Source organism: Scardinius erythrophthalmus (genome assembly GCF_964197995.2).
Source record: "Scardinius erythrophthalmus genome assembly, chromosome: 6".
Classification (NCBI taxonomy): Eukaryota; Metazoa; Chordata; class Actinopteri; order Cypriniformes; family Leuciscidae; genus Scardinius; species Scardinius erythrophthalmus.
In genome coordinates, this window is record NC_138226.1 from 42,659,985 (window position 1) to 42,731,527 (window position 71,543).

General features: G+C 40.4%; 6 protein-coding genes across 8 annotated transcripts in view; 3 read left to right on the forward strand and 3 right to left on the reverse strand.

Moving 5' to 3' along the window:
- sctr (secretin receptor) overlaps window positions 1–8,412 on the forward strand; it is a 23,163-nt gene extending 14,751 nt beyond the window's left edge. The window contains exons 8-13 of the mRNA XM_081368151.1: window positions 4,622–4,682; window positions 5,320–5,395; window positions 6,024–6,115; window positions 6,361–6,499; window positions 7,073–7,114; window positions 7,315–8,412. Of these exons, the coding sequence (XP_081224277.1) occupies window positions 4,622–4,682; window positions 5,320–5,395; window positions 6,024–6,115; window positions 6,361–6,499; window positions 7,073–7,114; window positions 7,315–7,467 (563 nt within the window). The 3' untranslated portion in view covers window positions 7,468–8,412. The remainder of the gene's footprint in view (window positions 1–4,621; window positions 4,683–5,319; window positions 5,396–6,023; window positions 6,116–6,360; window positions 6,500–7,072; window positions 7,115–7,314) is intronic.
- Window positions 8,413–13,236: 4,824 nt separating this feature from the next.
- tmem37 (transmembrane protein 37) lies at window positions 13,237–17,280 on the reverse strand. Its single transcript, XM_081367696.1, has 2 exons — window positions 17,159–17,280; window positions 13,237–14,787 (listed from the first exon to the last, which is right to left on the reverse strand). The coding sequence occupies exons 1-2, from the start codon at window positions 17,255–17,257 to the stop codon at window positions 14,185–14,187; spliced, it is 702 nt and encodes a 233-aa protein (XP_081223822.1). The 5' UTR covers window positions 17,258–17,280; the 3' UTR covers window positions 13,237–14,184.
- Window positions 17,281–18,466: 1,186 nt separating this feature from the next.
- Window positions 18,467–24,432, reverse strand: dbi (diazepam binding inhibitor (GABA receptor modulator, acyl-CoA binding protein)). Its single transcript, XM_081369601.1, has 4 exons — window positions 22,743–24,432; window positions 20,292–20,409; window positions 20,136–20,198; window positions 18,467–18,987 (listed from the first exon to the last, which is right to left on the reverse strand). Exons 1-4 carry the CDS (start codon window positions 22,749–22,751, stop codon window positions 18,914–18,916), a joined length of 264 nt encoding a protein of 87 aa, XP_081225727.1. The 5' UTR covers window positions 22,752–24,432; the 3' UTR covers window positions 18,467–18,913.
- A 298-nt stretch (window positions 24,433–24,730) lies between these two features.
- Window positions 24,731–32,627, forward strand: cUnh2orf76 (chromosome Un C2orf76 homolog). Its single transcript, XM_081369606.1, has 5 exons — window positions 24,731–25,123; window positions 25,248–25,298; window positions 25,382–25,419; window positions 25,807–25,888; window positions 32,126–32,627. Exons 1-5 carry the CDS (start codon window positions 24,991–24,993, stop codon window positions 32,200–32,202), a joined length of 381 nt encoding a protein of 126 aa, XP_081225732.1. The 5' UTR covers window positions 24,731–24,990; the 3' UTR covers window positions 32,203–32,627.
- Window positions 32,493–49,423, reverse strand: steap3 (STEAP family member 3, metalloreductase). Of its 3 annotated transcripts, none has more exons than XM_081369602.1 (5): window positions 48,834–49,423; window positions 47,307–47,799; window positions 36,422–36,949; window positions 35,413–35,577; window positions 32,493–33,493 (listed from the first exon to the last, which is right to left on the reverse strand). In XM_081369602.1, exons 2-5 carry the CDS (start codon window positions 47,790–47,792, stop codon window positions 33,221–33,223), a joined length of 1,452 nt encoding a protein of 483 aa, XP_081225728.1. In that variant the 5' UTR covers window positions 47,793–47,799; window positions 48,834–49,423; the 3' UTR covers window positions 32,493–33,220. The 3 variants fall into 3 exon arrangements, with proteins under 3 accessions (XP_081225728.1, XP_081225729.1, XP_081225730.1); XM_081369603.1 differs by having other exon boundaries at window positions 47,454–47,799; window positions 48,834–49,243; XM_081369604.1 differs by having other exon boundaries at window positions 32,708–33,489; window positions 48,834–49,390.
- Window positions 48,909–57,820, forward strand: LOC308692957 (uncharacterized protein). The gene is made up of 5 exons (XM_081369605.1): window positions 48,909–49,436; window positions 49,700–49,805; window positions 50,659–50,775; window positions 50,900–50,978; window positions 55,872–57,820. Exons 1-5 carry the CDS (start codon window positions 49,279–49,281, stop codon window positions 55,964–55,966), a joined length of 555 nt encoding a protein of 184 aa, XP_081225731.1. The 5' UTR covers window positions 48,909–49,278; the 3' UTR covers window positions 55,967–57,820.
- Window positions 57,821–71,543: the final 13,723 nt, after the last annotated feature.

The window sequence follows — 71,543 nt, forward strand, 5'->3', positions numbered from 1 at the left end:
ACGCAGGAGACTTAGAGCTGGATGGGACCAGCAGAGACGCAGGAGTCTTAGAGCTATGCAGGGCCAGCAGAGACGCAGGAGACTTAGAGCTGGGCGGGACCAGCAGAGACGCAGGAGACTTAGAGTTGGATGGGACCAGCAGAGACGCAGGAGTCTTAGAGCCATGCAGGACCAGCAGAGATGCAGGAGATTTAGAGCTGGACAGGACCAGCAGAGACGCAGGAGACTTAGAGCTGGACAGGACCAGCAGAGATGCAGGAGACTTAGAGCTGGGCAGGACCAGCAGAGATGCAGGAGACTTAGAGCTGGACAGGACCAGCAGAGACGCAGGAGACTTAGAGCTGGGCAGGACCAGCAGAGACGCAGGAGACTGAGAGCTGGGCAGGACCAGCAGAGACGCAGGAGACGTAGAGCTAGGCAGGACCAGCAGAGATGCAGGAGACGTAGAGCTGGATGGGACCAGTAGAGATGCAGGAGACTTAGAGCTGGGCAGGACCAGCAGAGATGCAGGAGACTTAGAGCTGGACAGGACCAGCAGAGATGCAGGAGACTTAGAGCTAGGCAGGACCAGCAGAGACGCAGGAGACTGAGAGCTGGGCAGAACCAGCAGAGATGCAGGAGACGTAGAGCTGGATGGGACCAGTAGAGATGCAGGAGACTTAGAGCTGGGCAGGACCAGCAGAGACGCAGGAGACTTAGAGCTGGGCAGGACCAGCAGAGATGCAGGAGACTTACAGCTGGGCAGGACCAGCAGAGACGCAGGAGACTTAGAGCTGGACAGGACCAGCAGAGATGCAGGAGACTTAGAGCTGGGCAGGACCAGCAGAGATGCAGGAGACTTAGAGCTGGGCAGGACCAGCAGAGACGCAGGAGACAGAGAGCTGGGCAGGACCAGCAGAGATGCAGGAGACGTAGAGCTGGGCAGGACCAGCAGAGATGCAGGAGACGTAGAGCTGGGCAGGACCAGCAGAGATGCAGGAGACTTAGAGCTGGGCAGGACCAGCTGAGACGCAGGAGACTTTGAGCTGGGCAGGACCAGCAGAGACGCAGGAGACTGAGAGCTGGGCAGGACCAGCAGAGATGCAGGAGACTGAGAGCTGGGCAGGACCAGCAGAGACGCAGGAGACGTAGAGCTGGGCAGGACCAGCAGAGATGCAGGAGATGTAGAGCTGGATGGGACCAGTAGAGATGCAGGAGACTTAGATGCAGGAGACTTAGAGCTGGGCAGGACCAGCAGAGATGCAGGAGACTTAGAGCTGGGCAGGACCAGCAGAGATGCAGGAGACTTAGAGCTGGACAGGACCAGCAGAGATGCAGGAGACTTAGAGCTGGGCAGGACCAGCAGAGATGCAGGAGACTTAGAGCTGGACAGGACCAGCAGAGACGCAGGAGACTGAGAGCTGGGCAGGACAGAGATGCAGGAGACGTAGAGCTGGATGGAACCAGTAGAGATGCAGGAGACTTAGAGCTGGGCAGGACCAGCAGAGATGCAGGAGACTTAGAGCTGGGCAGGACCAGCAGAGATGCAGGAGACTTAGAGCTGGACAGGACCGGCAGAGATGCAGGAGACTTAGAGCTGGGCAGGACCAGCAGAGACGCAGGAGACGTAAAGCTGGGCAGGACCAGCAGAGATGCAGGAGACTTAGAGCTGGGCAGGACCAGCAGAGACGCAGGAGACTTAGAGCTGGGCAGGACCAGCAGAGATGCAGGAGACGTAGAGCTGGGCAGGACCAGCAGAGATGCAGGAGACGTAGAGCTGGATGGGACCAGTAGAGATGTAGGAGACTTAGAGATGTAGGATGCAGGAGACTTAGAGCTGGGCAGGACCAGCAGAGACGCAGGAGACTTAGAGCTGGGCAGGACCAGCAGAGACACAGGAGACTGAGAGCTGTATGGGACCAGCAGAGACACAGGAGACTTAGAGCTGGGCGGGACCAGCAGAGACGCAGGAGACTTAGAGCTGTATGGGACCAGCAGAGACGCAGGAGTCTTAGAGCTATGCAGGACCAGCAGAGATACAGGAGATTTAGAGTTGGACAGGACCAGCAGAGACGCAGGAGACTTAGAGCTGGACAGGACCAGCAGAGATGCAGGAGACTTAGAGCTGGGCAGGACCAGCAGAGATGCAGGAGACTTAGAGCTGGACAGGACCAGCAGAGATGCAGGAGACTTAGAGCTGGGCGGGACCAGCAGAGACGCAGGAGACTGAGAGCTGGACAGGACCAGCAGGAGACTGAGAGCTGTATGGGACCAGCAGAGACACAGGAGACTTAGAGCTGGGCGGGACCAGCAGAGACGCAGGAGACTTAGAGCTGTATGGGACCAGCAGAGACGCAGGAGTCTTAGAGCTATGCAGGACCAGCAGAGATGCAGGAGATTTAGAGTTGGACAGGACCAGCAGAGACGCAGGAGACTTAGAGCTGGACAGGACCAGCAGAGATGCAGGAGACTTAGAGCTGGGCAGGACCAGCAGAGATGCAGGAGACTTAGAGCTGGACAGGACCAGCAGAGACGCAGGAGACTGAGAGCTGGGCAGGACCAGCAGAGATGCAGGAGACGTAGAGCTGGATGGGACCAGTAGAGATGCAGGAGACTTAGAGCTGGAAAGGACCAGCAGAGATGCAGGAGACTTAGAGCTGGGCAGGACCAGCAGAGACGCAGGAGACTTAGAGCTGGACAGGACCAGCAGAGATGCAGGAGACTTAGAGCTGGGCAGGACCAGCAGAGATAAAGGAGACTTAGAGCTGGACAGGACCAGCAGAGATGCAGGAGACTTAGAGCTGGGCAGGACCAGCAGAGACGCAGGAGACTGAGAGCTGGGCAGGACCAGCAGAGATGCAGGAGACGTAGAGCTGGGCAGGACCAGCAGAGATGCAGGAGACGTAGAGCTGGGCAGGACCAGCAGAGATGCAGGAGACTTAGAGCTGGGCAGGACCAGCAGAGACGCAGGAGACTTATAGCTGGGCAGGACCAGCAGAGATGCAGAAGACGTAGAGCTGGGCGGGACCAGCAGAGATGCAGGAGACGTAGAGCTGGATGGGACCAGTAGAGATGCAGGAGACTTAGAGCTGGGCAGGACCAGCAGAGACGCAGGAGACTTAGAGCTGGGTGGGACCAGCAGAGACGCAGGAGACTGAGAGCTGGACAGGACCATCAGAGACACAGGAGACTTAGAGCTGGGCGGGACCAGCAGAGATGCAGGAGACTTAGAGCTAGATGGGACCAGCAGAGACGCAGGAGTCTTAGAGCTATGCAGGACCAGCAGAGATGCAGGAGATGTAGAGCTGGACAGCACCGGCAGAGACGCAGGAGACTTAGAGCTGGGCAGGACCAGCAGAGATGCAGGAGACTTAGAGCTGGACAGGACCAGCAGAGACGCAGGAGACTGAGAGCTGGGCGGGACTAGCAGAGACACAGGAGACTGAGAGCTGGGTGGGACCACTAGACTAAGGGGAATATCCTGTTCCAATTCCTCATAATGTTTCCCGAGGTCATATGGAGCTCACCCTCAGTGGCGGGAGTATGTGCGGGGCGAGCATACCCGAGCATACCCACTGAGTGATTGGCTCAGGTATTCTCTCTGGTACTGGCATCACAGCAGGTTTGGGCTCCATGTCTGCGGTGGATCCTGGTGTTTCGTTCGTGAAGGGCGTGGGAGGCGGCTGGCTGGGCTCTGGTTCCGGAGTGGTGCTGGTGATGTCCTCCTCACCAGGGAAGATGGTGAATGGAGATCCGTCGTTCACCAGCACCCACTTACAAAACACAGCAAAATCCATGTTCTAAATATTTCGTTGAGTGTCCTCAAGTGTTTGTTCTTCCTTCTCTACGCAGAGCATTCGGACTGCTGGCAAGTCCATTATTTAAATCCTTTTGTGGTTTGGTCTTCTGTAACAGTTTGTGTGGTTGCAATGAAGCATATGACGATGGGGAATACAATCACACAGTCTTTAATCACAAATCTAACACGTAAGAGAAACAAAACACAACCACGTCCCACATAAGCGTGACTGGACAAATAACCTAGGGAACTAAGGGCATAAATACACAGAGTAAAGCTAATTAACTGGAACAGAAACAGGTGCATAACTAATCAGAATCAATGGAAACAAGCAAAGAGAAAACAAACAGGAACAGATCAGACTTTACCAGAACACAATGAAACTAAACAGACATAACCCTGACAATTATGACAGGATTTTTATTTTTGGGTGAACTATCCCTTTAAGCAGGCATATTTATTTAATTCAAGGCATGAATGTGAGCAACAGCATATGATGTCATAGACCAGGGCATCTGTTTTTAATCATTAAAAATAAATAAATTATAAACAATACATAATAATCTATACAAAAATGGCATATCCTTCTAAACTTCTTGTCACCTACCAACATTTCTGCTGTTTGATTTTCAGCTGAGTTGTCAATATACAATTTCACAGGTCATGCAATCTCTTGCAAACTTGAACTGCAAAAGATGAATGTAGTGAATGATCGGCACATGTGTCTTCTGTATTTGCATATGCATGAATGGAAGTCAATGGAATGCAATGTCTAGTACGATTGCCCTGTTTTAGGTCTCATCCTGGCAATATTAGATGTACAGTTAAATTTTGTTCCCACAGGGATACCAATGCTCATTATTATCAGCTGGAGTTTGGCCAAATACCTGCACCAGGATGAAGGGTACGTGTTCACTTTACACAAGTTCTGAAATTTTCAGATTTTTTTTCATTTCAGAATTATACTCTTTTAAACTCAGTCTGATCTCTCAAGGGACTTTCTTTATTTATACCAACCTCCTCTGGACAATGACAAAATGTAATTTATTACCGTATATTTGTATTATATAAGAGTGGTTATTTTAAACCAGCATGGTTGTGCATGAGAACACACAGTGTGTGTGTGTGTGTGTGTGTGTGTGTGTGTGTGTGTGTGTGTGTGTGTGTGTGCCTGGTAAACCCTAAGTTATGGGGACAAGTTGCACCTACAAACATGGCAATATCCAAAATCCTTGTCCTTGTGGGGACTTTTTTTGGTCCACATTAGGAAAACAGCATATATATATATATATCATACAAAGTGATGTTTTTTTGAATATGAAAGAAAAAAAAGCATAAAGTTGTGTGTGATGGGTAGGTTTAGGGGTCGGATTAGTGTAAGGGGAGAGAAATATACAGTTTGTACAGTATAAAAATCATTATGTCAATAGAAAGTCCCCATAAAACATGAAAACACAACGTGTGTGTGTGTGTGTGTGTGTGTGTGTGTGTGTGTGTGTGTGTGTGTGTGTGTGTGTGTGTGTTTGTGTGTGTGTTGTCAGATGCTGGGAGACGAGAGATCAAGATCATGGCTGGATATGGTGGATATTGCGAGTACCAGTCATTATTTTCATCACAGTAAGCAAACATTCCAGTTAAAGTTTCTGGCCTATTCTCTCAGATTTAAACAATGTTTTAACTTTAAATATCTCTGTTTACAATATGTGACCCTGGACCACAAAACCAGACTTATACATCACAAAAAAGCTGAATAAATATTCTTTCCATTGATGTATGGTTTGTTAGGAAAGGACAATATTTGGCCGAGATACAACTATTTGAATATCTGGAATCTGAGGGAGCAAAAAAATCGAAATATTGAGAAAATCTCCTTTAAATTTGTCCATTTATGTTCACGATTGTGCTGCATTCACTCACAAAAATAAATGTTTTATATATTTACGGTAGACAATTTACCAAATATCTTCATGGAACATGACCTTTACTTAATATCCTAATGATTTTTGGCATAAAAGAAAAATCGATAATTTTGACCGATACAATGTATTGTTGGCTATTGCCACAAATATACCCGTGCGACTTGTGACTGGTGACGTGATCCAGGGTCACACCTCTGCATGATTTTTTTAAGAATTAGTCATAATACTGTCCTGCCATGTTTTTAATATTTTTTAAATATAATATCCAACACTTTATGCAGCAATGAATAGTCATTGTAATTATCTCAAGGGAAATTGTTTTTCAGGTAAACATGCTGTTTTTTCTGAGTATTATCCGGACGTTAGTGGCAAAAATGAAAGCTCCTGACATGCATGGAAATGAAATTAATCATCACAGGTGAGAGAAAAAAGCACGTTGAGCATTTAACTGTGCGTCACTAGTGGCACCAAACAGAACGGCAATAATAATGACTGTGATTACTGTGACAGGCAAGTAATATGCACAGTTTTATTTGGTACAGCTAGGGTCACAGAAATTACACACTCCAGTTTTAAAAACAGCTTTATATGATTGAAATATAAATGAGTGCATGAACAAGAATAACTTTTAATCATCATCATTATCCTTTTTTAATGGTGTAGGAAACTGGCGAAATCGACATTTCTCCTAGTGTCCCTGTTTGGGCTGCAGTATGTGCTCTTTGCCTTTTTCCCGAATCGAGTGAGCGTGCTAACCTTCAAAATCAAGAATTTCATTGAGCTAGCATTAGCATCCACACAGGTGATGATATACAGTTCAACCTCTCTCTTTTCTTCTCATACATAGGAAAAGTCAAGTCCTATGTATTTATATAACGCTTTTCATAAAACACACAGTTTCAAAGCAGAAAATCTGTTTTGAAATATCTTCATGCCTTAAATTCGCATATAGAGTTGGGAGATAATATAGTTTAAATTTTGCTACGATACATGCAATCGAGCAGTTGAGATTTGCTTTAGCCTATATATATATATATATATATATATATATATATATATATATATCATTTTATAACTTTACATATAAAGCTGTGAGATAAAAACTTTTACATTTTTGTGACAATCTAAAATAATTACGCAGCCGAGAGTTTTTCTGTGTAGTTTATATTTTTACATGAGTATAGCCGACTTTATGTACACAGGTAAAGTAAGTTATAGCCGACTACATATGCAACTTTTAATATGCTTCAGGAACAGGAAAGTAATGAATCCCATTTTTTGGCAGTTGTTGTCATTTATCTTCACTCTCTCTGGCTTTATGAAATTATCCACCGTTGTCTTTTGGTTCTGCTTCATGTTGTGTTTGCTATTACAGGGCTTTATTGTGGCACTGCTGTACTGCTTTTTAAATGGAGAGGTGAGTGAATTAAAAAAGATTGAAATTTGAATCAAATTATCTGAGCTTATGCTTTCCAGGGATGGACTGAGTTTAATTCATCACACATTTTAGACACATTAGTCATTATCAGATCCTGCTCTAGGCATGGGAAGCAAGACGGTTCTGTTTTATGTTTCACTGGTAAGCCTTAACAACTATCGACCTTTAACTTTTGGCAGGTACAATATGAAGTCCACAGGCGGTGGAGACGGTGGCGCCTGAAGCAGCGTTTCCACGGTGATCCCAGGGTGCATCACGGATCCCTGAGTAACAGTGGCCTGCCTCTGACACAGGTCTCGCTGCTGACACGCCCCAGCACACTGATCACCTGACCATCTGATCACCTGACCACGAACATCTGATCACCTGACCATCTGATCACCTGACCATCTGATCACCTGACCACGACCATCTGATCACCTGACCATCTGATCACCTGACCACGACCATCTGATCACCTTACCACAACCACCTGATCACCTGACCACAACCATCTGATCACCTGACCACAACCACCTGAAACTTACACACAAGGGTTAAAATTAAAGATAAATTTAAATTAAATTAGTGAATTAAAACTACATCCATGAAATGATCCCATGATGGGAACCCATATATCTAGCGTCTATATATGAAGCGCCTGACGGAACCTTTAAGTTCCATATAGAACCTCTTCTTCTGAGAGTGGCAACAGGTGAACCAATCAGAAATGCACAGTCCATTCAAACCTGAATAAAAGCTTTCAGTTGACTGACACTCACTGAGAGAAAAGCTTCATGGCCATTAACTGTCTGACAGTTTAGGGAAATTATTAGGGCCCAAGCCCTGAAAGGGCGAAGGCCCTATTGTTTCCGTAAGGATTATTTTTTTTTTCTTCATTATTTTTTTTTTTGCCTTTTTGACACTTTTGGGGCCCTTAACATGCTCAAAAACTCTTGAAATTTTGCACACACGTCAGAACCCGCGGCCATCAGGGCCGGGCTGAAGCTGGTACCGGTGCGTGGCAGGGGGGCTCGACGGCGCCCCCTGGAATGGGGTCCGAAAACTTGGTCCATAAATCAAACACGCTTGCATGTAATAATATGAAACTCAGTACACATATAGAGCTCATCGGGCCGAACAACTTTCGTGCTCTAAGTTTTACAAAAGCCCAACAGGAAGTCGGTTATTATACGTTGTTTGGAAAACGCATACAATGGAATGTGAAATACTCCTCCTAGGGATTTCATCCGATCGCCACCAAACTCGGTGAGAATAAAGTCAAGACATTGAGGATGAATTCTTGCGAACAGATTTTTGATATCTCGAACGGTTTGGCCGTGGCGAGGAAACTAATTTATGGCGAATAATGGGACACAGGAAGTGTGTTATAACTTCTGCATACATTGACAGATCTTGATGAAACTTCAGCAGTGTATTCGTTGTAAGAGGCCGATCACATGGATGTGACTATTGTGAGTCAAAGTTATAGCGCCACCAACTGGCAGCAGGAAGTGTGTCACTTTCAAAATGCTTTGAAGTCACCCTCTTACTTTTACCCGATTTGCTTCAAACTTTATGTGTATAATGTAAACACACGGCAGATGTAGACCTGTGAAAGGATTATTGATATCTTAGATACTGTTGCCGTGGCAACGCATCAAATTTTAATATTCTTTTCGGATGCGTTTGAAACTCTTAGCATGCTTGAAATTGGATGAAACTCGACAGACACATAACACTTATTAGCCAGTAGACATGTGAAAAGTTTCAGAAACGGGCGTGGCAGGGGGGCTCAACAGCGCCCTCTTGAACAGGGTCTGAAAACTTGGTTCATATATCAAACACGCTTGCATGAATTAATATGAAACTCGGTACACATATAGATTTCATCGGGCTGAACAACTTTCCCTCTGACAAGTTTCACGCCAGCCCAACAGGAAGTCGGCTATTATGGGTTGTTTGGAAAACGCTTGCTGTGGAATGTGATGTACTCCTCCTAGAGAATTCATTCAATCACCTCCAAACTCAGTCAGCATGAAGTCAAGACATTGAGAATGCTAAATTGCGGACGGATTTTTGATATCTCGAACGGTTTGGCCGTGGCGAGGAAACAAATTTATGGCGAGAAAAGAGAGGAGACGAAGTGTTATAACTTCTGCATACATTAACTGATCTTGATGAAACTTTAGCAGTGTGTTCGTGGTAAGAGGCAGATCAGATGGATGTAACTATCGTGAGTCAAAGTTATAGCGCCACCAACTGGCAGCAGGAAGTGTGTCACTTTCAACATGCGTTTGACAAAAGTGGGTGGGTTAGTTTTACCAACAGTTACAAAAATCAGTATATATATTGGTCTCACCGAGCCGGACAACTTTCTAATTTACAGTTATTAGCTCAGAGCAAAAGGAAGTCAGATATTTTGGTTTGAATGTGGATTTTTTGGATATTTCAGACTCTGAGTTTTTAGCTACTCTTCCTAACTGGTTTATTTTATTCACACCAAACTTTTTCAAAATGATAAAGATACATTAAAGATGCTAAATTGTGAACGGATATTAAACATCTCAAACGGTTTTGCTATAGTGAGGGGCTAAAGTAAAGTAACACTTAAAGCCTCATCTTCTAAAAATGTAATTAAACACCATTTATTTCTATATAAAAGTATAAAAATATCACAACTAAACCCATTTTATTCTTTTTTTTTCAATTTAATAAATATTTATAAGTTTAAAAATAGTAATTGTACTATTTAGTCCCATAAAAGTCAAGTCATACATAGGGCTATACTGCCCTCTTGTGTTCAAAATCAGGTAGGCCTATTGTATCTACTTAAAAATATACTAGGTATGTGACGGTGAGAATATTTTACCACCGGTTAATCGACATGTGACACCGCTGGGGGCTTTTGAATCGCCAACTTAAAAACGAAAGTAAAACATGTTCGTCCACACTGACATTGATAGTGGTTGAGCGAGCGTTTCAAATTAATTCCTATGGAAGTAGGAATTAACTGAAAAACGTTCACTCTGTTCTGCTCGTTCCTCGCCGTGGATGTGCACCGTTATGAATGCCCGTGCAGCCATGAGCATTTTAGTTTAATTTTAAAATTAGCGCCTTTCGGGGGTTGATTGCTTGAAATTATTTTACAAAAGCACAATGTTGTGTTTTATTGCGACTGTAGACAAATATAAGTTAACACTTTGCAGTTTGAATGTCGTCCTGTATAATGACGGAGTATGTTTTTATGTGTCCACTGTTCAAACGCGCCCACGCCACACACACACACCCACCCACACACACACGGTTTACTATCTTTGTGGGGACTCTCCATAGATTTAATGATTTTTATACTGTACAAACTGTATATTTTATCTCCTTACACTAACCCTACCCCTAAACCTACCCATCACTGAAAACTTTCTGCATTTTTACATTTCCAAAAAAACTCATTCTGTATGAAGCTTGTTTACCCATGGGGACCTCTATTTAGGTCCCCACTGTGATACGAGTCCCCATGAGTCTGTGTGCATTCAGGTTAAAGTCCCCACCGGGACAGAAAAACATGAACACACACACACACACACACACACACACACACACACACACACACACACACACACACACACACACGCACACACACACTAGCATTGCAATCTTGACATTGCAGCCTGTTCATTATAGACTTAATAAAATATAATAATAAAATGGTCAACCTAACATATAAAGATTACACTGCTCTAAATAGTCAGTAGTACAATTCGTACAATCACAGTAAGCACCGCTCCACTGTGAATTTTCCAAGGACATTTTTGCGCATGTGAAGAGGATCATTTTTCCCTTCGATATTGGAACGTAAATGAAGTACAAAGCATATAATAAACAATAGTTTTGCATCCAAAAAAAGGTAATTATATATATATATATATATATATATATATATTTTTTTTTTAAGTGACAAGACAAAGAATATTACTTGTCTGATATATATATATATATATATATATATATATATATATATATATATATATATATATATAAATATAGCTGCGAGCAGCGATGGAGGGCCCAAGCCGGTGACACCGCCACCCCGGTGCCTTTTGAAATACTCCTCCTAGGGATTTCATCCGATCGCCACCAAACTCGGTGAGAATAAAGTCAAGACATTGAGGATGAATTCTTGCGAACAGATTTTTGATATCTCGAACGGTTTGGCCGTGGCGAGGAAACTAATTTATGGCGAATAATGGGACACAGGAAGTGTGTTATAACTTCTGCATACATTGACAGATCTTGATGAAACTTCAGCAGTGTATTCGTTGTAAGAGGCCGATCACATGGATGTGACTATTGTGAGTCAAAGTTATAGCGCCACCAACTGGCAGCAGGAAGTGTGTCACTTTCAAAATGCTTTGAAGTCACCCTCTTACTTTTACCCGATTTGCTTCAAACTTTATGTGTATAATGTAAACACACGGCAGATGTAGACCTGTGAAAGGATTATTGATATCTTAGATACTGTTGCCGTGGCAACGCATCAAATTTTAATATTCTTTTCGGATGCGTTTGAAACTCTTAGCATGCTTGAAATTGGATGAAACTCGACAGACACATAACACTTATTAGCCAGTAGACATGTGAAAAGTTTCAGAAACGGGCGTGGCAGGGGGGCTCAACAGCGCCCTCTTGAACAGGGTCTGAAAACTTGGTTCATATATCAAACACGCTTGCATGAATTAATATGAAACTCGGTACACATATAGATTTCATCGGGCTGAACAACTTTCCCTCTGACAAGTTTCACGCCAGCCCAACAGGAAGTCGGCTATTATGGGTTGTTTGGAAAACGCTTGCTGTGGAATGTGATGTACTCCTCCTAGAGAATTCATTCAATCACCTCCAAACTCAGTCAGCATGAAGTCAAGACATTGAGAATGCTAAATTGCGGACGGATTTTTGATATCTCGAACGGTTTGGCCGTGGCGAGGAAACAAATTTATGGCGAGAAAAGAGAGGAGACGAAGTGTTATAACTTCTGCATACATTAACTGAATACAAAGCATATAATAAACAATAGTTTTGCATCCAAAAAAAGGTAATTATATATATATATATATATATATATTTTTTTTTTTTTAAGTGACAAGACAAAGAATATTACTTGTCTGATATATATATATATATATATATATATATATATATATATATATATATATATATATATATATATATATATAAATATAGCTGCGAGCAGCGATGGAGGGCCCAAGCCGGTGACACCGCCACCCCGGTGCCTTTAGTGTAACTAAAGGCACCAGGTTGGCGGTGCCACCGGCTTGGGCCCGCAATCGCTGCTCGCAGCTATATTTGTATTTGTATTGTATATGCTTGTTCATTGTGGTGTTGTAGTTATTAGAAAACAGATGCCTATGTGCAATAAAAAAAATGTATGTATATATATATATATATATATATATATATATATATATATATATATAATGTCAGTAATAAGTAAAGACAGCACAATAATTATTTATTATTATATAATTATTATTATTATGATATATTATTTAAAAGTCAGAACTTTTGACATATAAGAGCTTTCATGAGTGTAAATATTCATCCTTAATACAAAATAGTGACTCTTTCCACATCATGATGTCACTTTAATCTGACTGGCTGCACAACAACACATCAACATCCATTTAACTTTTCGACTCATTTCACATTTCCTAGTTTGTGTTTCCTCATTTCCTCACAGTTTAAGAAATGAGAAGCACCCAGGGAACATGCGACGATGTTAGCCAATCAGAGACCGTTTACTGAAGTCTTAAAGGAGACAGCGCACCACAACTAAGTGTTTCTGAAATGAGGCTGCATTGGAAAATCATGTTTCGCAAATATATGACTATTTTGTGTGCAAATAAAACTGTAAATAAAATAACTGCAAATAAAAGTGAACCTCAAGAAACATTAAACTAGTAAAAAGGCATATATTTACCCCTTTAATGTTTTTTTTTCCCATCCCACTCTTTGGCTGTGTAAATATTGAGATGATGCCTTGAACACCTAATATCCATGTGTTGTCCTGTGAAACAAAGTTGTGAAATACACAAAAATGTAAAGACAAAAACAGTATTTTTATTAAATGCACTGTGTAGAGATCTCCTCATAAAATGAGATGTATAGAAAGAAGAATTAAAAATACTGTAAAAAAGGATATAATGTAAAAGAGAGAACATTTCATTAAATATACTACAAAGACTAACTGTAAAGAGTCATTTATTCACAGATGAAAACTGCCAGCTATCAAGTGCTGATCATCATTAATTATATCATTAAATTAAATGGAAATGAGAATGAATGACAAAAAAATATATAAATGATAGACTGAAACGATCTGCTGTGAAAGAAATATTTATGATGAAAATAAATAAACACAATCAAACAGAGACTAGTAAAAACGTTCAGGTTTGTGGAAAATTAAAGTTATTATCTTTCATTTTCTTTCATATGAGACTAAAGCAAGTCTCATTTGTAAGTCGCTTTGGATAAAAGCGTCTGCTAAATGAATAAATGTAAATTATCTACACAGTTAAAAAAAAATAAAAAAAATCGGAGAAAAATGGAAAACCTTTCGTCCAGGACATTTTCCTTTAACTTTCCCTTCAACCATAAAACACAACACAATGCAACGTGTCATTAACAATACATGGACAACACCTGCACTTTTAAAAATAAAGGTTCATTATTGCCATTAACATCCATGGAACCTTTTCATTCCACTAAAGGTTCTTTATAGTGGAAAACGGTTCTTTGGATTATTAAAATGTTCCTCACAACAAGAAAAAACATGGTTCTTTCAAGAACGTTTCACTGAATGTTTCTTTGAGGAACCAAAAATGAATCTTCTATGACATCACTTTTGGAACCCCCTTTTGGAACCTTTATTTTTAAGAGTGTAAGAGTGTTCCAAATATCTATAATGGAACACTGGGCCCTATTTTAAAGAGTGTACCTGATTATTAACAAACCATCAGAATCACTGCAGATTCAGAGCAGATCTCCTGTCAGACGTCTGATTTCTGCAGTTTGTCTGGATGTCCACTAAAGGGCAGCAGAGGTTGGATTTGCTGGATGTGCCGCGCTGCCAGTCCGTTGAGGCAGAACAGGACAGTGGCGGTGAACTGGCACCAGAAGGTGAGCGTGAACCCTAGGAGTGTTGCAAATGTCCCTAACAGGAGCACAAACACGGCGACCCCTCCGGCGGCCATGACCCCCGCCAGCAGCACCAGCCGTGTCCCGAGAGTCCAGCGCCGACTCGAGTCCCTCCCTTCGCTCGCCTGCGACATCACGAGCAGCTCCAGTCCGAATACAGCACTGACCACAGCCAGCGTGATGACCGAGCGGCAGGCCGGCAAGCCCACGCCGAGACCCTCCACCCCCGCCTCCTCCAGATGTGTGGTGCAGTTCTGGGACGCTTTAAGGCTCTGCTGATCCACCGAGCAGAAATACCACAGACCGAACATGTGTCCGCCGGCCAGCAGCCAGTGACCGTCACACACCGCGACAGACGAGAGGACGACGGACAGAGACGTGCACAGGATGATAAGACTGCGGCACAATACGTCTAGAAAAAGAGGAACGGGTTTCCCATGTGGAATAGCCGCGACCTAGAGAGAAACAGAAGAAGTCTGATCCACATCTGTGTCAACATGAGATCCTGCTCTTGTGTTTCTCACTTCAGTCTCAGAAAAGAAAACACGTGCACAGATAGACCTGCACCTGACCTTTGGCCTCTGAGTAGATAAGTGCCCTTTTTGCAACAATTTTTTGTTTGTTTGTTTAAATTTGGCCCGTGGCATCAATTCTCAATTAAGCGACAACTTATCTTTACAGTCCCCTGTAGTCAATCATTTTATCCCTTAAAAATCATCTTTGATCACCAAAATGATAAAAAAAATCTTCATGCTTTAAAATATCTTGAATGTAACTCTACACCCTTGCCTTGTTTAGTATACGTGGTTCTATGAATATGCAAATGAGCCCCGCCTCCACTCACTCACTCAGCTCAGAGATCCACTGGTTGACGATCACACGTTGATCTGATTGGGTACAAGGTATTTTGTGACGTCAGAAACACCAGCGATTTCAAAGCGTGTTTTTGAGACTGTCTTTGGTTCACTGCAGTTTTAAGGAGGAAATACTCAGCAATGCTGTCGACTTATGAATTTACACATGGTTTGTCTTAAAGCATATTAAAAACACCACATAGACACATAAACATCATTAAAAACTTGATTTTCACCACAGGGGGACATTAAAAGGTGTAATTGCAAAAATAATACTTATGGTCCTGCAGCCCTTCTGTCATTATCCAGACAACAGGTTATGATTTTCTCACTGGTTATTAAATATAGTAGTTATATAACCTGTTATTCTCAAAGTGAAAACATTACTGCTGGACCAACACCATATTTAATATGAAGTTGCTGATTAATTTTTCTACTGAGCTACACAGTCCTGGAACTGACAGTGACAGATGCAAGCATGAAGATATTAATGTGTTAATTAAATATTTAAATGCGTCATAAATCATTCTAAAATGATGATTTGCTGCTCAAGAAACATTTCTGATTATTATCAGTGTTGAAAACAGTCGTGCTGCTTCATATTTTCAATATTACAAAGTTCAAAAGAATAGCATTTATTAGAAACATTATAAATGTCACTTTAGATCAAGTTAATGTCTTGCTTTATAAATGTATTTCTTTCTTTTAAAGAAATCATACTTCTCCCAACAAAACAACATTAAAAGCTGGATTTTTACCACTTTTATAATCCTCCTACTTTCCGTCACAGCCACCTGCCCTCATTGGTGACAGCGAGGTAACGATGGGGTTTGCCCTAAAACTGGCACTGTCTGTCACCGCTGTGAAACTGAACCACTATTTAAACTCTCAATACAGCCATCCTAACTTAGGCAATAGAAAACCAAATAAAGTTTTTTGAGGAAAACATTCCAGGATTTTTCTCCATAGTGGACTTCAGTGGGGTCCAACGATTTGAAGGTCCAAATTGCGGTTTCAGTGCAGCTCTACACGATCCCAGCCGAGGAATAAGAGTCTTATCTAGCCAAACCATCGCTCATTTTCTGATTTAAATGTCAATTAACATTTAATTAATAAGTGCACTCAAGTAGTGCGCTCCAGACAAAATTTCCAGACAAAATTCGCATTTAGAAGACCAAACCCAACATTGAAAATGAAAATGAAAATCAGATGTCAGAATCCAACGTCAGATTGACGTTAATCTCCAACGTTGGACAGATGTTGTATTGTGGTGACATCGTTGATGTCATCAGTCGAGTTCTGACGTCAACCTGACTTTAATTTCAAACCAAAATCCGACGTCGGGTTCTGACGTCAACCTGACTTTCATTTCTAAACAAAATGCAACCCCTGCAACCAAAATCATCCCCTGACTGCATTACTACTTTCCTTGACAGAAATATGGTGGAGTAAAAAGTAGGCTACGATATTTGTCTTTCAAATCTAGTGAAGTTATAAGTTTCCAGAAAAAATAATACTCAAATAAAGTACAAATCTACTCAAAAAGTGTAGGCTACTTAAGTACAGTACTCAAGTAAATGTACTTTGTTACTGTCCACCTCTGCATTTAGGTATTACGCACCCTTTATGGGTAAATATGGTACAAAGATATAAGGCTACTGCAGTGACAGCTTTAGTACTGTTTTTGTCTGAGTTTCTGACTGAAAGCTGCCAGACTGCGGTTCTGTTTAAATCTGTTTACCTCCTAAATATAGTTTAGTATTTAAAAAAAAATAATAGTAGGCCAATTTTTTGTGCATATAATAATAATGTTTTCCCCGCTCACTATAACACTTCATTTTGTTATTCCTTCTTGTAAAAGTCGATTGCGCTAAATATTAGGAAGCATATTATTGCCCTTTAATCCAAAGCAAATGTAAAATGTCATCCCAAACGTAAAATAAACACTTAAAATACATTTAAAAGGCATTACCCTGATTTTTATTGCCGTCATATTGATTTCAACAGCCAACAGACCAGGAGAAGCGAGACGAAGAAGCCAAGTCAACTCCAGTCGAAAGTACAGTATCATTTCAGTGTAAGATTAACTGAAGTAGTTGAGTGTTTAAACCCGCCCGTCTCGCCTTGACACGCAGATCACGGGCGCGCGCGTTAGTTCTCCGGTCACGGAGGAGGTATTCGCTAACTAAATCAGACATTAGCCTATTATGCGAGAGGCAGCATATGCATGAGGAAGTTTCTCCAACTTTTTTTTTTTTTTAGAAAACTAATAGATTATGTTTTCTTTATTTTAGCTATATGAAGGCAACAAAACTTGGAAACGTTACGCATTCATATTTCCCCCCAGATTTAAACTATAAAAAGCCTGAATGTAGGCCTATTATTAATTACTATTACTAATCTAATGGAGTATAAAATAGACATCAACAATTCCTATATGTTTGTGTGTGTGTGTGTTTTACACAAATTTTAGAGTGTGGAAAATGTTTTGAGTTTATTTTCATTGGTCCACAGTTGAAGGAACAAGGACCCACATATGGTAAAATGTTTCAACATTTATTCCAAAAAACCATATATGGTAACTAGCAGTTATATTTTTAATAGTGACAGTAGTACTTTTCCCATTCTCGCATTTTTAGTTCTGTTCAGATTATAGCCTACTTTCCCCCCCAGTATTAGGTTGCAAGAACAAATAACTAATCATTAATATCTTTTTTTTTCTCTAGACACTATAGTAAAATGGCTACTAATAAAACATAATAGTCACTAATAATACTAGGCCTAAATAGCCTGCATAGGTGTTAAACTTATATTGCTAACAGTGTTTCTCTTCACAGATTAAACTGCTGATTATCATTATTGACCAGCCAAAGTCCTTTTTGAGGTGACCCAAAACATAAATGCAATTTACACTCTCTAGCAAAAAGACTTTGATCCCTTACCAGACTGAGGTGAAGAAATGCTGAAAGGGACACATCACTCAGTTTAGTAACATCATCCAACACATGATCCCAGTGGATAGAAATAAACATTTGAATGCTTTCATGTGTTAAGTGAATGTCTGGTCATGATGTGACCCTTGACTAGCTGATAAGCTCTCAAACGACTGATAGGATCAAGTACAGATATTCAACACTAGTTGCAGTCAGGCGCATTATCAAGTCTGTCTCAGGAAAACAACTCAAGTGTAGTCAATAAAATGTAACTTTTTTTTACATTAATGCACTATAACATCTTGAAACAAGTAAATGCACACACAGTCACACAGTAGGCATTTGAATATTTGATCAGGTCATTCTTTAATCACAAAATCTTCCACAGGGGTCTCACTTTAAAAAAAAGAAATCAATCACATGATAGTTTTTAAGGGAAATCCAACATGTTTATCTTCATCAGTGTTTGTAAGAAAACACAAATTGAACACGGGGGTTTTGAAAAAGTGATTTTATGGCATTGCATTCATTAGGGCTTTTCACTACATGGTCGATTTGTTGCTTTTCACTACATGGTTGCTGGTGGTCGATTTGTTGCTTTTCACTACTTGGTTGCTGGTGGTCGATTTCTCTTGGCCTGCGGGGAATGTGCCTATTCTCTCACACAGAACAGAGTCTGCGTGCTACAGCGCAACCGTAACACCCTCATGAGGGACACACTGGAGGCCTTAAGGCGCTTTATATGAGGAGAACAGTACAGGTAAAGGCAGGCTGGCTGTGATGGGGTCCGGCTGTTAGATCCCGTATTTCCCTTTCAGCTCCTCTACCTTAGCGATGTAGGCTTTCACAGCATCATCCTTACTCATTCCTGAAATATGCAAGCGAAGAAAAACAGATGTAAAGGGAGACACACACACACAGAGTGAGCTGCTTTTAGAGATTATTTATTCTATTTATTAAGACTGAGAAAACACAAACTAATAAAATATTTATATGCGTGAAAAGATATTAAGTTTTATTTAGCAAGCATGTAACCAAATAGATCATAGATGGAAAAGACCATTTACAGCCAATACAGGAAATATATGTTTTAAAGCTTTTTAAGTTACCGAGGTAGAGCCAAAAACCTAGGACTAGTTTGCGAAAGTAGATTTTTTTATATTTACGAACGTTTTGATTGACAAAGTTGCTGGTTGTCAATATCTTTTGAATTCCTAGTGTATTTCATTCCGATTGGCCTTTGTTAACCTTGTCTGAAACCAGCTCGAACTCCACTGGCCAATGGCGGCCGTGTTTTTGAGATACTCGAATGTCCTCGTAAACAACTGCGGCACTTTGGACAAAGACACCGCATCCCAGTTTTCAAGTCAATCGGACTGACTGTTGCATAGCTATAGCCGTTTTCGTGTTTTTTTCATGTTATAGCGCCACCAAGTGGCCAGTCACCATGTCCTTTTTCACGTGACCACATAACAAGCCCCAACATAGATAGGTGTACCAAGTTTGGAGAAATTATCTCATTCTGTTAGGGATAGCCGTTTTAGTAGAAGTGTCCACGCCCACATCGACCGTTTTCGACTTTTTGATAATTCTTGACAATCAGAGTCCAGAGAATCTTTCTGCACTGGTCTGGTTCCGATTGGGCGAAAAACCTAGGACTAGTTCGCAAAAGTAGGGTTTTCGAAAAATCCAAAGTACCCGAACATTTCGCCAGTGTGATGATTGAATCAGAGACATGCATTTTGTTTGTTTTGAGCCAAGGATTCCCACGATATAAGACACTTGAGCCTGAGACAATCGGTTTAGGAGTTATGAGCCATTTTATAATTTTGACCACTGTAGCGCCACCATCAGGCCGATCGGAGTGAGCTTTGGTGACGTTGTAGAGGGTGTGAGTACTACCATCCCTCAAAGTTTCAAGTCTCTACGACTTACGGTTTGGTCTGCCCGATGCCTTTTTCTAACGACTCCTAATGATATCTCGCTGCCCTCTGGTGGCAGGGAGGAGAAACTGACCTTTCTTTGCCTCCCAGGCGTCCCATTTGGCCTTGCCAGTGAAGTCTAACATGCCTGGTCGAGCTGGAAAGAAACACACACACACACCTTTTAAAGAGCTGCAATCTAGTTTTAGACTTAAGCCACGTGTATGGGTTAGTTAGAGGAAAAGCTGACCTGTGTTGACATCTCCTACGGTGGCCTGTTTGTACAGACTGTAGATTTCCAGCATCTCAGCATCCGCTGGTTTCGCTTTCAGCTGTTTGACCTCCTCTGCTGCTTTCTGAAACTCAGCCTGTGAAACACCAACAGCATGACCAGACAGAACACTTCATGTGGACAATCAGTCAGCAACACTGATTTAAGGTTTCTTTAAGACTTTTGAGATCACTGAAAGTTAGGATAACTTTCTAAGGACTGGCCTATTAGCTGTTTCCACGCAAAGTTGCAAATTTCACTTGTGTGCAAAATTGGAATATTGCGATGCATAGGCCTAAAACATTTGCGAATAAAACACAGTTTCCATCACGTGTGTTCAATAGAACAAAATCATCACTTCATGGGAAACTGGTGCAAAATATCTGTAATAAAACTGCAAGTTGCTGAAATCGGGCTCGAGTTGGGTCTCAGAGCGTCAGACGAAACGCAATAAACGCTGTCACGTCCTCGGACGCTGGTGTTTGGGAACGCAATCGTGTGAGACTCTTTTGAAGGGAATTAAACCAAAGACATGGACTCAGGCGTTTCATAACAACCAAGCCAACATTTGAGATGCATTGGTCCGCTAGTTAGTCCAGTTATCCAATCACAGCCTCTTCTGAGGGAAAATCAAATGAGTTTTTTGTTGCACATCAAGGGATTTATATGCGTTTCCATCGTAGTTTATGCAAGTCTTCTCATCGGATTGAAAAAATTATCTGCCTTAATTGAGCGATAAGTTTTGTGTGCCCATCTTGGCGTTTCCATCCAGTGATATTCCAAGTGGATAGAACCATAGCAAGTGATGAGTCTTTCATCACATTTCACAACTCTGGTATAACATGACTTATTTTGCTGTGTTGCAACAGAATCTACAGCAGCGGTGCAGATTTGTTTGTGATATTTATGTAACTGCAAGACTAAAGCACGACAGAATATCAGTTACTTTCAGTGAAATTTCCCCTAAGCCCTAATCATTTTAGACTCTGCTCTAAATAACCCTCTACATCCATATGCATTCAATTCTTATTTCTTAATAATGGACTGAAAAGATTTTGGTCATGGCTATTTTACATTAATAGTCTTGCTTCACAGTGCTGGTGGGAGACATGGCGTGATTACATAACCACAGCGCAACAGCAAGCGCACAATAATGAAGGCTTTCAGCAGATCTCTAATCAGGGCAAACTCCGTTCCCCTTACACACACTTTACTATGCCAGTGATTCTTTGCCCTGATTACGTGACATGCACACCAAGGCACACCATCATCAACCAACTTCTGTTGGTCCATCTTCCTGTTACAGTAAACCAGTCAACCTCAGTCATAACATGTTATTAGATTTCAGTGTGTAGTAGGACTAACTACTAACTACTCACACCTTTAACTGACAAGTATTTTTGGAAAAGAACCGTTTGTGTATTTTATGCGGTACTTTTAATGGGTAACGGCAAAAAAAAACCACATGCTCTAATACTAAAATTACTCAGCTTCCAACGAACTGCAAGTCAGAATTGTGAGATGTAAACTCACATTTGCGAGAAAAAAATCAAGTAAGAATTAGAATAACTCACAATTACGTTTTTTTTTCTTGCAATTGCACATTTATATCTCACAATTCTTTGTGTTGTACTTTGAGTGAGGTAGGCTATTTTATACCTCTCTCCCAATTCTGGGGTGGAAATTTTTTTTTCTGATAATTTAGAGTTTTTATCTCACAATTTATGACTTTATAACTCTACTTATGACTTTATCAACTTTACTCGCAATTGCAAGATTTTTTTTTAAATTAAAAAAAAAAAAATTATGTGAGATAAAAAGTAGCAATTAACTTTATTTATTTTTTATTCTGGGGTGGAAACAAGCTTCCATAAATAATGTCACCTTCCACTTTTTATTGCATAATTGTTCCATGTAATGAAAATGAATGGTGACTGAGGCTATCAACATCTCTCTAACATCTCCCTTTATGAAAGTCATTCGAGTCATAGGCTACTACAGGATTTTGGGGTTAACCATCTCTATAGGGTGTAGTAAACGCGATGTAGCGGTCCAAAAAGCGTCCGTCACGCGCGTAAAAAACATCGATTAAAAAACAGCGGAACAGACGCGCGCTCGCTCTATATTCTAGCGTACGGTCACGCGCCACACCCACATAGACATGGCGCTCTCTCCACACATGCAGTATTATATGCCCTCCAGTCTCATTTCCTACATCTATTGTACTCTATTGTATTGTGTTACCGGTATTTTATACCTCTCTCGATCGAGATAAACCAATAATCACTAATGAAATGCAAACTAATTCACGTGGGCCTTTTCAAAAGGCACCATGTCGTTTTCATTACCAGCAAAAGTCATAAATACATCACATTGCACGGCTCAAACACCCTCGTATCAAACAAAAGCGTCGAGTTTGTTCATACTGACCTCAGACATGGTTGCAGATGCTTCAGTCTGTTGTTAAAATGATGCGCTTTAACCCCGCTGTGAGTGAATGGCAGCAACACACTCTCCGAGGACTGCCGTACTGTACGCACGTGGCCACGCCCCCTTCACTCCATTGGCTGCTGGAGCATGTACCGAGCCACCTGTCCAATCAGATCCACGAAATTGTAGGTTCTTGTAACTGGGCCACAGGGTCACTCCAGGGATGCCAGATTGAGAGTACTGTGCGAATATAGAAATGGCCTTTATTCAAACCGACATTTACACATTGCAACAGAGGCTCCTATTTACACTGACGTGTCTTCTGATTTTTATCAGTGGTTTTGCATTTGGGGGTTTGGATAAACGACTGATCCTTGGCTTGCATCCAGACATGATCTATATGGCTATATTTATAAATCTATAATTTATAAAAAGGTTTGTGGTACCTGCTGTTTAAAATAAATAAATACATTTGGAGTGCAAATACTCATGAAGCTTTTTTGGTAATTAACAGTACACCGATCAACATATGCAAATTACTTTCCACACGTGTGTCCCTGTGCATGCTGGCCCTGGCCCATATAGTGCACCTGATGTAGGCTTATAATTATGTTTACACACGAAGTTCTAGTCCTTTTGCATTGTCGCAAACAGACTCAACTACATACTAACAGCATTATAGATAGGGCTGAGGGGACACTGCATACAAAAATGACAAGTGCTGTTTGAAATAGATCCAGTCTGATTTGCTTGCTACTTTTTGTCAATTGGCAATTTAAAAAAATTTATTCTAATTCTGGAATCGAATACTTATAGGTCAGGAATCAGATTTCTTTTTATGGATTTATTTGGTAATGACTTTAAAACACTCAAGCGAAGTCTAACGCATTGTTTTCTGTGCTGCACACACACATCCGAAGCGTGCGCACAGAAAGCCGCCTCTCATACTGAATAGTGCGCAACACTGAACTGAGCTCTCTTCTGCGTCTTTTTGCACTTGAATGGACAAATACACAAAAAAATATGTCAAAATATTCCCATAAACACAGTTGGTTATTTCTTTAGTGAATGTAAACAGTTGAAAAAAAGAAAACGCATGTGTAACAGTATATTGGATCCGTGCAGCTCTTAAAGTGACAGCAGCCTAATATATCTGCTGCCATCTCTAGAATAAAGTTAATCAAACAAAAGAAAATTCACTCGCTGTTCTTGACTGAATAACTTCTGTAACTATATTTGTAATGTATATTTATTTATGTATATTTATAAAGTGCAGTGTTATTTTACATTTGAATACTGTTTCTCTACCTGAAAATCTTTATTTCAATCGTATCTTTGTTCAGTTGTTTTTATTTGTGTGATTGCTAATTTGTTTATTTGTCCTTTTTAATTACTGAGTTTGCACTTGTCTTTAATAATGCTTGAAATTTTAATTTAGTGAGGTTAGTTATTTTTGCTATGGTATTTTTAATCACAGGCAAAAGTTCCTTGTGTAAATGTAGCCTGATGATGGTATTCAGCTGCAATTAAATGTTTTGCAAGAAGACTTAGAAAAAATGTGAATGATATCTTTTTTTTTTTTTTTTTTTTACTTATTGGAATCGAAATCCCGGAATCGATAAGAATCCGAACTGTCAAAATTCAAATGAATCCCTCCAAGGGAAAGTCATATTTATAAGCTACCACGCAGATCTTGTGCAAAAACGTTTGGAGCTACAGTAAGCCATATTCTGTCATGTTCCACAAGATCATGAAAAAAAAAAATTGATTCCTGAAGATTTTTTATTTATCTATCCCATTTGGAAAGTGTTCAAATTATAATTTTTGCATTCCATTTCTGACAAGTATGAATATAATTATAAATGCATATATAAGTGCTTATAAAATAACTCATAAAACAAGCCATAGAATTTTTAAAAAATGTAACGGACTGTTATTTTGTGGAGACATTTATTTTTCTTAACCACTGGTTCCACAGTGAGAGAGTCACATGCTGCAGTTCTATTGCTCTTGCCTGATACTGCTGTTGCCTACGATCGATGCATCATGAGACAGGCAGCGGCTAGTTTGGTCTAGACTTTCACTTCTCAGAACATGCTGGAAATAAACGTTGAGAAATTGTTATTATAAAAAATAGAAGTACGCTAAACAGCGAAGTGCTCCTTGTTCCTATGGTCATTTACATGTGTGTATCTGCACGCTCTAACCCTCTGTGGACTCCGTGTAGTCTGGAGTGATTCTGCCCGAGATGATGTGTGATCGTGCGGTTCTGACGCTTCGTCTGGTTCGGTCCTTTGAGCATCGCAACTTTAAACCGCTGGTTTTCAAAGACGTTCATTTAGACCAGACGGTGGAGGAGTTTATTACATTTGTTAAGCAAGGTAGACACGATGACAACGGGTTGACATAATTCCTATGACTCGTGTTTATGAGTAAAAAGTAAATCAGCTATGCTTATTAAAAACATCGACAGATAATTAATAACTAGCACTTCTCTCTTTGAAGAAGTTTCAGCCAGAGCTGGATTGCCTCCACCCTTTAAGCAGTTTGACTATGGTAAGTCTACATTTGCTTGTTAATTTTCCCCAAAAATAAAAGAAGCAGTTATGCTTTAACATCCTTTTGTTGTGTTGTTGCAGATACGATGAAAATCATACACCAAGCACACGGAGCAAAGGTAACTTTTAAATATGATTAGCAATTTGTGGCATACATTATAATATTGATATGATTATTGCATTTTGGGAAAAGTACTTGAACAAGTTCTTCTGTCCTGAAGTAGAGAAGATTAAAAGATGGCGATCTCGATTCAAACACGATCTCATTCCTAAATATTCACCGGTTTTTTTTAACAACGGGTTAAATATGATAGTTTTTTTTCTTCTAAAATATGATGGCTTCAATTTACTAATTTCATGTTCTATTCCCTATTTATATCACAAAAATGTGGAAGTCTACCTGATTGATTAGAAACAATTTAATGGTGATGATGAATAGCTTATAAACAAAATGAGTAAATATTAACAATGATAAATATTAATAATATATTTTTTGATTATTTCAGACGAATGAGCTTGTAATGAGTTTGGAGGATGATGAAAAGCTGATTCTGCGTGATGGCTGCAGCTTACGAGCGTGTGGTGTTGGTATGTAAAAGTAATATTAGGGCTTGTTTTGGTGATGGGAGAGAAACTAAATTGGCGTTGGCGATGGACATTAATATATGAAGGCCATAAAGATATATGTTGAAGCTGCAGTCTGTAACTTTTTGGGGTTCAAAATGATCCAAAATAAATGTTTGAGCAAGTACATAACCAGCCAGTATTCAACACTCTCTGCTTGCCGTAGCTCGATTCAACACGGTAAGCTTGTGATAATGTTTTTAATTCCAGTGGAACTGGTGGATTTCCACGGGAAATAGAGCATGTCTTTGCGTCATTACTTCACATCTGTAGGAGTCTCGGCTAGTAGGCTATGAGTGTGAGGATGTTGGAGGTGGAGATTTATAGCCTTTTCTCACAGCACTTGATATTATTAAACTTATCAATTTGATGGCGGATCCAGAAAGGTTCAAACGACAATCACCAGTGACAACTGGAGATTTACCCGTTGTAAAATGCGAAAGACTTCGGACTTCGGAGGGGCTACAGAAAAAAAGAGACTGCAACCGGCCCATGCGAAAACAAGGATAAATATGCATCTGATTACAGATACGTGTGTTTGTATTTCAAAGAGAACCAGTTCTAAAGAACATTAATTTGTTGGTCCGACAAGTAGACATTAGACTGCACAGAAATGGAAACTGAACTACAGCCCTAATTAGGTAGCCCTAATACACATTAAATGTAGTCACGCAATGCTGATGTTGTTAACATTAACAATTTGAGAAAAAAGTATAATTTGCACGGTTTAACGTGATATGATAAGCGATCGTTAGATTTAATCAGCGCGATTTACTGCAATGCTTTTTTCCCCTTAGTTGGTCAGAACAAAAGTGGATGTTACTTACTTGTTCAGACAACATTTTCCGGTGAAAATTCTTATGTTGGTCATTCTTTCAAAAAGTAGAATCTGTGATTGTGAATGACAGTATCCACAGCGGCGGCGACTGACAGCCGCACGTTCTCCTCAAAACACTGGGTTCATCCGCGCTGTGCCGTGCCGAGGCACAACCCACTTAAAGTTGATAATTCCACGAATTACTGCAATTGCAGATTTCGAACACAGATGGCGACAAAGAGGAAAAACTGCAGACTGCAATCCAATGTTTTGGATATAGCCTAGGCAATATAGCCTACTAGCCGAGACTCTTGTGGACACCTGCGTAAATCCACCAGTACCACAGGAATTAAAAACATTATTACAAGCTCACCGTTTTGAATCGAGCTAAGGCAAGCGTTTTTAAACCAAAAAAGTTACGGACTGCAGCTTTAATTAATGTTAATTTATTACTATAGCAGACTATGGATTTAATGCAGATGGCATTTTTAGATTGGTAAGATTTTTAATGTTTTTAAAAGAAGTCTCTTCTGCTCACCAAGGCTGCATTTATTTGATTAAAAATACAAACAAAAACAGCAATATTGTGAAATATTATTATGATGTAAAACATAGGGCTGTGTATTGGCAAGAATCTGGCGATACGATACGTATCACGATACATGGGTCACGATTCAATATATTGCAATATATTTCGATACTGTGCATAAGGCGATATATTGGAATTTTTTAAAAGTAAAATATATTAAAATATTTAAAAAAAAGAAATGATGTGCATAAAAGTCAAAGAAGTTTACTTTAGGTAAACAATTCAGTACACAGAAAATCAAACTGCCAGTTTGGGCTTGTGGTTTACAGGTTCTTAGTGAGCAAATGTTTATATGCTCAAGTAGGCCATAAAAAAAGAAAATAGGTACATAGCCCCTGTCACAATACAAAACAACAACGTGAACTGGACGAAAATGAATGAAAGTGGATGAAAGTGAACAAAATAAATGTGTCATATATTGAAATCAAGTTTTATGTGATAAAAGATTTTAAAAGAACTGGACGCGCGAATGAGGCGAACCGCGCCGCACTAAACGCCTCGTGCCGCAGGACCTCCAGACGCGCGTAAACGCGTCTTTGCATTGACTTAACATTGCAATCACTCGCGCCAGATGCTCTCTTCGCGTTTGATGTGAACGATGCACGCGATTACATTTAGAAATAGACAAGCTTTGTTTCCAAATGCACCAAGCAAAGATATCCTTTCAGTTGTATAAACTTTTATAAAACCAGCCAATATAATCACAATAAACACATCCAAAATGAAATATTTAACATATAGGCTATATAACAACTGCACAACGTCTAATTTGTAAACAAAATGATTTACGCACTAAATCCAGCATAAACTCCGGCACAATTTGCATATGTTTAAACTCTCAAGGTAGACATCACATCCCGAACCTCACAGCAATTGGCTGCCGACTGCGTTTTTCGCTTGATATTTGTATAAAGGAACTGCCCTACTTTTTGACGCTCTCGGTCGCTCTCAACGCTTTCTCCGGTCCGCTGTCAATCCTAAAATGTCCAGTGGACACGCACCGTTATAGGCGAGCCTGGCGAGGACACTAGTGGTGCGTCTCAGCATAGCTATCTATTGGTAGGGATTTAAACAACATAAACGTGAACCACTGTCTTACGGTCTTACCATGAATATTTTTGGACGTAAAAAAAAAAAAAAAAAAAAAAAAAAATCGATATTGCGTTTTTGAAAATCGATACAGTATTGCAAAATAAAATATCGCGATACTCAAGTGTATCGATTTTTTCTTACACCCCTAGTAAAACAGCTGTTTTCTATGTGAATATATAGTAAAGTGTAATTTATTCCTGCAATCAAAGCTGAATGTTCAGCATCATTACTCCAGTCTTCAGTGTCACATGATCCTTCAGAAATCATTCTAATATGATGATTTGATGCTCAAGAAACATTTATGATTATTATCAATGTTGAAAACAGTTATTTACATTTTTATTTCATGATGCTATGATGAATAGAAGGTTCAAAAGAACAGCATTTATCTGAAATCTAAAGCTTTTGTAACATTAAACACTACCGTTCAAAAGTTTGGGGTCAGTAAGAATTTTTATTTTATTTGAGTTTATTTGAGTTAAACTGATCAAAAGTTACAGTAAAGACATTTATAATGTTAGAAAATATTCTATTTTAAATAAATGCTGTTCTTTTGAACTTTCTGTTCATCAAAGAATTTTGGAAAAAAAATTGTACACAACTGTTTTCAACATTGATAATAATCATAAATGTTTCTTGAGCATCAAATCATCATATTAGAATGATTTCTGAAGGATCATGTGACACTGAAGACTGGAGTAATGATGCTGAAAATTCAGCTTTCTTCTGAGGAATAAATTACACTTTAAAATATATTAAAATAGAAAACAGTCATTTTAAATTTACATAATATTTCACAATAATACTGTTTATTTTATTTTATTGTTTTTTATCATATAAATGCAGCCTTGGTGAGCAGAAGAGACTTCTTTTAAAAACAAAAAAAATCTTACAGATCTAACACTTTTGACCAGTAGTGTGTGTGTGTGTGTGTGTGTGTGTGTGTGTGTGTGTGTGTATATATATATATATATATATATATATATATATATATATATATGCATATAACCAAGGCCGGACTTACCATTGGGCTTGACTGGGCTCAAGCCCATGGGCCCCGCCCAATAGGGGGCCCCGCCCGTTTACGTTTGATTTTTTCAATAATATGTCAGTTATTTAATTTTTCATTTAAAGTTTGTTGATTGGTCTAGCATTGTTACCTGGCCCTGCCCTGCAATGAAAAATATAATTTAGGTTTGCTGATTGCGATGGTTATTGGCAGTTACGTAGGCTAGTGCCTCGTTTACTGCCGAACCGTTGAAAAAAACCTGTCTGCATTAGACAGTAGCCGCGTTTCCATTACCCTTCAAATTGCGCAAATTGAAATTGAAATTGAAAATAAACACAATGGAAACACGTCAATTTCGCAAAAACTCCCGTTTATCTAAAAAAAAAAAAAAATGTTTACGCTCGCATGAGGTGGTTTTTCAGGCAATTCGATAAAGGAATATTTCGCAAAACTGCAATGGAAACAGTTTTTGCGCATTTACAGTCACCTGACTTAGAAGACGCAGTGTGTTCGAGGTCCATGTATAGCTACGCAAATAATAATAATTTTATATTATTTAATTATAACATTTAATAGGCTATATTTAGAAGACGCTTTTATGCAAAAAAAGAACAAAGCTGAGTGTGGAGCGCGCACTGCATGGCACGGAGGCGCGGGCACGAACACTTGCATTTTCCTATCAACAGTGGAAACAACTTAAAATACTCTTATCATTTCTGGTCATACAGAAAATAATAATACATTATTCCCAACTACTTTTATTTGTGTAAACTCACAATAACAAGAAAACGTTGTGCTTTTGTAAAATAAAAGAAAACAATCAGACGCACTTTCATGATCTCCGTAAACTGGAGCTCGAGAACTGAAACAAAATATAGCCTGTGTAGGCTAAAGCTTGAAATGTCCACTTTAAAATGAACAAATTCGAATCGAAAGCTAATACCTTCTGATTAATCTGTATGAAATGTGCATTTCTCTCTAAAAGCGCATTTGCTTAACAGCGGAGATGGAGATGTGACTTTAGCCAAAGCAATGGTTTATTAATAATATTAATGGCTCTTCTCATTCAGCACTGCGGGAAAAACATCAATTTCAGGTTCTAATTTGGCCTTTGAAACCAGTAAAATCGACATGTTTTCCATATTAATTTGTGAATATTTTAAATGTTTAATAAAGGGGCAAAAAGTCATAAACAAAAACCTGAAAATTCGTCGATATTTACTTTTTTGCGCAGCAGCTGGTGTAGCCAGTTCAAATTAAAATGTTGGTGTTCAACTTTGCGCTTTAAAAAGACAACAACCGTTCATTTTTCGTTTTTCAATTACGGGTTAAAAAAGGAAAAACGAATGGACACAAAATAGCCTACATGGATCGGTTGGACAGAATACGAGACAGAGTTCTTCATTAAATTCATAAAAGAAACAATAATTAGCCTATAGGAATACTGGATTCTAAATCTCAAAGAAATGCCACAATCAAAACACATGTTTTCCAGGTAAATAAGTGTTTTATCCTCATTCTGACCAAGACATTTGTGCATTGCAATATTACTTTGAACTTTTTTAATCATTATTTATTTATTGGAAAAAACTTTTTCAAGCTTCAATCAGTGGTCATATAAATAAATTATTACGTTTTTTAACATGTAACACTGTCTATCTATGGTACCAGTCACCTTTTGAAAGTAGTAGCTTAGCACTTCAAATAACGATTGGATCGATTATATTGTTACGCCACCAGATGGCGACAAATGACTTTTAAAAAAACATTTGTCATTGAATCGTTCATTCAGGAGATTCGTTCAAAAATGCTGATTCATCCATAGACATCATATAGGTAGACGCCCTATCGACCGCTACTGCCTATTGGCACGGACGAGCCGTGGGGCCGCCATCTTAAACCGGTCAACCGCTCCGCTCAGTGTAATCTGTTTGCCAGGTGTCAATTGCACATTTAATTAATCATATCTCACTGAATACCGAACCGATTTTCACGCGGGTTTTTTTGCTGCAAACGTCATACATGTAGCTATGATACAGGACACATTGAATATTTTATTCACAAAATACAATCAATAGTACGGTAATGTTAAATGTTAAATCTAACTTGTGAAAAGTAATCCCAGAGCGATGGTCCGCCGATTTGAGCAGGAATATGCTGCACAGTGCTCTGGCGTCTACTGCTGCTATGCAACGCAAATAGGAGTATGACCGGTTTAAGATGGCGGCCGCATTTTTTGCGCCCAGCGGCCAATAGGGCGTCTAGCTATATATGATGTCTATGGATTCATCTATGAAACAAGTGCATTTGATTGAGGAATTGAATCATTCATTCAAACCCAAGTTTTTTTTTTTTTATAATTCAGATTAATTAAACATTTTTAACAGACTTCAGCAATTAACATAAATTATGTTATTTTGTTTAGTTGTTTGTTCAGAATCGTGATCTCTATTTTTATACTCAGTTTATCCAGAATTGTGTAGCTAATACATAGCTTGTGTATGTATCATTTTGTTCTATTTAAAGTAATGTATAGAAGGTAGGGCCCGAAAGTGACTCAAGCCCAGGGGCCCCCACCACCCTAAGTCCTGCCCTGCATATAACAAATACAAAATTAAACCTGTCCACTTATGGTAATTGACTATTTGTGTACCTACTGAAATCTTGATTTCAACACCTTTCATCTCTTCACAGCCAATGAGACAGAACTTGCCTTCTTCAAAATGGCAGACTATGAACAGTTCAAGGCCAATCCACAGACAGAATGGTGATGGCCATCAGGACTCAACACCAGAGGCGCTTCTTTTCGGCTGTGACGTGGGATTGAAACATCTATTTTAATTAAATCTATAGCTTTACATTTTATATTGTAGTCTTACAATTCAAATGTTGTCAGCACAGTTTCAGATATGCAATTTTGAGTGGAAATATTTTTTTGTTTGAATATTCTTATGTAAGAATATTCTTCTTTTTTTTTCAGAGAAAAATGTGTGTGTTTACCAATTATTTAAGTTTTTTTTTTTTTTTTTTTTTTTTTTTTTTTAGTAAAAACAAATCACGTACCAGAAATCTTGTTTAATTTAAATTACACATTGGAAGTTGTTTGCTGTTTTTGTTAAATAAAGTTGAAGGTATGAATCATGCTTTCACAACACTAAAAACATTATTGATTGAAAGTTCAATTCAAAACTTGTTTCCAGTACAATATCCACAATAACTTGTTTATCAGAGTAAAATATGCAGTCCATACCATTTTGGTATTGGATTTTTGTGTGTGCGTTTATAAACAGGCATTCAATTTTTATTTTTTTTTACATTTAATTACAAACTGTAATTTCACACAGGCTTCGTTTACAACAGTTTACTTGCATTAAATGCAATGCGATTTTTGTCATTATTAGTACTCAGTATAATGTAGGCCTCCCTGTTACAGATGGAGTTTACACAGTAATTGGCCCAGAGGAAGAACAACTGAAGTATTGGGATTTGGTAATAATATAAGGCACACATTAAGTCCATTCAGGGATTTGGAAAAGTTGAGTCAGGAGTTATTTGAGGCCAGAATACCTCAGCACGTTATCACTTTCAGGCTGACTTAAACTAGTCAGAGATTTTGACAAGTCCTAAAATACTTTATAAACATTTTCCACTTTATATTCAGCCCTTAGATGTTTTAACCTGCATATTTAAACTGTTGGCCACTGCATTGCCAACTGTATATCCGTTTATCCCTTCATCCTGTAATAAAAGTCCTCCTTATATTCCTCCTAGTACTTCTTTCCAGACTTCCTATGGTATTCCATTATCCGCCTCATGGTGAGTCTGTAAGACTGGACAGTTGCGTTTGCTCTCCCATCCGCGGCGGATTAGTGCCAGTCTGGTGGAGATGCATGGGAGCAGCAGAAAGCCACGGCACACCAGAACGATGCAGGGCAGAACCACTGCTAACACGGAGCTGGGTGGCATGTAGAACGGATACGCCTCGATGTGAAAGGCAAAATCCCAGCCAAAGAAGAGCGTGTGCATGAGGGACAGAGTCAGAGCAATGTAGCCCAAACCTGACTGAAGGAAGAAGAGAGACAACACTTAGTTCAAGTTTAGTAAATGTTAAAAAGCTGTGTTTGTGCTTGTAGGTTGAATTTTCATTTGCATGCTAATCAAAGACATTGCTAAAATTATGTACATTTACATTCAACTATCAGTCAATTAATGCGCAACAAATCGTGCAGCATGTACTTTGGTAGTGTAACAACCATACTTTTGGAGTTGTGCAACTCTGCCCCTGCAGACCCAGTCCATTTCTCACTATGCATTCTTGTGCGATCTTGCGTCCTTGTGTTCTCGTTCTACGTCATCATCAACTGTGAAAGACTGATTCAAATACTCCAAAACGCAAGTACAGAGGAGGCTTCAAATTACCTAGATGTGTTCTTGATATTGAGGATGTAAAAGATAGAGATAGAGATAAGATCGTACCGTCAGAAATCCAAAAAGTTGATGTGGATTGACAACGTATGGAAGCCTTTGAGTTTTAAACATCTCTTGTTCTCAGTTAACATAAGAGATTCCCGCTGCCAGATCAGAAATGTGACGGCTTGTGGAAGTAAACGTGTAAGATTTAAAAGAATCTTAAAGTGCCCCTATTATGGATTTTTGAAGTAGTGTGTAACACATCTCTAAGTGAATGAAAACATCCTGCAAAGTTTTAAATCTGAAAGTGCACCGTATATAAAGTTATTGTCTTTCAAAAGTAAGAGTCAATGAAATTAATCGTTTAAAACGAGTCAAAAGCCGTTTCGTTGTGACGTCAAGACGAAACATTAGCATATTGCCCACCCATTTATTGCGCGTGCAGAGTCAGACACTAGGGAAAACGTGAACCTCAAACCTGCAGCTGATTCCTGTGGAGACTGGATAGCATCATGTCCAGATTAGCCTGCTCTTAGTTTTCATTGATGACTGATTATTGCTGTGTTCTGACCTGTCCTGTGTCGTCACTCGTAGGTTTCTGAAGAGCATTTTTCCCGTTTTCCCTTTCCCGTTTTAAACGTGTTTTGTGTGTTTTTCGTGGTGTTCACGCTGAAAACAAATGCTGCTGCTCAGTCTTTTTGCCACTCAGTGAGTGTAACCGCAGTCACTCCGGCTGACGGTGACGTCACGCATATCCTCTATACAGAACCTTTTACATCATGGGATCACTTTATGGATTTAGTTTAATCAATTTTAATTAATTGATAATTTTAATTAGATTTTGTCAATTAAAGTAGTCGATTGCCGAGTTCACGCGCGTGATCATAGGTAACTAAACCTATGCGCGTGAACTCGGCAATCGACTACTTTGGACTTCAACCGAAAACAGGATGTAAACACAGGTATTTGCGCTGGCTTAAATAACATCATTTTTATACATATCTTTCACATCTACTGCAGTCAGATCCACTCGTGTTCACTCTGAAGGAATCACTCACATGGCTGTGCACTTGTAATGACACATCAAGGATGTTAAGAGGCTAAAAGCAGGTTTAGTACTTGCCCCATTGAAGTCAACAGGGTGCAAATTTTAAAAATAGAATAACTCGGTGTAGGCAACACTGATTTTTGTCGTTGTTCTCTGTATTGACAGCACTCCAAATGTACAAAAAAATTAGCTCAGTGTTAAAATTGACCGGAGTTCTTCTTTAAACAGCTCAAAAACATTCTTTATCTCTAGAATTTTTTTTTAAATAATCCATTAAACATGAAAGTATTATGCAATAATTTAAGACCTTTCTCTGGCCGACGGTGATGTCATGCGCATACCCTCTATTTAATACCCTCTATAGTGTGCGCACATAAACATCGCATGCGATCTTCTCGTACAGTGTGAGTTGGTAACCTTGCTGAAATCGCACTGTGTATGCCCGCCTTGATCCCAAATGTGTCCTGTTAATGTGCCTCAGGAGCAGGGATGGGAAACACCTGTATGGTATGCATGGGCTCACCTGTACAAAGGTAAACTCTCTCCAGTTGAGGGTGTTTCCCACTGAGGGAAGGGAAGTGATGGCCAGTAAAGAGAGGACGCCCAGACCCAACACTCCACAAGAGAGGTACAGCTCAGATCGCCAAACTCCCAGCTCATCCCAGGGCTCCTCTACACCTGCTTTAACCTGATATGTCAGACAAAACATAGCATACACTATGCTTTTGGGTAACCCTTTAGAATAATGGCCCGTCATTAATAAGTAACTATGCAGGACTGATGAGTAGTTCTACATTAACACTTCAGCTACTACTATTATCTTATATAGGAACCAGGTTAACTAATCAGTAAGTAATATCAAATTTAGGAGATAGTTCCTTATTATATAATCAATAATAACTTAATGAGATTAGCCTCATTAATAACTATTAACTAACTTACAAATTATAAAGAGACGTCTGAGTGTCTGAGACGTAATCAGTCATCATTTTTAATCTGAATAAAGTCATAAAATGCATCACTAATTACTCAAGTACCTAGTCACTCACTATGCAGGAACTACTAGTGATCTGGACCATTATTTTTAAAGTAAAAAACATCTTTTTCACTTTAAAATAATGGTCCAGATCACTAGTAGTCCTTGAGTACACTTGAGTAATTAGTGATGCATTTTATGACCATGTCAAGTAAAATAAGACAATATTGCTAACATCTAGTAATTATTTATAATTTGTCATAATTACCTATTAGTTCTTAATGATGCCAATCTCATTATGTAATTATTGGTTACCTAATAAGGAATTATCTTAGTCCTAAATTCGATATTACTTACTGATTAGTTAAGCTTGTTTCTATATTAGTTAATAGTAGTAGCTGAAGTGTTAATGTAGATCTACTCATTAGTCCTGCATTACTTCCTTCATAGTTACTTATTAATGACGGACCATTATTCTAAAGTGTTATCTGCTTTTGTTAGGCATAAACTAAACATCTCAAGATCTTTACTCTCAGGCTGTTTTTTGTTTGCGCACCTGTCTGTAGGCAGTATTGACGAGCCTGTGGAGTGTAATTCTGCGCAGCGGCTGGCAAAGGCTGTAGACGCCATGCAACGCTGCACACAGAAAGCTCAGCAGGCCCAGTTGTTTCCTCCGCTGCAACCAGTTGTCCAACCATGATGGGAAACGCTGGTATTTGGTGCCCCTCCAGAGCTGCAACCAGGCTGCAAACAAGCCTGGGAAGTAAACAAGTGCCAGGGTCACCAGGGCCACTGCTGGCAGGCTCTCGTTCACCAGACCGAGGGCGAGGCGGTAGAAAGCATTGCGTCCTTGTGCAAGAAACGGCAGCAGAATTCCCCGCAGAAAGCCATAGCCATAGAAGAAGAAAAAGAGGAGGAAGGTGACAACGATCGAGCCACTCCAAGATGGGAATAGGCGCAATGCTGCTACCTCAATTTCTCGGGCAGCGGACAAGCCGCCCATATCCACCGGGTGGAAGCCCATCTTCCGGGCCAACTCCACAACTTTCCTCTTCCCCTCTGTACTGTTACTGCAGATCAGGACCTACAGCAGTGAAAGGTACAAAGAAAAAATAATATTTTTGCTGCTTGTTCAAATTGCTTAATTAAAATTATGTCATTTTCGGTCATGAATATTTTTCCGCCATTTTGAATTTTCCGAAAACCAACTTTTTTGAACTCGTCCCAGACAGTTGCTCCGATTTTCAAGAAAATTTAACCAGATCATCTTCAGACCATGCCGACAAAAAGTTATGGAATTAAAGGTGATTGGTCAAAACCATCTCTAATACGGTGCGAACGAATTTTACGTAGTGCTCGCGGAAACAGACGTAAGGCTGTATCTCCGCAACGCTTTATTGTATTCAGACCAAACTTGGTACAATATCATCACAACCATGACCTGAGGCGACGTGCTGCATTTCGGCGCAGCGCCACCTACTTGTAACCCTCCCCAACCGGGTACACTCGTATAATAATAGTAAAGGAGCCCTGGTATCCCAGTAATAGTAAAGGGTAATGTCTGGTCCTTCCCCTGAAGAATGAACAGTTAGCTACCAGTATACTACAATAATAATTTGTTCTATAGCGCGGTGCCTCCAATAAACATATATTCTCAGGGGTTTGAGAATAAAACAAACAGGTTGAGCATAAGAAAGTTATAATAAACCCTGGGGTTTATTGAATAATCCCAAAACAAAAACAAACCAACAAAGAAAAATAAAAATAAACAAAAACAAAGAAAAATAAATAAATGACAGGAATATGAAACTACTGAATAATTGCCTTACACAGTGATGGAATCGTAAAACTGGTTCAGGGAAACCAAAAATAAAGATATCACATTTATATAGTGCAACCTTTTAACTGATCCAAAATCAGTAGTACTACAGAGACTTAAAATAGTCAGACCCCCCCCAAAAAAACAGTTACCTCAAATACTCTTATTAACAACAATTAATACTTATTTGAACATATAGGACTGGTTTACATGTTTAAACCCAAAAATAACTCAAATTTCCTTCTTAATATGACTCAATTGTAATCAAATGACTCTTATATTGACTCGTTCGTAATCAAATGACTCTTATATTGACTCGTTCGTAATCAAATGACTCTTATATTGACTCGTTCGTAATCAAATGACTGTTCTATTGACTCGTTCGTAATCAAATGACTCATTTATTAACTCGTTCGTAATCAAATGACCCTTCTATTGACTCGTTCGTAATCAAATGACTCTTCTATTAACTCGATCGTAATCACATGACTCTTAAATTGATTCGTTAAACGAGTCTTTGATAATCCGTTCACTCATTTCAAACCCCTTTACATGTGTAAAAACAGATTTTAAACACTCAATACCTCAATAACAAAAAATGAGAACCCACAAACTTAGTCTCTAAACCAGTACATATACAATTTCCATGAACCGTTGGTGCACTTTTCCTTCAAAACGATGAGATTCAACAGAGCTCAGTCCAAATGTACGTTACTCACTCATCTGCATGTGCATGGACATGAAGGCTATAATGCGCGATGACGGTCCAAGGTCCCGAATATCTTCAAACCGAAAAAAAAAAATAAGAAGGTAGCAATCTCAAATCCACGATGCCCGATGAATCAGTCCTCCATTAGGCCGTGGTTGAATTTCCGCCAGGAGCTCCAACCGAGTCCTCCACTCTCCCTCGAGATTTCGGATCCAGTCTTCTCCTCACCGCTCGAAATTTCGTAACGAATCGTAAACAAACTGTTCATCAACTCAGTTCAGACAGCAGAGAAGAATTAGTCTCTCTCCAAGAGTCAGCTTGCTCAATTTTACTCCTCCAACAACAAATTATCATCCACCCTTCTCTCCTTCACCGAACTCCCCCCGCAGCACAAACTCTCATTGGTTAAGAACAGACGCATACAATTTCAACATTTTTTCAGAACTTAAAGGTACACTCTTGTTAAGAAGCTTACATTGGCAAAACCTTTAAACAAATATTATTTTTTTTTAGAAGAAAAAAAATACTAAAGAAAAAAAAATACTACAAACATAAAACTCACTATTTTGCCGGTGCTTTTATTATTTTTATTTTCATTATAGCCCTGAATTTTCAAAAAGGCTACATCCTTCCCCCACTTGAAAACAGCATGTCCCCATGCGAACCACTAAATCAGTAAACAGGAAATATTGGTTTCAACTTTACACTCTAGGGACTATACACGGCCATGCATTTATGTGTGACCAACATGACCGGCAAAGAGCTTGGGAATTACACCACCAAACATGAGAATTCTCATTGTTGTGACCTCTAAGGGGAACACGTTGTTGGCTTGAACACACCTCACACCCTTTAGAGGTAACCACCAGCTCGTGAGTAGGAACTCCCAAGTTTGGGTAAGTAAACCTTGCCGGTGGTTTCCTTTCCCTATTAGACCTCCTCAATTGCATTTCATGCACAGGGCCAGCATTTTCGTTATACCCTCTCCCACACCCAACACATTCTGGATCAGCTCTTATATGGTCCAACCCCTTCAGAAATTCTGACCTCACTATTTCCTCTTCCTGGTCAGCCGGGAAACCCCCATCTTTCTCACCCAACTCGGGTTCCACCTCACTTCTTTCAGGAACCATCTCAAGATTTTCAACCACTCTCTTTTCTTTTTCAGTTACAGCTCTCTCCCCGTAAAATAACGACGGTCCTCCATACAGAAACGGACCGTAATCATATTCGGACTCAGAGTCAGAGTCGGATTCAGACCCGACTTCCGCTGCTCCCATCTCTTGAACTCCAAGCCCATCAGAATCCTTCAATTTTCTCTTAGGAACATCACCACAAGTAGTCACCTTTCTTTCCTCCCTAACCCTCATGTGTGAGCTCACAGGAAGAATATGATCTTTATGCAAAACCTTCTTGGGTCCATCACCCTTTTCTGGAGTCAGCTGGTATACAGGCAGATTTGTCAACTGTTTATCTACCACGTAAATAACTGAACTCCAGCGATCAGCCAGCTTGTGCTTCCCCCTCAGACCTAAGTTCCTGATAAACACCCTATCACCAGGGTTAAGGACACATTCATGCACCTTCTGATCATACCTTCTCTTATTAGACAAATTCTTTCTTTCAGCAGCTTCAGCCGCCAGCTCATGAGCTGCTCTCAGGTTCCTCCTCAGATTCTGCACATACACCGATGGTGACACTGAACCGCCCCCTTTGTTTGTTCCGAAACAAATGTCCACTGGCAAGCTAGGCTCACGCCCGAACATGAGAAAATACGGGGAGTACCCCGTAGCCTCATGCTGCGTACAATTATACGCATGTACTAACTGTGGGATGTACTGACTCCACTGGGCTTTCTTTTTCGGATCCAGGGTACCCAACATATTTAGGAGCGTCCGATTAAATCTTTCCGGTTGGGGATCGCCCTGAGGATGGTAGGGAGTAGTACGGGACTTCTTAATCCCCAACACGGCAAGCATATCTTTCACCAGACGACTCTCAAAGTCGGGACCCTGATCCAAATGAATCCTGGTTGGCAGACCATAATGTACAAAGTACTTCTCACACAGGATTTTAGCCACTGTCAAGGCCTTTTGATCTCGTGCAGGAAAAGCCTGTGCATAACGAGTAAAATGGTCTGTAACAACTAACACATTACTCACATTACGGCTGTCTGCTTCAATAGTCAAGAAGTCAATGCACACAAGATCAAGAGGCCCTGAGCTCTGCATGTGCTGCATGGACGCTGTCTTACGGGGCAAAGTCTTTCTCACCACACATCGTTCACAACCCCTACAATAGTGTTTCACGGCCTCCTTCATACCAGGCCAGTAGAACCTGTCCTTTACCAAAGCATATGTTTTGTCAAACCCAAAATGGCCATTGTCATCATGAAGAGAGTTCAGTACATCACTACAAAGCACAGGTGGAAGCACTACTTGCTGCCGTCTATGCCCACCCTCAAGAGTGACCACTCTATACAGCAATCCGTTTAACACCATCAGATTTCCCCACTCCCTCTTCCAAAGATGAAATTCAGGCAAGTCACAGACCACGCTATCATAAGGTTTGTTCTGGCTGATAGCCAAGATAATCTTATTCAAACATGGGTCCTGCCCCTGAGCCTCCCTCAAATCAGCGTCTGAATTCCTCGCCAGTGTTGGGGTAAAAGACACTACATTGCCATGAGCCTTGGTAGCCTCACTCTCCCAAGAACTCTCAAAAGGGCAGCTCCCTACCCTCGCAGTCTCCCCAGATGCCGCTGCCTGGCACAAAGATCGCACCCCAGATTCTGAAATCTCCTCCCAATCTCCTCCCGCAACCTCACAAAAGTACGGGCGACGCGATAAAGAATCAGCATCCACATTTTTCCTTCCCGGTCTGTACTTAAGGCTGAAACTGTACGTAGACAACGCCGATAGCCATCGGTGTCCCGTAGCATCCAACTTGGCCGAAGTTAGGAGGTACGTGAGGGGATTGTTATCAGTCCTCACCTCAAATGTAACCCCGTACAAATATTCATGCAGCCTGTCTACCACAGCCCATTTTAGAGCTAAAAATTCTAGCTTATGAGCCGGATAATTTCTCTCAGAAGGGGACAAACTACGGCTGATGAACGCAACGGGACGCAGCCCCTCAGCATGTGGTTGATAAAGAACACCTCCCAACCCATCCAAGCTGGCGTCCACATGTAAAACATATGGCCGCTGAGGATCTGCAAATGCCAGTATTGGGGCTTGCGTTAACCTCTGTTTCAATTCCCGGAATGCACACTCACATGACTCATCCCAACGGGACACCAAAGTGTCAGCAGCTCTGCCCAGGGAATGTTTCTTCCCCGGTTCCTGTGAGACACCATCACCCAACAACTGATTCAGAGGGCGACAAAGGCTTGAATACCCCCTCACAAATCTACGGTAATACCCGCAAAACCCCAGAAATGACCTTAATTGTGTCACAGTCTGAGGCCTTGGCCAAGTAACCACCGCCTCCACTTTCGATGGGTCAGTGGAAATACCGTCTTTAGACACTACATGCCCTACATAGGTTACTGAGGTTCGACAAAATTGGCATTTGTCCACTGACAGTTTCAGACCCTCTTCACGCAGCCTATCCAGCACCTTGAGCAGCCTCATGTTATGCTCTTCTAGAGTCTGTCCGAATACTATCAGGTCATCGAGGTACACCAGCACCTCCAGGAAATTCATGTCACCCACAGTACGCTCCATGACTCGTTGGAAGGTAGCTGGTGCCCCACAAATCCCCTGAGGCATCCGTTCAAACTCATAGAATCCGAGTGGACAAATGAACGCCGTTTTCTCTTTGTCCTCAGGGCTCATCGGTATCTGATAGTAACCGCTCCTCAAATCTAGCACGGTAAACCACTGGCTGCCTGAGAGACTGTGCAATGCATCCTCAATCCGCGGTACAGTATATTGGTCGGGAATGGTTCTGCGATTCAAGGTGCGATAGTCCACACACATCCTAACACTTCCTGACTTTTTCCGCACCACCACGATGGGAGACGCGTACGGACTTCTAGACTCAGAAATTATGCCACACTTTTGCAACTCAACCAAGTGTTCCCGCACATCCTCCAAGTCTTTGGGAGCTAAACGCCGAGACCTCTCCCGGAAAGGAGTGGGATCAGTCAGCCTGATTTCATGAACCGTACTGTGAGAACAACCCACATCCCATTCATGGGAAGAAAACACGTCTCTCCTTTCTAGAAGTTTCTCGCATAGTTGGCGCCTGGCCTCCAAAGGAAGAGGAGAATCTCCAAAGTTAAAGGAGTCCATAGTCAGATCGTTTGACTCGGAAACAGCCCTCGCAGCTGTAGACTGAGACAGCACCTCTACAGGGAATACATGGGCAATAGGAGTACCCCGTGTCACAAGCAAGCTGCGGCTAGACATATTCTTGACTGTGACTGCCACTAGGCGGTTTGACATCACAGAAGCAAGCCTTAACTCTGGTCTCACCATCAGTTCTCCTAAATCAGTATTTTCAAAAGGTTGATCGATTAACACAAGCTTGTCCCCTAAGTCAGCTCTAAGTTTAGGTCTTCCCTGTATTTGACCAGTTTCCCCAGGTTTCAAAGTTACTGGCTTGTGCTGCAGGAACCAAATGGTACCATGGGGACCAGAACGGTCTCCCTGACTATCACCCTCACTAATTGTCTCATATGCAGCACGAACCACTGGATGGACAGACAGAACACTGAGAAAATCCTCTCCAGCCTCCTTTTTACAGGCTTCAAACAGCTGTCGTACTAACGTGGTATTTGTGCCCACTAAAATAGCTACTTTTTGCTCTGGCTGAGGGTCAGGACAGACTAACGCAAGGGTGTCGACCACCTGAGGTACTCCAGCAACAGCCGCAGTAAACTCCAGACGAAGGGGCAAATACCCATCGTACGGATACTTGTGCGCACTCAAACTCCAGATTTCCAAATTCTCAACAGGCTGAACAGGTAAGTGCTTCAGGTAAGTTTGATAGAAACTGCGATAGAGAATTGTCACCTGTGAACCACTGTCCAACAAGGCCTTAGTATAAACCCCTTCAATTTGTACAGGGACTTCCAAAGATGGCCCCACCAGTCCAACAGGAAGACCATGAACATCTGTACTCATTGAAGAAAAAGAATCGGAACGGGTGGTAGCCGGAGCTCTGAGCCGTTCCTTCACAGAGCTCCGTTGAAGTTTCCCGCCAACCTGCTCCGTCTAATCAGTTTCTGGTTCACTTTACGCAGATCCTCTACCCCTTGACACTCCCTTCGAGTGTGGCCATCTTCTCCACACTTATAACAGAAAATCCCTGCCCTGGAAATGACGTCTGAGCCTTTACTTGCAGCTGCAGTGGAAAACCCAGACGCCTTAGCAGGTCCCACACAAGGGATCTGGGTAGTGACATCGCCTACAGGTAGAGACGTGACATTTTTCAACAGCTTGCCTACCTGAGTGGTCAATTCCTTTACCTCTCTTTTCAAAACCTCTACATCATCCAAAGCAGACCCCATTTGCATAGCCACAGCAGGTTTAGAATTTACAACAGGCTTAGCACTAGCCCGTGTGCTTATCCAATTTTCCTCCTCTCTGACCTCACGCAGCAGCTGAGAAAACCCAGGTGGATCACGCAAACGGTACATCATTCTAAGCCTCAACGCTACTGTATCCGATGTAAGGGCACCTTTAGCAACCTGTTCCATACGTTTCCGATTCAGGTCTTCCACTTTGATACCCCCTTTTAAGAAGAGACGATGGAGAATCTTGTCCAGCCGATACAAGTAGCTTGAGAGCTTTTCACCAGGCTCTTGGTAAGTACAGCTGAACTTCACAGTAAGATCTGTCTCACTTTCCGTACTCCCATAAGCGGTATCTAAGGCCATTAGATAGTCTGTGGCCGTGGCCTCTGAACTACCCATTTTAACAAAACGGACTATGTCAGCTGCAGGCCCCCTCAAACTTTCCACAATTCTTTGCTTTTTGGTGGACTCAGCACACTGCCATTCGCTAACCATCTGTGTGGCCTGTTCCATCCAAGAGTCATAATCATCCTCTCCTGAGGGAACAGGTTGTAGGCCAGAAAACACCCGTAGTTTGCGATAGCTCAAAGACTCAACAGGCGCCTGAGTACACTTTTCCACCAGCCGATCGAGGGCGTGTACTAAATTTGCACTTACATTAGCAGGTTGGTCAGAACTAATCAGAGGCCTCACATCATCTAAGGACCTACCCTCCTGATTCAGCCAACTCATTAATTTCTCCTGAAAATCACTGCCCTTTTCCGTCAGCTCAGGGGCCACCTCACATGCAGGGACATGTACCCCCCATGGCCCCACAACTCCAGAAATGCCTACTTCTGGTGGAACAGTGTTAACGTCGATCTCCAGGCTAGTTTCCACCAACAAGAACATCTGCAAACCAGTGGTGTCCCCACGACGCCCCCGTACTTTAGGGCAACCAAACACTTTCACTGAGTTTAGCACTTCTGCAATTATATCCTCAGCCATATCAATTGGCACCCTGCTAAGAATTACACATTTGTGAGGATCGAGCTTAGCCTGGCGGCTCCACTCACCAGCCTTAGACAGGTCCATAGTTCACCAAAAAAAAATTATTCACCACAGGGAAAAGAGATCCCAGCGGGGCCTCCAAAATGTAACCCTCCCCAACCAGGTACACTCGTATAATAATAGTAAAGGAGCCCTGGTATCCCAGTAATAGTAAAGGGTAATGTCTGGTCCTTCCCCTGAAGAATGAACAGTTAGCTACCAGTATACTACAATAATAATTTGTTCTATAGCGCGGTGCCTCCAATAAACATATATTCTCAGGGGTTTGAGAATAAAACAAACAGGTTGAGCATAAGAAAGTTATAATAAACCCTGGGGTTTATTGAATAATCCCAAAACAAAAACAAACCAACAAAGAAAAATAAAAATAAACAAAAACAAAGAAAAATAAATAAATGACAGGAATATGAAACTACTGAATAATTGCCTTACACAGTGATGGAATCGTAAAACTGGTTCAGGGAAACCAAAAATACAGATATCACATTTATATAGTGCAACCTTTTAACTGATCCAAAATCAGTAGTACTACAGAGACTTAAAATAGTCAGACCCCCCCAAAAAAAACAGTTACCTCAAATACTCTTATTAACAACAATTAATACTTATTTGAACATATAGGACTGGTTTACATGTTTAAACCCAAAAATAACTCAAATTTCCTTCTTAATATGACTCAATTGTAATCAAATGACTCTTATATTGACTCGTTCGTAATCAAATGACTCTTATATTGACTCGTTCGTAATCAAATGACTCTTATATTGACTCGTTCGTAATCAAATGACTGTTCTATTGACTCGTTCGTAATCAAATGACTCATTTATTAACTCGTTCGTAATCAAATGACCCTTCTATTGACTCGTTCGTAATCAAATGACTCTTCTATTAACTCGATCGTAATCACATGACTCTTAAATTGATTCGTTAAACGAGTCTTTGATAATCCGTTCACTCATTTCAAACCCCTTTACATGTGTAAAAACAGATTTTAAACACTCAATACCTCAATAACAAAAAATGAGAACCCACAAACTTAGTCTCTAAACCAGTACATATACAATTTCCATGAACCGTTGGTGCACTTTTCCTTCAAAACGATGAGATTCAACAGAGCTCAGTCCAAATGTACGTTACTCACTCATCTGCATGTGCATGGACATGAAGGCTATAATGCGCGATGACGGTCCAAGGTCCCGAATATCTTCAAACCGAAAAAAAAAATAAGAAGGTAGCAATCTCAAATCCACGATGCCCGATGAATCAGTCCTCCATTAGGCCGTGGTTGAATTTCCGCCAGGAGCTCCAACCGAGTCCTCCACTCTCCCTCGAGATTTCGGATCCAGTCTTCTCCTCACCGCTCGAAATTTCGTAACGAATCGTAAACAAACTGTTCATCAACTCAGTTCAGACAGCAGAGAAGAATTAGTCTCTCTCCAAGAGTCAGCTTGCTCAATTTTACTCCTCCAACAACAAATTATCATCCACCCTTCTCTCCTTCACCGAACTCCCCCCGCAGCACAAACTCTCATTGGTTAAGAACAGACGCATACAATTTCAACATTTTTTCAGAACTTAAAGGTACACTCTTGTTAAGAAGCTTACATTGGCAAAACCTTTAAACAAATATTTTTTTTTTTTTAGAAGAAAAAAAATACTAAAGAAAAAAAAATACTACAAACATAAAACTCACTATTTTGCCAGTGCTTTTTTTTATTTTTATTTTCATTATAGCCCTGAATTTTCAAAAAGGCTACATACTGGTCCGGAGATACAAAAAAATGGCTATTTTTGCTTATAATTTCTTTGTCCAAAAATCTCTGGTCTCGTTAGATCTGGGGTGTCATGCCGAGTCGAATGATAACCAATTTTCCTGTATTTTATGAACGCATGAACATATCGTTACAAAACTTGATATGGGTAATCGGCACAATGCCCTGAAATGTGGTTGAAGGGAGTCATCTCCTTAGATTCCTGAATACTTGCCGAGTCCAACGATACCAAACATGCTAGGTTTTGCCTTATTGTTAGTGCAACGTTGTGATTTAGAGCTTAAGAAAACTTTTGCAAATATCTTTGAAACCGTTAGTCCGATCGAGACGAAACCACCGTAGGAAATTCGGAAACATAGGTCGCTGGCAATACGCTAATGCCCAAATGTCAAAATTTTGATACAAATCGAATCATGTTTGTTTAACTTAATTGGATCATGTGGGACCGATGTACAATATTAAATCATGTAAATCTAACACTTTTTTTCCAGTTGTAAAAGCTCATAGAGTTCAAATAACCCTGCGCTAGTTTTCAACAGATACAGATAGCACAACAGTAGCCCTGACCTGTCTGCTTCCATCATGAGGGCCAGTCTGCAGCTCCCAGGCTGAAACCGTGTTAAATCCTTTGACCACCAGACTGTCTGGAAACAGCTCAGCTAGTCGCTCCGCATTGGAAGGCCCATGGATATTCATCTCTGCAGCGTTACTTACATCCACAAGCACCTTCCCTGCAAGTGCAGACTGTAGTCCCAGCAGGGAGCGGTAATGCTCAGGGAACAAGGCCATAAACACCACACACCCTGCTTGTGATGCCGCCCCCTCCTGGTTCCTCAACTCCACTGCATCAGGGAACAGTCCTGATGGGATGCGGTTCACACACCGACTCCCGACCACCACTCGAACGCCACAAGCGAGCAGCCGCTCAGCCAGCGAGCGAGAAAAGTCTCCAGAGCCGAGTATGGCCACCGTCGGGCTGGTTAGAGACACAGCCGGTGCATCAGCAGGAGCTTCAGAGTCTGAGAGCAAGGGAGTCGTCAGATCTTCTGCCATAATCAACCTGAGATGCAGAGTGTGAGGAAATGATATAATTATGCATTTTAAACTGCTGTCCCATTAAACTTTAATGCATATTAGATATATTAGTATAAGTTCATTAATACTTGTGTGTAATTAACTTGTTTTACATTGCAATAAAAATATTGGTAACATTTTTATTTGAATGTGTCCTTGTTACACGTTACATGTATTTACTATAGTAATAACTATAAATTAGGCATAATTACATGAACCCAACACATTAATCCAAAACAAAACCCTAACCCTAACCTAACCCTATAGTAAGCAGATGTAGTTGCTTAATATTACTCAGTACTTAAATATAATTACACTGTAACAATGACACCTTAAAATAAAGTGTAACCCAAAACCCTAATCCTAAACCTAACCCTATAGTAAGTACATGTAGTTATTACTCAGTACTTAAATGTATATTTACACTGTAACAGAGACACATTAAAATAATGTGTAACCAAAATATTTGTGCCCATGTCATATCAAAATGATTATCATTCCATAAATTCTCTAACAATATGTTTCCCTTTCTACAGTAACACAGGAATATATATATAAGTATATACTCTTTCCTTTTTTTCAATTTTAAACTCAACCATTCAACCTTTTTTTTCTTTTGGCCTATGTTATTTCATGTTTATTGTTAAGAAATAACAAAATATGTTTATGAAAAATGTCATAATTACCCACATTTTACATGACTGGTTTGCCCATAAAGATTAGTGGACTGTTGTTTTGTTTATTTTAAATAAATATGTGGATCAAGACATGTCATTGTTGTTAGTATTTTTATTATTATAGTCGTCGTTGTTGAGCATGTTAGAAGTTTCTATTTTTGTTCTTTCAAATGAGTTGTCAGTAAGTTTCGTTTCTGCTAAAAAGGGGTGCTATAGACGAACATGCTCACTCATGACAAATAACATTCTGTAACTTTTACATTCCTTTACATCATTATTTAGCGGTAATTTCAGAAAGTCCATTATACTAGTCTATATGATTTAACGCGTAGCCTATACTTACCACTGTCAAATAACTTTTTCTGGCGATTCTTGGACTGTGCTGTGCTGTTCCAGGACTGTAAAACCGGTGCGCGCTTCCCTTACTGTGCAATAGAGATACGAGACCATGCAGAAAAAGACATTCCTTATCATTCACTCGCTATCAGCATAGAACATAGGGGAGCGTTGCGTTGCGGCGCGGCGCGTTGCGTTCTAAATCGAGTTTTCAGCGGATTGGTCCGACAGTGGTCAATCTGAGATGACGTCTCTAAACCCCTTCCATTCCGTTGCGCTCCGTCTTGCTGCTTTGAGCTCCTGTGTTAGGATAGGAAGCTACTGAACGGGATTGTAATGCATAATATAGGCCTCTCATGTAAAGTGTGGCACCTCGGCCGTCCTTGGTGGAGCTAATATTGTTTTTCCAGCTGATCTGGATCCTACATCTGTGCTGCCGCGATAACGCGAGCATGAGCTCAGGCGAGGCGTTTTCTCACTCCTCGTCCAGCTCTAGCCGCACGCGCACGATGCTGGTGTGTGTGTCCGTGCTCGCGGCGCTGGTTCTCGGGATCGGGATACTGTGCGCGCTGGCGGCCGGGCCGCTCCATGCGCAGTGCGCTGTTGAGTGGTAGGGAACCGCAGTAGTCATGCAATAGGCCAACTTGGCAATCACAGATACAGAAAATCATCACATTTTCTAAATTAATATCTGCATGTGTCTGCTTTCTATAAACATATTATTTAAAATCTTACATTGAATATTTTTTTTCTAAATTACCTATGATGTGCCTATTAAATAAGCTATTATTTGCATATTTGAGTATTTGTTCAATATGCTTATTTTTATTTAGTTTTCTTATTAACCTGTATTTATTTATTTATTTATTTTAGGAAACTTGATATTGCCTGCTTTGACGTCTCCTCTCTCTTGGTCAACCAGATTAAAGAGTGGTCAACAGAAACATGTCATGGGAAGAGCCAAAGATGCCTTTATTCTGTGAGTGAATAATAGAATTATATATTCTTCACATGAATATGCTGTAAAGAAAAGACTGAAAAAGGGGGCCAGGAAGCTGTAATGGGTAAATTTTATTCAGTTGTTTTGTATAATTAATGTATCATCAAATAATATGAATCCAGCTCACATTAAATAGTGGTATCCTTACCATATTCCTACACTAGGATTTTTACATGGTACTCCAAGGTTATTCAAAAAATACCGTAGTATTAAAATGAAAACAATTCAAACCATGGTAATATTACATCCCAACAATGTGCCCTCACATTTGTTACATGTCAGCAAAATTTTGCATGGGCAAAAAAATGTCCATTGTCTATTGTCAACTGCATATGTTTGAATCAAAGCTCACAACTGACTTTCTGTTGGTCATTTACATTTACATTTATTCATTTAGCTGACGCTTTTATCCAAAGCGACTTACAATTGCTATATATGTCAGAGGTCGCACGCCTCTGGAGCAGCTAGGGGTTAAGTGTCTTGCTCAGGGACACATTGGTGTCTCACAGTGGATTCGAACCCGGGTCTCTCACACCAAAGGCATGTGTCTTATCCATTGCGCCACACCACCCAGCGCCACAAATTTGCATAAACAAACTAGAGCATGAGGTAAATCTTGAGCAGAGAACTTTTCTGTTCTCACGCGAAAATACAGCGGATTCTAAAACGACCGCAAAACTTAACCAAGCAACAGCAAATGACAACACTTTTATAACCTTTTATAACCTTTTTTTGTGTGTGTGTTTTGGTGCAGTCGCACTAGTTTCAATGAAGGCCCTGCTTCTAACTGTGGTAATTGCCACTTACATGTGCTTTTGTTTCCTATCTTTAGCTGGTGTCGGTTAATGCTGAGGACATCACTGCTACACACACCACTCCTGTGATGAGGTTTGTGGATGACATCACCTTCAACCTCAGCAGTCCAGACCCAGACACCTGCGATGTTCAGGTGACATTATCTTTCTTCCTAAAGCAGACACACTCTATTATCATGCTGTGTTTCCGGTTGTTTGGGAATGTCCTGACAATAATAGTGACAACAATCTTAATGGAAACTTTCAATCTCTCCTCAGGGCCGGTCTATCTCTCGTAGCTGGTATGCCGTTTTAGACTCAGGAACAAACTACCTGAATATGTACAACCTCATGAGGGGTAAGTGAGAGAAACTGAGGGTGAACACAGCTAACATTGTTTTTATTAACCCTTAATACCATTACTGACCAATTAAGCCTTTACAGTTGCTGTACACCAGGGGTGCCCAATCCTGCTCCTGCCGATCGACTGTCCTGCACAGTTCATCTCCAACCCTGATCAAACACACCTGCCTTTAATTTTCAAGTGATCCTGAAGACCTTAATTGGTTGCTTTAGGTGTGTTTGATTAGGGTTGGAGATGAACTGTGCAGGACAGTCGATCGGCAGGAGCAGGATTGGACACCCTTGCTGTACACCATATTATCAGAAAAGCATTTGCTCGTTTCTAAAGAAAGTCTTTGAAATGTACACACTGTTTTTTGTTTTTCTTTTCCAAATAAATCTTGAGAAGTTTGTGCTGTAGATTTACACTGTATGGACAAAAGTTTTGGGACACCTGTCCATTACCCCGCAGGGACTGTAATGACATGACATTATAAACACATGGACATTAATATGGAGCTGGTCCCCCCTTCACAGCTATAACAGATTTCACTCGTCTGGCTTTCCACAAGATTTTGGAATGTTTGTGTGGGAATTTTTTGCCCATTCATCCAGTAGAGCGTTTGAGAGGTCAGGCACTGATGTTGGATGAGAAGGCCTGGCTCTCAATCTCTGTTAACTTCACATTCATCCCAAAGGTGTTGAATGGGGTCAAGGTCAGGGTTCTGTGTGGGCCAGTCAGGTTCTTTCACACAACTCATCCAACCATGTCTTTATGGACCTTGCTTTGTGCACTGGAGCACAATCATGCTGGAATAGTCCAGAATCTCCCAAATATTGTTCCCACAAAGCTGGAAGCATAGCATTGTTCAAAATGTCTTGATATGCTGAAGCATTAAGATTTCCCTTCACTGGAAGTAAGGGGTCTAGCCCAACCCCTGAAAAACAACCCCACACCATAATCCCCCCTCCACCTAACTTTATAGTCAGGCAGGGAACGTTCTCCTGGCATCTGCCAAACACAGACTCACCCATCAGACTGCCAAACACAGAAGCGTGATTCGTCACTCCACAGAGCAGGTTTCCACAGCTCCAGAGTCCAGTGGTGGCATCCCGTACATGACTCCATCTGATTCTTGACATCGTTTTTGGTGATGTGGGGTAGAGACCTCCCGCAGGAATCTGTCCTGGAATATATGTTCTCCTTCTCCTGCTCCCGCCCGCAACATTCAAGTTTTGTCCTGCTCCCGCCCGCACAAGCCAGCTTAAAAGTATAAATAGATATTTTTCTGTATGTCCATGAAATACTTTCAAGTTAGCCTACGTGTCGACTAGCCACAACCTACAAATCAGCATAAATGCTTCCAATAAACTATTTGTTATTAAAGAATTAACATCAACACTGTTGATTTTACATTAAAGCAAGCAGGCTACTTTACATGGTTTGGCAGGACAGAATGCGTGCAAAGTGCGCTCCCTTAATAATTCCTATAAAGCTGTTCATCATGATCTCACAAAGCTCTTTTATCACCAATGAATCTTACTGCACAATGAATCTTTCACAATGTCTACACTTTGTTTATAATCAGAGGATCTGCTAGCATGTCGAATTCAGCACTGAAAAAAGTCAGTTTTGAGCGGTGAGTGGATCTTAAATGCATCTGATTGGCCATTGCATTCAAGAAAGCAACACATGTCTGTGATTGGCTACATTGCACAACGCTGCAAAAAACATTTTATAAATAGAAACTCTGCCTGTAAATCCTTTAAAAAAAATTGTTGTTCTTGTTGCTTTTGTGCAACAGATGAATAACAATTTATTTGTTTTTAGATGCTTTATTTTTTTAGATATTTGTTGAAATCCCATAAATTGTTTTATGCTCCCGCACCCCGCACACACACACGAGTACCTCACCGCCCGCACTCGGCTATCAAATCTAGTCTCGTAAAACGATTTGTAAAACGTTGGGAAAAAGCGTGTGAAGCATTTCTTGTTGTTCCAAACTGCTATGACTTTCTTTTTCCTGTGAAATATAAAAAGAAAACATTTTGATTAGTGACAGGAAATCTCAAGCAAAAACACCATAAAAGTATCACAAAAAATGCCATATGCTATGTAAGTGTTCTGAAGTCAGAATTTATTATATATTTCTTTTGTTTTTGACAAACCACTATTTATGTCGTTATTCACAGATAATCTGTTACTGTTGTGACTGGATCACTCAAGAATCAAATGTTGTTTTCTGGTTAAATGAAATAATCAGACTCATACCTTCATGAATAGGACATCCCTACCTTTCACATGAACCTTCATGAATGCATCAACGAGCCATGGCCGATCAATGTCAAGCTTTTCACGAAATACATTTTATTCTGCTCTTTGTATGGACCACTTTGGAACATTTAAGGTGTGCCACCGGTGCAATAAGTCCATTCGTGAAATCATTCAAGAGCAATGCAAAGCAGGTGGATGCAGTGGAGTAAAGCAGCCGCCAGTGGACTCGAGAGCAGTGGAGACGTGTTCTCTGGAGAGACGAATCACGCTTCTCTGTCCATGGTGCGGGGTTGTTTGGTGGAAGGTGGTTTATGGTGCGGGGTTGTTTGGTGGAGGGGGGGTTATGGTGTGGGGTTGTTTGGTGGAGGGTGGGTTATGGTACGGGGTTGTTTGGTGGAGGGGGGGTTATGGTGCGGGGTTGTTTGGTGGAAGGTGGTTTATGGTGCGGGGTTGTTTGGTGGAAGGTGGGTTATGGTGCGGGGTTGTTTGGTGGAAGGTGGTTTATGGTGCGGGGTTGTTTGGTGGAGGGGGGGTTATGGTGTGGGGTTGTTTGGTGGAGGGTGGGTTATGGTACGGGGTTGTTTGGTGGAGGGGGGTTATGGTGCGGGGTTGTTTGGTGGAAGGTGGGTTATGGTGCGGGGTTGTTTGGTGGAGGGGGGTTTATGGTGTGGGGTTGTTTGGTGGAGGGTGGGTTATGGTACGGGGTTGTTTGGTGGAGGGTGGGTTATGGTGCGGGGTTGTTAGGTGGAGGGGGGGTTATGGTGTGGGGTTGTTTGGTGGAGGGTGGGTTATGGTGCGGGGTTGTTTGGTGGAGGGGGGGTTATGGTGTGGGGTTGTTTGGTGGAGGGTGGGTTATGGTGCGGGGTTGTTTGGTGGAAGGTGGTTTATGGTGCGGGGTTGTTTGGTGGAGGGGGGGTTATGGTGCGGGGTTGTTTGGTGGAGGGTGGGTTATGGTACGGGGTTGTTTGGTGGAGGGGGGTTATGGTGCGGGGTTGTTTGGTGGAAGGTGGGTTATGGTGCGGGGTTGTTTGGTGGAGGGGGGGTTATGGTGCGGGGTTGTTTGGTGGAGGGTGGGTTATGGTACGGGGTTGTTTGGTGGAGGGTGGGTTATGGTGCGGGGTTGTTAGGTGGAGGGGGGGTTATGGTGTGGGGTTGTTTGGTGGAGGGTGGGTTATGGTGCGGGGTTGTTTGGTGGAGGGGGGGTTATGGTGTGGGGTTGTTTGGTGGAGGGTGGGTTATGGTGCGGGGTTGTTTGGTGGAGGGTGGGTTATGGTGCGGGGTTGTTAGGTGGAGGGGGGTTATGGTGCGGGGTTGTTTGGTGGAGGGTGGGTTATGGTGCGGGGTTGTTAGGTGGAGGGGGGGTTATGGTGTGGGGTTGTTTGGTGGAGGGTGGGTTATGGTGCGGGGTTGTTAGGTGGAGGGGGGGTTATGGTGTGGGGTTGTTTGGTGGAGGGTGGGTTATGGTGCGGGGTTGTTAGGTGGAGGGGGGGTTATGGTGTGGGGTTGTTTGGTGGAGGGTGGGTTATGGTGCGGGGTTGTTTGGTGGAGGGGGGGTTATGGTGTGGGGTTGTTTGGTGGAGGGGGGGTTATGGTGCGGGGTTGTTTGGTGGAGGGTGGGTTATGGTGCGGGGTTGTTTGGTGGAGGGGGGGTTATGGTGCGGGGTTGTTAGGTGGAGGGGGGGTTATGGTGCGGGGTTGTTTGGTGGAGGGTGGGTTATGGTGCGGGGTTGTTTGGTGGAGGGTGGGTTATGGTGCGGGGTTGTTAGGTGGAGGGGGGGTTATGGTGTGGGGTTGTTTGGTGGAGGGTGGGTTATGGTGCGGGGTTGTTAGGTGGAGGGGGGGTTATGGTGTGGGGTTGTTTGGTGGAGGGTGGGTTATGGTGCGGGGTTGTTAGGTGGAGGGGGGGTTATGGTGTGGGGTTGTTTGGTGGAGGGTGGGTTATGGTGCGGGGTTGTTTGGTGGAGGGGGGGTTATGGTGTGGGGTTGTTTGGTGGAGGGGGGGTTATGGTGCGGGGTTGTTTGGTGGAGGGTGGGTTATGGTGCGGGGTTGTTTGGTGGAGGGGGGGTTATGGTGCGGGGTTGTTAGGTGGAGGGGGGGTTATGGTGCGGGGTTGTTTGGTGGAGGGTGGGTTATGGTGCGGGGTTGTTTGGTGGAGGGGGGTTATGGTGTGGGGTTGTTTGGTGGAGGGTGGGTTATGGTGCGGGGTTGTTTGGTGGAGGGTGGGTTATGGTGCGGGGTTGTTTGGTGGAGGGGGGGTTATGGTGCGGGGTTGTTTCTCAGCGGTTGGGCTTGGCCTCTTTTGTTCCAGTGAAAGGAATGCTTCAGCATGCCAAGACATTTTGGACAATTTCATTCTCCCAACTTTGTGGGAACAGTTTGGGGATGTTCCTGTTCCAACATGACTGCGCACCAGTGCAAAGAAGAGTTGAAGCTGTTATAACTGCAGAGGGCGGGCCAAGTCCATATTAAACCCTACGGATTAAGAATGGGATGTCATTAAAGTTCATGTGCATGTAAAGGCAGATGTCCCAAAACTTTTGGCAATAAAGTGTGTATATATATACATACCCCTCTCTCTCTCTCTCTCTCTCTCTCTCTCTCTCTCTCTCTCTCTCTCTCTCTGTGTGTTGCAGGCAGTGGTCTCTCCTCTTCTCCTACCTTTACTGAATCTACCAGCGACAGACTGTGTACCCAGTTCAGCTCCACTCGACAGAATCTTCCCCCATAAACACCTGGATTACCACATAAAAAATGTGAACATGTTTACCATTGAATGACAAAGACTGAATTGACAATGACATCAGCATTTATTGATTTTCCCATGTTCAGAATATTAAACTGATTATTTATTTGACTCATATGCTAACTGTATAAGTCACTTTACAACTACACAGCTACATAGGCAATAATCAGCTAGTTTTACTTTCTGATGCCTATTTCTTATATGCATATATTGTATCTTAAACCACAACTGTCATTAATCCCCATCCAACTATAAATGAAGGATATTTCTCTCAGGCAGGGTCCTATTGTTTTGGTTCAAACTGTATGTCACAGAGATATTAGTAACTTAAACATTGTATGTGTGTGTGTGTGTGTGTGTGTGTGTGTTGGTAGATTTTATGTATAAAGATGTATATAAGAAAAGGTATATCAGGAACAACAAAAATAAACTTTACATTTGAAAATTCCACTTAAAATCCAAATACAGACCCATTACACCAGCACCATCAAATTTTAGATAATTGTGCATTCTTTATTCTGTCCTCGGTGAAATATGGTTTTGAGGCAGCTTTGACATCAATTATATTTCACTGCTAATCTTTTGGAAACATTTTAAATGTCTAACAAATACTTGCAGGTACACTTGCTTACACAACTTCATTACCAATATTCATGCTTTTTATGGAGTAGTTGAAAATTTCTGATTTATACTATTATTATATGTTGTTATTACTATTCAAATAATGCAAGTTAATTTTCCTGTCATTATATCATTAGTCACTGGGACACACATGATGGTATTTTCTGAGAATGAGCCCAAATGGAAATGTATTGCAAATATGCATGCTACTTCATTTCCGCTTTTGCCTGAATAATTTGTATACTTTGAGATTTACATCTACAAGTCATTAATCAGGTTCAGGTTCCTTTATTTTATAGCCGTAGGTAAATTAGGTTTCGGTGAACAAGTTCAGGCTGTTTCTCATACATATCATAGACAATACAATAGACAACACTAGTGCTGGTGTACAGTCAGTGAAGCAGGGTTAAGTGGCGGCTCCCCTATCAACCTATATTGGACCATTTCACAATTTGGATGATAGAGTTGCGGCTCTTTAAAGAGAAATTCCCATAGCAGGACACCAAAGAAAAGGACAAAGTTGATTTGATAAAAGCACGATAAAACAGAATCAACAGTGTTTTGTCAATTTTGAAATTTGCAGTTTCCTTAATAAGAACAAACGTTGATACCCCTTTTTACACACAGCTTCACAGTTGGCTTCAAAACTAAACTTTGAATCAATGATTGTCCACACACACTCACACACGCACGCACACACACACACACACACACACACACACGCTCGCGCTCTCTCTCTCTCTCTCTCTCTCTCTCTCTCTCTCTCTCTCTCTCTCCGCACTACTTGTCTCTCTTTGATTAATTTCTTCTGCTTAATCTCATTTTTTAAGTTGCTTTGACTAAATATTTTGCTAAAGGAATAAATGTAAAAGTGCATGTCAAATAATTAGGCAGGTCATTTATCCTTGGTTGAGAAGTCACCGTCTGTGGATTTACCAGTGAATGTTTGCATTAAATGTTTGCATTGTGTTCCAATTATTTTCACAGGCAAATGCTTATATGCTTGTTTAGATAGTTTTCATGATTTATTTTCCTAGTTTTAATTTGCATTAGGTCTATAATTCTGAGAACCTGAGAGGAAGTCACATGACAGAATATGACATGAGTTATTTCAGGATGCTTTGCAAAATATGTGATTTTTTTTCTTTTTCTTTTTTTTCAGTTGAGTTTGCAGTTTACTTGGTCTAATCTAGTGATGAATAAATATTTCTGTGATTATTTTTTGTTTGTAGTTGTGTGTTAAACTTTAGTTTCAAACTATATAGGCCTACAGCATGTTTCACATTTAGACATCTAATGGTTTTATTAAATGCTACTTTAAAACTACAAAAATCACTTAATATAACTCAACTGTATTAAGTAAATTGGTCAGACACAATAAAATAATATGTTAAATAATTGTTTAACAAATTTTAAGTAAAAATAATATGTTAAATAATTGTTTAACAAATTTTAAGTAAATTAAAGCAAAAATCATTTAATTTCATTTGTTTCATTTAATCACATGTATTTGTTTTTACCTGCCCACAGTTTCTTTCTTAGAAATATTATGAGGTTTATTTGATTGGTTAAATGCAGCTGATTTGTTTGTTCTGACTGTAAAGGTGTGCTGTGATTGGTCACACCCTCACACTCTTTTGTCATTGGCCATATGTCAGTTTAAGTAAAAGAGAGTCAGTGTCATCATGCACAATTCTGTCCTCTACCTCAACTGATCATTGAAAAATCACCAAACCTCTTCACTGGATGAAGATGAAGACGACACTCACTGTGCTCCTAATCCTGGAGCTCTACGGACTCTCCTCCGGGCTCATTAAACAACATTTCTTTGTGAATCAGAAGAAGAAATGGGATTCTGCGCAACTTCACTGCAGAACTCTCTTTCATGACCTGTCCACCTTCACCAGTGAGAGCGAGGAGCAGCAATTTTTGGAAGATGCAGTTGGTCAAACTTCTAATGCCTGGGTTGGTCTCCACAAAATATCAGGAGTCTGGAAGTGGACCGGAGGAGAAAACGCAACACAAATTAGCTGGGATACTAATAATGAACAACCTGAAGATGATGAATGCGCTTTTATACACAAAGGTCATAAGAAACTGCATGACACTGAATGCACAGAGAAATATGCCTTCTTCTGTATGAACATATTAGAGATTGTTCTGGTGCGGCAGAACGAGAGCTGGGAAGGAGCTCTGGAATACTGCAGAAAACATTATAATGATCTGGCGAGTCTAAGCTCAGTGAACAGGATGAATTCTGCTTTAGGGAAAATCCCACAGGCTGAAACTGGATATGTGTGGACTGGTTTGCGCTTTCTAGCAGGAGAGTGGCTCTGGGTCAATGGAGATGATCTTGACTTTACAGCCTGGTCTCAGACGGGACCGCCCCAGTGTCCTGCCGGAAACCTTCGTTGTGGAGCCCTGGACAAGCAAACAGGGGTCTGGACACACAAAGACTGCGAGGAGAAGCTCAACTTCTTTTGTCAGTAGATGGTATGTCACTTACACAGCACCACTAGTCAAGGGAGACTGAGGCTAATTGTCACACTTTTAAAATGTATTTGAACGTTTCCACTGTTACAGGACATTTCAACATGTTGTGATTAGGGGTGTAACGATACCTTAATGTCACGATACTAAACTCACAATACAATATTATTGCGATACTCCAACACATATGATAAAAGTTTATCAAAAAATGTACTGTTGATTAAAATACTAAATTTGGTATTACATTGGGGGGTGTAAATGAATAGGCTTGGACTTGTGCTGGTAACCCTATACAGGACAATAGAGACACCAGAATAAAAATAATGATTCTGAAGCTGAAAATACATAATTATTTTAGATGAATAGGCCCCTATGCTTTGACTCTGTCACTGACTAGATATATTTAAAAATATGTAGGCTACTTTTTACTGGTAACATAAGACATTTGGCATTATCAGGACACACAAAAATCCCTTATTGTATTATTATACATGATATTAAACATTATTTATAATAATGTAGTTTAATGTAGTACTGACACTAAAACTGACACTAAAACTATACACGATACAGACTGTCACTATATCCACGATACATATTGTTGCATTTTTGTATTGCAAAATATTGTGACACAATATATTGATACACCCCTAGTTGTGACCATAATGAAATATTTGAGAAGAATAAAGTTTTTAAATATTAAATACTAAGTTAAAAAGATATCTTCTACAACATTCAGTGGATATAAAAAGTCTACACACCCCTGTTAAAATAGCTGGTTTTTGAGATGAACATTTAGATTTGTATGTATGTATTATGATCTTTTAAAGGCTCTTCAGGAAACTGTAAAACTGTGGTTTATATCAAACAGTTGTTTTGGCTAAGAAATTATAATTAATGAATCATGCAAAATAACACGTGACAGCCTTTTTTGCCTTAAGATTTATCTTGGTGTTTGAAACATTCAACACTACTGCTTTTAGGCAAGTTGGTGTTTGATGCTAAATATACTATCTCCTCTTCTGTTTATAGAGTCCACCAGCAACAGATTGTGTTCCCGAATCGTCTCATCTGGATCAAAACTATTAGAAGGAATTAATATAATATATAACAGAACATAATAATCTACATGTACAATCAGCATATAATTGTTGTATACATTATATGAAATATAGCATAATTGAGCATTTTCACCAATAAAAACTGAAAGGTGCAGAGTTTGTATTTTAACCCAAATAAGCATTAGTCTTAGTCTAATGGAAGAGTATGAACACTGACATCTGTCTCGTCTCGTCTGTATTTGGTTTCTTTTCTTGTTTTTGATCCCTGTTTCCTAGGCTGCCAAAATTAGTTGATTGATTTTTCCCGCCTGTGCCTTGTTTTACCCCTCATTATACTCAATGTCATCTGTCAACTGATGCCAGTGGGAGAAACCAACTGTACCCTGGCAAAATACATGGATTATGCTCTATGGTTGAGTGGGTCCTCCTTTTTTTGGGGAGAAGCGGAAGAGGGCCCAAATTTCCCCAGAGCCTCCACAGTTCGCTTACATCCATCAGAAGTCTCTTGGCTTCACTCCATCCCTTCCAGAACCTCCGGAGTCCTCTCCATCCTCCAGCTGGCACCCTGTTGACCCCAGCGCAGAGGAGGAAGATCCTCTTAATACTCTGCGACAAGTCCAGTGGTCCCAAAGCTCCCCAGTTGGTGATCCCCAGTCCGGTGGTCCTGAAGGTAGCAATTATTGATTTACATACCTCGGAATGGACTCCCACATATGCTCCCACTCCTCTCTTTACCATGACCCGTCATCCCTCCGGCTGCACTGGTGTATCTCATCCTACCGCCTCCGCCTGGGTTCATCGTCCCCCTGGCTCCTCTGCAAACTTTTGGGCTTTTGGTGGATTCCACCGGGCTCCTCCATCCCATCAGCTCTACCATCATCCTCGCTCTCTCCAGGTTCATCTCGGCCTTCCCAACCCCTGGCTCCGCCATGGTCCTTGGATCCCTTGACTCTACCTCGGCCTTGCGGCCCAGCAGTGTCACTGTGGTTCTCCAGCTGTTTGGCTCTGCCTTGGTCCCCAGGCTCCCTGACTCCGCCTCAGCCTTCTGTCCCCAGGCTCTGCAACTCCCAAGTGCTATTCGGTGGGCCTTCAAACCTCCGGCTCCATCTGGACATCCCACTCCACCGGCTCCCACATGCTCTTCTCCTCCAGCTGTTCCACCATGATCCCCTCATCCACAGACTCCTCCGACACCCCCTCCCCAATTCCTGTGTCCTAGGTTGCCATGGTTACTCAATAGTTAATTGATTTGTCCTACATGTGCCTTGTTTTACCCCTCATTATCTTGCGTATGTATATTCCCCTGTTTTGTTAAAGTCCCACTGAAGTGCCTTGGAACACACAGCTTTGTATGATGTGTTGATGTAATTTCCAGTGAAACAGGAAGCTAATGCGGAACATATTGAATGTCTCCTCCCCCTTTTCAAATAGCCATTAGCATTTAGTTTACCTCACAGACTGCAAGTGGTACTTGACAGCACCATGGAAGCGAATCCGAGCACTCGTGATACGTTGGATTCAATAGTAGAGGTGTGAATAAATTCTAGCCATTTCATTCTTAACCAACTGTACACTGAAAAATGGAATAAAACTCGAGCGTTTGAGCAACTGAACACACATCTCCAACCCATATTGCTCTGTGACGTGTCAATGGTCGCTTTGGCCAGGTGGTGTTTATAGCATAGGGGGCGGGACGCTTTAGATTCTAGAGAGCATTTGATTGGACAGAAGATGTGATGAGAAGCTGAAGTCCGCGGTGATGTCATAAAAATCTGTGATCCCTTTTAGCGTAAGTGAGAGACAGGAAGTTTTGAATGCTTATATCTCCTAAATGCGAATTTTGTCATTGTTTTGGAGCACACTAGCTTATTCATAACCTTAAGGCTAACATATTCATACTAAAAGATAAAAAACGTACATTTCGATTTCAGATTTCTGCCTTTAAGTTCTTTGTCTGTTCTCGTCTGTTTTATATGGTTTGGTTTCCGGTCTTCTGGTGTTCCTGAGTTTTGCTTAATAAAGGACTGCTGCAATTAAATCCTTGCCTATACTCTCCTGATTTGAACCAACCTATGACAATATCAGCATCATTCAATTATCATTTAACAACTACAATATAACACTGTATATTAAATTGTTGTAATATTTTGCTAAATATATCACATAAATACAATATTGTTCCAAAGCAGTTTTACAAGGAATATTGTGATGTTCAAATAGATAAGAAGAAAACAGCAAGGAAAGACCATGTTACACATGAAACTCAAGACAGACTATGAACTCAAGTGTGACTTTATTAACAGATAAGCTCAATAACAATATTGCAGATCCAAAATGTGGTAAGCACAGATGACAATGGCGAATAGTGGCTGGATAACAGCAGTCCAAGTGATCACAGGCAGACAAAGAAAAGAGAGACAAAACTAGTGCTATGAACATAAGAGGATGTCTTGACAAAGCACACATATGTTCATTTGGACAAATGTGATCCAACCACATAGATTTATTTATAATAATTTCTTTATTAATTGGGTCATTCTATGAAAATGTCAATTTTTCTGTCCCTAGCCTTTACAGAAATATTACACTTAAAAAACACTTTAGGGTTACAATTTCTTTACATTTTAAAATAAAACAATATGTTATTTGAACAATTACACCTTCTTGAGCCATCAATGTGGCAATATTTGATTTTATTAATTATATAGAATTTCAAGCACCACAGAAGTGCTCATACCCACAGTCGTGTACAGAGGGAAAATGCTTTATTTTGGGGTCAATAACAGATTTTTACACCATTTAAAATACAATAATGTATACATAACTATCAAATATAAATGATATATATAAAAAAAATGCTGAATAAATATTATAAAATTTATAATGAAAGTAGTGGTCCCCTGGAGTTGTGTCACTGGTGTTACCGTTAAACAAAAAATCTCTTATTTTGAAATAAAAATCACACTGATGACATCACTTGACTTCCTTCTTCCAATTTCCTGAATATCTATGAAGAAAAGCCCATGGTAGATCCACTGTCTCTTTTCAGTTAGCAGAAATCTTCTCATTTATCTCATGATTTCATATGAAGCTTTTAGTTGAAGTCACTGGTATGACCTCCTTTATTGTTAGGTAATTGTAAAAAAAACTAGAATACAAATGGATTAAACTACTTAATTTAGTTAGTATACCATGACTGACAACATGTGGTTTGTTACCTTGCAGCAGCCATTTTGTAAAATTAATTTTTCATGAAAATTGTCACTGGTGTTACTGTCACTGGTCTCACCATTCTTATGTGTAACACCAGTAACACCAGTGACTTCCATTTATAGATAAACTTTATTGTGTCACTGGTGTTACTGTCTTTTTTTCTGTCACATTAAATGCAATGTCACATGTGACATAGTAATAATGTTACATCCATTTAATTCTGCTACTCTCAAAAGTTAAGATTTAATTTAGTAATGCATCATTACTTGATTTTAACTGGTTTTCAAATATTTTCATTGTTATAGCAAATAGATGGTAGCGCAGACGAACTAACCTCATTCAAGCACACTTTTAACAAACCCGATTAAAAAAAAATAATAATAATCTCCTTATTTGTTGCATTATTATTATTTTTAGCTAACTCTGTCTACATGTGCTGAAAAAAAATTGAAATAATATTTCATATAAACCTTTAACATTGCCAAAGAAGTAAGGTAACACCAGTGACAAAAAAATGGTACACGCAGTCTTTAAATAAATGTACAAAAAATATAAAAAATCATTAAGCTGTCATTTATGCGTATTCATAAAGTCAAAAGGTAATCTAATAATGTGGTGTAAGTTTAAATGTTAGAAAAAGAAATCAATTTTAAGACATCTTGCCATACCAAAAGTGGACGTTTCTGTAGAATGACCCAATTTTAGTAAATAGTTACAATGATTTTCAATAAATAGGAGGGATGCAAACAGCATAAGGCAGACACTCCTCACATGAAATCTATGATGACAGATGTGGCACAAGTTTGGATTTGATGGTAGCCCAGAGCTGGATGGGTGTTCCCAAGGTGTGGTAGATAAAGAAAATATGTTATGCCTCTAATAAGTAAATAATTAATTAAAGTAGGTCCTTTCACACTGGACGCGATTTTGACGCACGTATAATTTGTGCGATGGTTTTATTTTTTGATCAGCTGTAATGAGTGCTTTCACACCGAACGCGAATGTGCTGCGGCAAAAAAAACACTTTTATTTTTTTCGCTTCGATGTCGACTTTTTTTTTACTTTTGCGGCAACAGAAAAGGCTTCAGCCAATCACATACTACAAGGACAACGATTTGAAAGACAATATGTGGCGTAGCATTGCCAACCAACTCGGTTATCACGACTGTGAGTATGTTGTGTGATAGTTTTAGTCGTTGTATAGTCCTGTGCTGTGTAGGCTAGCAGGCTAAACTACATTTGGGATACAAAGTTACATTCTTTGTGTGATATCTACAGTTTCTAGTTGAATGATTTAACTTGTTACTTCGTGTGTTACATGTAATGTGTATTGACATCACAAAGACGCAAAAAAAACTGGAAAAAACTCAGGGACACCTATGTGAGAGAAAGGAGAGAGGAAAAGGAAACTAAAAGTGGACATTCGCATACTCCCCTTCAGGCTCGTCTTCACTGTATCATGATGATGAAGTGTCCATGTTTTCTCAGCTGTCGGCGCGAAAGTTTTGGAAGCTCTCAACATCACAGAAGTCGCAAATTTGCGTCGCGGCTGATGTGAATGGTTTTGACGCGAACTATTCGCTTATTCGTTTTCGTGCATTATTCGTGCATTTTCGTTACGCGTCTGGTGTGAAAGGGCCTTAACAGTGAAAAAAAAAAGCTCCCACCTTAAAGATCTAGTGGTACAGAAAGACTAGAATATGGAAATTTACAGTAACTACTGTACATCCCTTGCTAAACAGATGAGTCTTCAGTCGAGAAAACAACAAAGGGCATAAGACCGAGCCTTGTGGCACACCATCATTTACCATTCTGGGGTCAGATAATTGGTCATTTACTCAGAAAAGTGATAGAAACAGGAATAATCTAACTTGGGCCTCTTCACAAGTTTCAAATCAGTTTTCAAGACATACAGATTATGATTTATTATACAGTCAAACATTTCTATCAGTTTTCAAGTTTCTAACATTATATAATTTTATCCACATTATCAAAATAAAACAAGAGAGAACAGATGTGTTGAATGAAAAAGAAGCAGACAAATTCACAGAATAGTTTCTGCTCCACTAAAGGTCGTAGTGAATACAATATAAATACAACATGTGACCCTGGATCAAAAAACCAGTCACAAGTCGCACGGGTATATTTGTGGCAATAGCCAACAATACATTGTATGGGTCATAATTATTGATTTTTCTTTTATGCCAACAATCATTAGGATATTAAGTAAAGATCATGTTCCATGAAGATGTTTTTTAAATTTCCTACCGTAAATATATAAAAAAAATTATTTTTGTGAGTGAATGCAGAACAATCGCAAACATAAATGGAGAACTTTAAAGGAGATTTTCTCAATGTTTCGATTTTTTTGCACCCTCAGATTCCAGATTTTCAGTTTTAGTTGTATCTCGGCCAAATATGACAAATCATACATCAATGGAAAGCTTATTTATTCAGCTTTCATGTGATGTATAAATCTCAGTTTAAAAAAATTGACATATGTTTTGTGGTCCAGGGTCACACATGAGGTGTATTGGATTTTGTATGTATTGATTCTGTAATCTGTACCTTGTGTTTCATGTGCAGGAATGAACAGAAGTTCTTGAACAGCACTTCTTCTTAAACTGTTTTTAAGAGCATCAAGCATACAGACTTCTGTCCAGTACAGCTCCCTCCAGATCTGCATTAGGGCTCACAAAAAATCGATCCAGAAATATTTCATCATCTTGGAGACGTGGACAATTACATGTAGGATATGACAGTGTTTAAAGGCTCTCTTTGTATTCAGTACATAATATAGATAATAGATAATTAAGATAATTAAATATTTCCGTACTTAATTTGTTAAACTTGAAATGTCAATATTTCACCAATTTCACCAACAGTTTGTGTTTTCTGCAATAATATATATATATATATATATATATATATATATATATATATATATATATATATATTATTTTTCCTACATGTTAAAATGATCCAAAAAATGGCAATCATCGGGGTCAAAGCCATGCCGATGATTAACGATCCAATCGAAATGTATCTATTATGTGGCTTTTACAGCAAAGTCCATCTTGAAACTTCAGTGAAAGTTAGGGCTAGATGAAACAGGTTTGAGCAACACACCGGTGTCAAAAAGGGCGACGTCATTCCCTCTTACTGTTAGATTTAACAAGTCAGAAATACCCCTCTTTAAAAATGTTTACTGTCATAAGGCATAATCATAATATACAGTATGTGTTGTATGTGTGGAGTCATATTCAACATATAAATTCAACATTTAAAGGTGGTATCAGTGATTTCAGGCCCAAAAATATTTTTATCACATTATGATGATTTATTAACAAAGTTCGGGAGGAGCAGGTTCAGATAATTAACCAAATTATGCACAGCTGGAGATTAATCAGTAATCAACTCAATGACAGAGTATAAATTCACAGCAGACCTATCTCTTTTCATTGAAAGTTTGTCTGCATCCCTCCTCCACCCCATCTCCTCACTTCCAGTTCCATCTACACTTACCAACTGGAGGGAGTACTCTGGGTTCGGGCCTAACTCCGAGCTCGGAGCCCTCCCCCCGGACAGCACGCCAAATACGCATAAACTTATTGTACTAATTATATGTAGATGTGAACTCGTGAACATCTAATCTTTCCTAACGATCCGCTAGCTTTCCGCCCCATAAGCATGCCGTCAAAAAAACGCGTCTCTGTAGGCAGCCTAGGCTCTGAGATCTGCACACAAAAACAAATGGTTTAGCCAAACACTCAAAACCAAAACAAATAGTGGTGTTCCAACCAATCGCCGACAGGGGGAGAGTGTTGTGAGGCATGCTTATGGGACGGGCAGCTAGCGGATCGTTAGGAAAGATTAGATGAATGTGATAAAATATTTTTGGGCCTGAAATCACTGATACCACCTTTAAGTAGATGAATCGCATGTCATAGAATGTCACAGGACAGTTTCAAATGAATATGAAGATATCATTTGCAGCACAAATCATATTACTCAAGTCTGCATGTTGTAAAAGCTAAATAAATGGAATAATTAATGGTCTGCAGGTGCTTGTGAGCTGCTGAGAATGTGTTGTCAGTATAATTAGGCTACTTATACTTGCAGTTTAACTCGTTTGTTTTATTATTCATACCACAACAGTAAATAAGTGTGTCTTTATATAATTTCTATAATATACATTATCTTGAAAAAGACAAACAAAACAGTCTCTCTCCAGGTTAAAAGGCTTAAAAGATTATTTATCCTGTGGCTTCCTCTTGTGGACAACATTAATATCACAGCCTTCATCTTCCAGTTGAAGTGACAGCCCAGACAGCAACATAGTGTCAGCCCAGATCCGACCCACATCTGGTACGCGTTGAGTCCACATGTGCCAGATGCCAGATTCTATTCGATAGTAGGACTGAAAAAGGTTGGACTGTAATAGGTGATGGTTACTATCTAGCTTTCCTCTATGGGGTGTCGATCAGAACACACTGGATTCGATCAGTTCCATGCAAAGGAGGTTTAGTGTTGACAGTCTTTGACTGTACGCAACACAGCAGTACACAGGCTTTACAGCTTAATAGGGTATTTATAGATGTGTGTGGTCTTCAAAGGGAAAGGAATAAAGATATATATTAACAAATGTCATGAGTATTATTACACAAACATTATTTCCAAAGCTACCAATCTCTCAAATAAAGAATCATCAAGTTCAATTCTAGAATAAATAAAGAAATCAATATACAAGCAACAAAATTATTATGCAACACCGACACCCAGTGGGCAGAAATGGTAAAACATTCAAAACCGAAACTAATCATGAAATGATTTAAATGAATGGCACGTAATCAAAAACATTGCACTCAATGACTTAAAACAACAAGAGTTTCAGCTATTAATGTGTTAATGATCACACATACATACATACATACATACAAATCAAACACTGGGTGCAATATTAAATACTATAAATTGCAAGTAATATTGAACATAATCGACACATTCACGTACACTCTACAGCAACGGCTTCATCTCTGTTAAAGACGCATTCATCAGGATGAAATTGTAGCAAGGCTTTACAAACTCCTTACAAGTATTTATGGTTAACTTGGTAAACAGTCAACCTACATTTGTTTATTGACACACACTTTGCACACACAGTCCCGCTTGCACCTTCAGCTTAGGACGGTCCTGTCCCAAATGGCACCCTAAGCACTCGTGGTCTTCCTACAAGTCCACACTTAGACTGTAGACTGTTGAGTCCACTTTAAATCGCTAGCATTTTCTGTCAGCGATGTGTGACAAGTAGTGCTGTCAACGTTAGCGCATGCGATACATTTTTGTCCAACTTAACGCGTTAAAATATTTAACGCAATTAACGCAGCATCCGTTTTTTTCTGTCATCCTTTAGCTAGCGTTATATGATCACGCTCTTATTCATGCAAATGCTTTTAAATAATAAAAAAAAATAATAATAATAATTTTTTTTTATAATTTATGCAGTGCACTAAAAAATGATCACGATTTTAACAGTAAAAGACTGTAAAAATGCTACAGTGAATAACATAGTTTTGTCATAGTTTTCCTATTTTTTTTTCTAATCAGTTATGTATATTAGGGTTTTGTGTTACATTTAATATTTTTAATATGTTTATTGTATTTTTTTATTTTTTTTTATTTCATGTGTGTTACCATGATGGTGTTTAATGTTTGTGGGAATGACACTGTGCAGCTTCTATGTATTTCAGTACTAACCTTAAAAGGATAGTTCACTTTGAAATAATATTTTGGTATGTTTTAGCTTACCTCAAGGGCATCCAAGATGTAGGTGTCTTTTTTTCCGTATTAGTTTCAATTTTGATATTTTTAGGTCAAACCGTTCTTGTCTGTCAGTCATATAATGCAGGTATACGGTCACTGTCTCAAAGAGCATGCACAGAGAAGTCCAAATTAAACAATTCCCCATCGTAAGTACACATTGATGGCCTAAGACACGAAACGAGCGGTTTGTGTGAGAAAACGAACAGTATTTATATCGTTGTTACCTTTTGAACACAGCCGCGTCCAAATGATCTGAGGGCGCGGGCGGGTATAGATATATACACTAGACGTCGCCTTGGCTACTGCAGTTCATTGGAACGAAACCAAACACTGGTGGTCCTTCTTTAGTGAAACTTTACCCTCTACCTCATGGAGACAAAATGTGCCATCCTGTTTCATTTTGTCAAGTAAACGGCTGTTCTCTAGACTACTTGGTGCCTTCACTTCTAACACACTCATTCCATGGCAGTCACACGTTAACATGCCATCTGGGGATGCCCCTAACCATGGGTATTTAGGATTAATGACCAGCCCTGCCCTCCTGACATTGAGGTTGGTGTGGTGTTCCTTCATGATCTTGGAGTACTCCTCCACTGCCCTTCCCTCATGTTCTATGCCCCATCTGAAACAAACAATACTGAAGATTATGATAACCTTCATGTCCTTCGAAAAAGAGTAGGGGTGTAACCCTGGCATCCTGGCCAAATTTGCCCCTTGGCCTTTGTCCATCATGGCCTCCTAATCATCCCCATATACTGACTGGCTTCATCACTGTCTCCTCTCCACCAGTAAGCTGGTGTGTGGTGGGCACGCCTCTGAAGAACGCCCTCTGGAAGCCCTCAACTATTTTTTTGTGGAAGTTATTTGATTGTTAATTGAAGGCATTGTGTAGTACCTGAGAGAATGTGGTGTGTTTCGAGCTTTGTAGGCCACGGGGTAGCAAAGCTTTTTCAGCAGGGACACAGCTGGTTTTTCTAAGCTAGTGTGGTAGGCTGCTCGGATGTTAGATGCAGTGACCCTTCCTGCTTTCTGGTCGTACCACATAGTGGATTTGGATTGAAGTCTTATCTCGCTTTCTATTGCACAGCACTAAAATGTAAAAAGCTGTGTGAAATTCATGTAGCAAATCACCTGTAATACATTTACATTTTGACAATTTTGTGAAAACTTTGATCCTGCACTCAAAATGTCCTTTTCTTAAGAAATCACAGACATACATACATAAACCACACTCACTGATGTACAACCCCAAATCAGAAAAAGTTTTGACACTGTACAATTTGTGAGTAAAAACAGAATGCAATAATGTGGAAGTTTCAAATTTCAATATTTTATTCAAAATACAACATAGATGACATATCAAATGTTTAAACTGAGAAAATGTATAATTTTAAGGGAAAAATAAGTTGATTTTAAATTTCATGGCATCAACACATCTCAAAAAAGTTGGGACAAGGCCATGTTTACCACTGTTACCCCTCTTCTTTTTATAACAGTCTGCAAACGTCTGGGGACTGAGGAGACAATTTGCTCAAGTTTAGGAATAGGAATGTTGTCCCATTCTTGTCTAATACAGGCTTTTAGTTGCTCAACTGTCTTAGGTCTTATTTGTTGCATCTTCCTCTTTATGATGCACCAAATGTTTCTATGGGTGAAAGATCTGGACTGCAGGCTGGCCATTTCAGTACCCGGATCCTTCTTCTACGCAGCCATGATATTGTAATTGATGCAGTATGTGGTCTGGCATTATCATGTTGGAAAATGCAAGGTCTTCCCTGAAAGAGACGACGCCTGGATGGGAGCATATGTTGTTCTAGAACTTGGATATACCTTTCAGCATTGATGGTGCCTTTTCAGATGTGTAAGCTGCCCATGCCACACACACTCATGCAACCCCATACCATCAGAGATGCAGGCTTCTGAACCCAGCGCTGATAACAACTTGGGTTGTCCTTGTCCTCTTTAGTCTGGATGACATGGCGTCCCAGTTTTCCAAAAAGAACTTCAAATTTTGATTCGTCTGACCACAGAACAGTTTTCCACTTTGCCACAGTCCATTTTAAATGAGCCTTGGTCCAGAGAAAACGCCTGCGCTTCTGGATCCTGTTTAGATATGGCTTCTTTTTTGACCTATAGAGTTTTAGCCGGCAACAGCGAATGGCACGGTGGATTGTGTTCACCGACAATGTTTTCTGGAAGTATTCCTGAGCCCATGTTGTGATTTCTATTACAGTAGCCTTCCTGTATGTGATGCAGTGCCGTCTAAGGGCCCGAAGATCACAAGCATCCAGTATGGTTTTCCGGCCTTGACCCTTACGCACAGAGACTGTTCCAGATTCTCTGAATATTTGGAT

Bases quoted from the DNA above. Each gene is read 5' to 3' on its own strand.
- LOC308692957 (XM_081369605.1), top strand. From the start codon at position 49,279: ATGAGCTCAGGCGAGGCGTTTTCTCACTCCTCGTCCAGCTCTAGCCGC. The intron at 49,437-49,699 runs GTAGGGAACCGC...TATTTATTTTAG, and splicing joins GCGCAGTGCGCTGTTGAGTG to GAAACTTGATATTGCCTGCT. The intron at 50,979-55,871 runs GTAAGTGAGAGA...TGTGTGTTGCAG, and splicing joins TATGTACAACCTCATGAGGG to GCAGTGGTCTCTCCTCTTCT.
- steap3 (XM_081369602.1), bottom strand. From the start codon at position 47,792: ATGGCAGAAGATCTGACGACTCCCTTGCTCTCAGACTCTGAAGCTCCT. The intron at 36,950-47,306 runs GTCAGGGCTACT...TCACTGCTGTAG, and splicing joins CTCATGATGGAAGCAGACAG to GTCCTGATCTGCAGTAACAG. The intron at 33,494-35,412 runs GTGAGCCCATGC...TTCTTCCTTCAG, and splicing joins GAGAGTTTACCTTTGTACAG to TCAGGTTTGGGCTACATTGC.
- tmem37 (XM_081367696.1), bottom strand. From the start codon at position 17,257: ATGATACTGTACTTTCGACTGGAGTTGACTTGGCTTCTTCGTCTCGCT. The intron at 14,788-17,158 runs GTAATGCCTTTT...GTTTCTCTCTAG, and splicing joins TGACGGCAATAAAAATCAGG to GTCGCGGCTATTCCACATGG.
- cUnh2orf76 (XM_081369606.1), top strand. From the start codon at position 24,991: ATGATGTGTGATCGTGCGGTTCTGACGCTTCGTCTGGTTCGGTCCTTT. The intron at 25,299-25,381 runs GTAAGTCTACAT...GTGTTGTTGCAG, and splicing joins CTTTAAGCAGTTTGACTATG to ATACGATGAAAATCATACAC. The intron at 25,889-32,125 runs GTATGTAAAAGT...ATCTCTTCACAG, and splicing joins CTTACGAGCGTGTGGTGTTG to CCAATGAGACAGAACTTGCC.
- dbi (XM_081369601.1), bottom strand. The intron at 20,199-20,291 runs GTCAGCTTTTCC...GTTTCTTTCCAG, and splicing joins CGTAGGAGATGTCAACACAG to CTCGACCAGGCATGTTAGAC. The intron at 18,988-20,135 runs GTCAGTTTCTCC...TGCATATTTCAG, and splicing joins CGCCTGGGAGGCAAAGAAAG to GAATGAGTAAGGATGATGCT.